At 35.5% G+C, this 72089-nt stretch overlaps 1 protein-coding gene across 2 annotated transcripts; it reads left to right on the top strand.

The window, feature by feature from the left end:
- Positions 1–11797: 11797 nt before the first annotated feature.
- On the top strand, positions 11798–53471 carry LOC138694010 (leucine-rich repeat-containing protein 4C-like). 2 transcript variants are annotated; one of them, XM_069817724.1, is made up of 4 exons: positions 11798–11946; positions 16770–16813; positions 22156–22486; positions 53086–53471. In XM_069817724.1, the coding sequence occupies exons 2-4, from the start codon at positions 16793–16795 to the stop codon at positions 53145–53147; spliced, it is 414 nt and encodes a 137-aa protein (XP_069673825.1). In that variant the 5' UTR covers positions 11798–11946; positions 16770–16792; the 3' UTR covers positions 53148–53471. The 2 variants fall into 2 exon arrangements, with proteins under 2 accessions (XP_069673825.1, XP_069673824.1); XM_069817723.1 differs by lacking the exon at positions 53086–53471 and having other exon boundaries at positions 11817–11946; positions 22156–30630.
- Positions 53472–72089: the final 18618 nt, after the last annotated feature.

Genomic DNA, 72089 nt, shown 5'->3' with positions numbered 1-72089 from the left:
ACAAGTGGAGGTGATTGATGTGAAGAAGGCTCTAAGAAAAGAGGTTTAAGGACTCTAGATCCGGGTCCTCTGCTCGGAAGAGACATCTCGAGTGTAATTCCGAAAGCATATTTGCACTTCTCTCAGAAGTGATCTCGCTTTCGAGTAATCCGCTACAGGACGGGCAGAATATGAATCATCTGCTACTGTCATCGACTGGAGATTCTTTGACATCTCTTTCGTCATTACGTGCACAGTTCTTTATGGACTTGTGGTTTCCATTGGGGTCACTAGTTCAAACCAGCAGTGGCGTATACTGGTTAAAGGGTTTGGGCTACCACTGACCCTATTATTACACAAAATATATTTTAAAATCCCTATAATGAAATTCCTTACATATTTATGTGAATTCCAGACGTCTTGATTGGGACGAAAATACGTTGATGACTTCGTCCTTGAAATTACAGTTGGGCCACTTGCAAAGTTTCTGTAGAAATGACTTTTCAATGGATATTAGTGCCAAGCCGGATAAACGTTCTTGTGTATGAGTTGATCTACAGTAGGATTTTATTCTCTTCAACTCACAAAATGTTCTTTCTACCGATGCTGACGTAGCTGGTATTGTCACAATTAATGTTGCCAATTTAAGGACTTCAGGAATAACTTGGTTCAGCTGGTTTTCATATATGGCAGATAATATTTCATGGATAGGTTTGTTCGAAAAATCAAAGACTTCTGCTGAATATATTACACTTAATTCATTTTTCAAACGTACTTGATCAAAGTGACTGTTATAGGATTGAAATAATTTGTTTAGTGCCTCATTCGGGAAGTTTTCTCTATAAGCAGAAAATTTTTGAGAATCTAGAAGATGTGTGAACTGAAGCTTTCCATAATCAGAAAATCTGTCAGTAATTCCCATGTGCATACGATCTAGTATGCTGTAGTACAGCTGCCTGTATTTCAATTCATCATCTCCTTTTCTTCGCTTTAATGGTGGTTCCATTGTATTGGCTGGAGAATTTTCATTTTCCATATTACTCCATATGGACGGAAACCCACTACGTCTGAACTCGGATATAGTATTTTTTTTAACTTTGATACCTCTTGCAAGTAGTATGCTATGTCTAGACTTTTTGTCTGAAGAATATTGTAGAGCACATCTGTATGTGCGAACACTCTAGCATAGACTTCAAGAAGAAATATATTCTGAAACTGTGTGAAAAAATTCAAATATCCTTGAGCCTGCACATTTACAGCATCATCCCAGTTTTCTTCAGAGTCATTACAAATGATATTTTTAAAGAAAGCAGTCCGTTTTTCTCTGTATTCCTTTACTATATTTACAAGCCGAGATGTAAAATTCAATCTAGTTGGTGCTACTTTTGGGAGTTTCTTGTCCATAAATTCCTTGAGTTTTCTGATCTTTTAGGAGATGATGAGAAAAATGCAGCTAAACCCGACAGTGTTTTGAAAAAAATGCGGCATTCTGGAATGGATGAAATAGTTTGTTGCAAAACTAAATTGAGAACATGGCTGTAACAATGGACAAATAGTGCTTGAGGATACTTTTCTTGAACTTTTGTTTTTAAGCCATTAATATTTCCCGCCATAACTGAAGCACCATCGTATGTCTGTGCAGTTAACTTATTGCCGACATTGTATTCTGCTATAACACCTTCCACGTGCTGAAACAAAGCAGCAGCAGTTTTGTCCGAACTGACATTTGTGAATCCTATAAACCGTTCTTGAACATTGGCAGTACTGTCGACGTATCTTAAAACAGTGGACAATTGACTCTGATTAGAGCAGTAACTTGTTTCATCAACAACAATGGCCACAAAAGGTTTTATGTTCTTTATCATAACCCCACTTATAGCAAATATTAAGTCATTCTGAATTGCGAGAGAAGTACCACGAAATACTGTTGAACTCTCAAGATGATTGGCCAGTAAATGGTCAAATTCACTTAAGGAACTTAAATATTCAATATAATTTCCTATATTGTCTGATTCCACACTCTCGTTATGACCCCGAAAAGTCAATTCTTGTTTTTCTAGAAAGCAGACTGCGTTAATAAGATGCAGTAAAATCTCCCGATTTGTTTTTTTTCACAAGAGCATTGTGTTGGTTGATGTGTAGAGCTTTTTGCTTATCTAGCTGTAAATCAATTCTTGTCTTCCCAAAGTTTGCAAAGTTCATGCTACTACAAATATGAGCTTTTGATTTGTCGTATTCTAGGACTGCCGTTCGAAGGGAGTTCATATTAGAAAACCCCTCTTTTGACCACACATTAGTTTCGCGGCTAAATAACAAACATGGCCAGCAAAATAGTTTAGACAGTTTAGAAGTACCACACAACCAATTCCACTTACCATATGATGTTGAAGTGAAATGGCGTGTGTACTCTCGCTGTTTTTCTTTTACGTCCATGGACAAATTTAACTCAGGAGTTGGTCTTTCCATTTTCACAATTTCAACTTCCTCGTTGTTATGTACGACGGTTAAAAGGCACTTTTAATAAACCTCCTATTACACAGTCATTTTCAACACAAACCTCTCCAGAAACTTGTTCTGCCATATTTTTCACAAAATCACTTAATTGGGAAATTAAAAACTTAATAATTCACAATTAATATAACTCTTAGACACTCGAACAAATCACAGATTTAAAATAATGCACTGCAAGAACACAATCACATTCAATTGCTAGCGTACTAAGCGTATTGCTGCTTCGCGCCTGCGAAGAAACCGATCACGAGAGCGGCAACTCGCACAGCCTACACTGCACGATGGTAACGGAAGGGAGCGAGGGGGACGGGCAGTTGTGCGACAGGACAGCGTGCGCGGTACGGTCACAGGCTACCTCAGGTAGCAAGCGGTTTCTCCAGCGATGCCGCCTTGACAACTTGTTTCTTTTCGAGAGCAGAGAGCGCATATAAATCTAACAATTACTTTAATTTTAATTACTATGGTAAAACTAATAATACAAAATTATTACATTATGTTATATTATAAACTTTTTCTTTTGTAATTTCCTTGGGCTACCGCTGGTAGCCCCGGTAGTCCGCAAAATACTCCCCTGCAAACCAGATCAAGGACGATAAAATCCTTCGTCCGGCTTCCCTGAGGAATAAAAGTTAAGCTGGGAGGTCCATACCGTAGACTTCTGCCTTGTGAAAGAGCCATGTTTTATTTTACTTGGTTATTTAATGACGCTGTACCAACAACTAGGTTATTTAGCGTCTTAATGTATGTATTTATTTACACTGCAAGTGGGCAAGCACCCGGTGGCAGTGGTATACACAATATAAGCAGTACACAATAAAATTACAATACACAATACAATAAGAATACACAATACAACTTCACAATAATTACAATTAATAATAATAATAATAATACATAAAATAACCTAATTAATAAGTGAATCTAATTTTACATTAGGCCTACAACCACAATATGTATAGGCCCTACATAAGTTTCACATTGGTACTGATAATAATCTTTCACTTTACTCTCATCTCACTCACTGTACTGGCACTATGACACATTTCACTGAAACTTTGGAACACATTTCACTGACACTACAAATTATCACTGATCGGAACTATTCACTGCACTGTAAAACCATAACTTCACTGACTCACCACACTTCACTGATACAACAGCTCAAATAAGACAAACAGTTCCAACCTTATTCATGCTTATAAACAGAACTACGTTTAAACTAAACATTTCTAGTCTAAGACCCTCTTACAAGCTATTTTTAAATAATTTACCATTCAAAACAAGGGAGTAACTCGTCAGGCTATATAAATACATGTCACCTTAAAAAGTAAATGTCAACTTAATTTTAATTTACACTTTATATACAACTTTTTAAATTATTTTTTAATCTCCTTAAGGAAGGACTGCCCTCAAAGACCGCTGCAGGTAGGTTATTCCAATAATTTATAGTTCTATTTAAAAATGAGAATTTAGCTACATCCGTTTTCTGTTTCCTACATTTGATTTTAAAATCTTGATCGTTCCTACCATAGTATGTTGGCTTCTCTAACCGACCCTTTATGTCTACCTAGCGTCGATGATATTTGGTGAGATGAGGCCGAGGATTCGCCATAGATTACCCGACAATCGCTTTACGGTTTGGGAAAACATTGGATAAACCCAACCAAGTAATCAGCCCAAGCGGGAGTCGAATCCACGCCCGTGAGCAAGTCCGGATCAGTAGGCAAACGCGCTACCGACTGAGCTACGTCGGTGATTTTTCTTTATACTACACCTTTTTAACTCAATTTTCGGAAAAAGTAAACTTATATTCGGAAAATCTCACTTTAATTTCGGAGAAAGTAAATGAATTTCGGAAAAGATAAATCAGAATTCCGAAAAAATAAACTCAATTTCGGAAAAAATTATGTCCATTTCGGAATGATTTGAAAATTACAAAACAGATGAAAACATAATAAATTTACCGTATTTATTTGATAAGAAACATATCCAAATTGTCTTTGTCTTCTAGCTTACATTGTTGCTAAAGATTATTTTACAGTGAGATTAAAATATTTATTTTTATTTATTTATTTATTTATTTATTTATTTATTTATTTATTTATTTATTTATTCATTCATTCATTTATCCTGGTAGAGATAAGGTTCTATCTTCCCCTCTACCAGAGAATTACAACTATAATATTAAGAATACAATTACAATTATAATTACAATTAATATTAAACAAATACAATAAAAATCAAAATACTAAAAGATTAACTGATTAATAAAGACAGCTTATTGTTGAAGTTAAGAAGAGAGAATTTTTTATTCAATGAGTAAAAATTAAATTTACTCTACGCAGTAAGAAAATGCTTGATAAGTTGTTTTTGAACGCTACTAAATTCCGACAGTCTCCTGATGTCACTGGGTAGGGTATTCCACAAGCGCGAGAGCGAGATTGTGTATGATGATGAATACGATGATGTCTTATGTGCTGGTATGGCTAGTATGAGGCTATTTTGCGTGCGAGTGAAAAGATTATGATATGATGACAGGTAACTGAAACGGGAGGCAAGGTAGGTAGGTGAAGAGGTGTGAAGGACTTGGACGAGGAGAACAAGAGAATGAAAATTTCTACGTTCGTTAAGCCGTAGCCAGTTTACGGACACTTTGTAATCTTTGCGACTGGTTCACATTGAGGTCAGTCAGTAGAAAATCACAATAATCAAAGTGAGCATTATTAGTGTTTCCACTAGTATTTTTTTGAGTGATAGCGGGAGAAATTTTCGAATGCTGTTTAAGGAATGCAGCATGGAAAGCACTTTTTTGATAATATGGGTTACTTGGTTATTCCAGTTTAAATGCGTATCGAAGTAAACTCCAAAGTTTTTAACACAGGAAGCAAAAGGGATTATTGTGTCGTTTACTTTGACGGAAAGAGCAAGAGCAATGTGCATAATAGACGGTGATGTCCCACTTGTGATTTTCTTGCATTGAGAAAAACACACCAGAAGTTGACAGATAATGAAGAGGTAGATATAATAAGGTATCCCAGGAGTGCCGTAACCACTGGCAGAAACAGAAAATGTATAATTATTAACATATTTTCCCATTTCAGTTTCTAAAATACACTGCATTTTCTTATGAATGTTTCTGTAAGCTGAAGCTAATGTTAATTCATTTGTAAAGTCTGTCTATTGTGCTGTGTTAATTAATTTTCGGAATTTCAAACTACTTTTTTTCCGAAATTAACTTTAGTGTTTCTGAAATTGATCTGATCTTTTCTGAATACAAGTTTACTTTTCCCGAAATTGAAATTACTTTATCTGAAATTGAAGTTAAAAAGGTGTCATTAATTTAGTTTTCTGCCCAAGGGCAGGTCTTTCACTGTAAACCCAGCTTTCTCCAATCTTTCCTATTTTCTGCCTTCCTCTTTGTTTCCTCTTATGATCCATATATCTTAATGTCGTGTATCATCTTCTACCCCGAACTCATCTCCCATTCACCATTTCTTTCAGTGCATCCTTCAGCAGGCACTTTCTTCTCAGCCAGTGACCCAGGCAATTCCTTTTCCTCTTCCTGATCATTTTCAGCATAATTCTTTCTTCACATATTCTTTCCAACACAGCTTCATTTCTTATTCTGTCTGTCCATTTCACAAGCTCCATTCTTCTCCATATCTACATTTCAAATGCTTATAGTCGCTTCTCTTCACTTCGTCGTAATGTCCATGTTTCTGCCCCATACAATGCCATATTCCATACAAAGCACTTCACTAGTCTCTTCCTTACTTGTTTCTTCAGAGGTACTTAGAAGATGCTCCTTTTTCTATTAAAAGCTTTGTTGGCCATTGCTATCCTCCTTTTGACTTCCTGACAGTAGCTCATGTTACTGCTTATAGTACACCCCAAGTATTTGAAGCTGTCCACTTGCTCTACTGCCTCATTTAGAATTCACAAGTTTGACTCCATGGCAGTCAATTGAAATTTTATCACGGGATTAGGGGTATCATGGAATTAGGCACCTTTACCCTATAGAGCAGATACAAAAGTATACAAGTTACATAATAATTTATTTTTTTTTAATATAACAATAGACAAGTTGAAGAAAACAGAGATTTAATAACATTATTGTATACTATACTGCTATTTTGGAAGGCTCAGAATCAGAATTGAAAAATGGAAAAGGGAAGTGGACAGTCTGGTAATACTAAGCGTAAATGCTTCTCTTCTACACAATAAAAAGGTAATAACAAAAGATACTTCAAGTGAAATGCGCAAAAATTCTCAGAATGTAAGAGTTTGAGTCCCAGGTCGCCTGTTTGGAGAGTCCATGACGTCATAGCAGACGGTTAAACTCTTGCTAAATTCTGCGTACTTGAAAATTTGATGCAGACAGCTGACTGGGGTTTCAAAGGGGTAATAACCAGTTAGAGCGGGATTATAAGAAGAGAAGCCCGCTGCCGTAATAAAGTGGAGGCGGAAACAAAGCGCCGTGTGATGCATGGCAGGCAAACAAACACACAAAAAGAAAGAAAGTGGAGGCGCCGTTTGTCAACAAGTGAAGGCGGAATGCGCCGTCGTCTCCTAGCAACCAATTGATCTTCCCTTGTCTTTGCTCTGCCGTCTACTGGTCGCTTGGCTCCTTCAGATAATCTCCAAGTAAATAGCACTGCAGACTCTACTGTTCGCCATTCCGACGGACGCACACGTCTACAGCAATGATAATGATAATAATAATGATAATAATAATGATAGTAATAATGATAATGATAATAATAACGGTAGTTAAATAATAGTAATATTAATAATAATAATAATAATAGTAAATTATAATAATAATAATAATAATAATAATAATAATAATAGGCTAATAATAGTTACTACTACTACTACTACTACTACTACTACTACTAATAATAATAATAATAATAATAATAATAATAATAATAATAATAATAATAATAATAATAATAACAGTGTAGGCCAGTTTCTATCTGATGCTTTTCCAATTCACTGCGGGCTAAAACAAGGAGATGCACTATCATCTTTACTTTTTAACTTCGCTCTAGAATATGCCATTAGGAAAGTTCAGGATAACAGAGAGGGTTTGGAATTGAACGGGTTACATCAACTTCTTGTCTTTGCGGATGGCGTGAATATGTTAGGAGAAAATCCTCAAACGACTAGGGAATACACTGAAATTTTACTTGAAGCAAGTAAAGCGATAGGTTTGGAAGTAAATCCCGAAAAGATTAAGTATATGATTAAGTTTCATGACCAGAATATTGTACGAAACGGAAATATAAAAATTGGAGATTTATCCTTTGAAGAGGTGGAAAAATTCAAATATCATGGAACAACAGTAACAAATATAAATGACACTCGGGAGGAAATTAAACGCAGAATGAATAAGGAAATGTCTGTTATTATTCGGTTGAGAAGCTTTTGTTATCTAGTCTGCTGTTAAAAAATCTTAAAGTTAGAATTTATAAAACAGTTATATTACCAGTTGTTCTGTATGGTTGTGAAATTTGGACTCTCAATTTGAGAGAGGAATAGAGATTAAGGGTGTTTGAGAATAAGGTGATAAGAAAATACTTGGGGCTAAAGGAGATGAAGTTACAGGAGAATTGAGAAAGTTACACAACGGAGAACTGCACACATTGTATTCTTCACCTGACATAATTAGGAACATTAAATCCAGACGTTTGAGATGGGCAGGGCATGTAACACGTATGGGCGAATCCAGAAATGCGTATAGAGTGTTAGTTGGGAGACCGGAGGGAAAAAGACATTTGGGGAGGCCGAGACATAGATGGGAGGATAATATTAAATTGGATTTGAGTGAAGTGGGATATGATGTTAGAGAGTGGATTAATCTTGCACAGGATAGGGACCTATGGCGGGCTTATGTGAGGGCGGCAATGAACCTGCAGGTTCCTTAAAAGCCATTTGTAAGTAAGTATTATTATTATTATTATTATTATTATTATTATTATTATTATTATTATTATTATTGTATATGATGATGAACACATTTTGATCATGATGGCGCAGAAAAGGATGTTGGTGGTGATGAGATGAAGGAAGACTCGGTTGTAGTGATATTGCTTAATGTGTACGAGAAATGTGCAATCAGCGCTCCTCTACGCCGACTGCCTTAAGTGACGAGGCAATGAGCCAGCGTAACGAGGTTAGCAGTTACTGCATTGCGCTCAATTGACAGACGGACGGACAGACAGGTGATGGAGGAATCAAGTAGTTCAGCAGACGTGGCAGCACGTCCCTGAGTGTTGCAACACTGACTCTGACAATTGACTATAATAATAATAATAATAATAATAATAATAATAATAATAATAATAATAATAATAATAATAATAATAATAATAATAATAATAATAATAATAATAATAGGAGAAAAGCCACAAATGATTAGGGAAAACACGGGAATTTTACTGGAAGCAAGTAAAGAGGTAGGTTTGGAAGTAAATCCCGAAAAGACAAAGTAGTCCTATATGATTATATTTCGTGACGAGAATATTGTACGAAATGGAAATATAAAAATTGGAAATGTATCTTTGGAAGAGGTGGAGAAGTTCAAATATCTTGGAGCAACAGTAACAAATATAAATGATACTCGGGAGGAAATTAAACACAGAATAAATATGGGAAATGCCTGTTATTATTCGGTTGAGAAGCTTTTATCATCCATTCTGCTGTCAAAAAATCTGAAAGTTAGAATTTATAAAACAGTTATATTACCGGTTGTTCTTTATGGTTGTGAAACTTGGACTCTCGCTTTGAGAGACGAACATAGGTTAAGGGTGTTCGAGAATAAGCTGCTTAGGAAAATATTTGGGGATAAGAGGGATGAAGTTACAGGAGAATGGAGAAAGTTACACAACACGGAACTGCACGCATTGTATTCTTCACCTGACATAATTAGGAACATTAAATCCAGACGTTAGAGATGGGCAGGGCACGTAGTACATATGGACGAATCCAGAAATGCATATAGAGTGTTAGTTGGGAGGCCGGAGGGAAAAAGACCTTTAGGAAGGCCGAGACGTAGGTGGGAAGATAATATTAAAATGGATTCGAGGGAGGTGGGATATGATGGATTAATCTTGCTGAGGATAGGGACCAATGGCGGGCTTATGTGAGAGCGGCAATGAACCTCCGGGTTCCTTAAAAGCCAGTAAGTAAGTAGTATTAGTAATATTGGGAATAGTAATAATCAGAGACAAGATCTTCATGCACTATCAAATCGTAAAATATGCCTGCATCTATGCACATCAAATGGCCAAAAATATGCACAATGAAGGAAAAAAAAAACATTGAAAATATGCACTATCAAAATTGAAACTTACATTTTATTTTCGAATGGCACAATTTACTACTACAGTCTTCGATATTCTTTTCCCTTGATCCACTGTGCCACAGGATCTCTTCTCAAACATTTAATTGGAGGCATTACAATACTTCATAGATCACCACAGAACACAAATACAGTAGCTGATTCACAAAACACCTGTACATGTAGCCTACTACAGACCTTCTACCTAACTACATTTCCAAATTAAAGGCATGTTAGGGAAAGCATGTTAGTGCTATTATCGCCAAACTAAAAAGTATGGGAGGGAGCAGAAGAGGCATCCTGTTAATAATAATTTTAGCCTCAGGGTAAGACTAGTTTAGAACAGGAGTGTGGAATTCCAGTGTGACAATACACTGAGAGGATTAGCTGGTAAGGTTCAAAGTCCTCGAGTAGAAACCCTGCAAACTGTTAGCATTTCACGTATATTTTTCAGTACATACACTCAAATATTGTAAGCTCAGAAATACCAAACTCTACGAGGCAGCATTTATAAAATGCAGTATCATGCAATTTAACATAAGATATGCATTATTAAACTTACAATTTAAAAAACATGCATTATGCATGAATTTACCACTAAAAATACCAAAACATGCAAATATGCACGGGAAAAGTATACATATTTCGAATCACTAAGCCATAAAACGGATATTTACAAAGTTTGAGAACTGTAGCAAGCTTATATAAAAACATGCATTTGCATGGAAATCCTGTCCCTAGTAATAACAATAAAATTGCATTAATTATTATTATTAATATTATTTTCTTTAGTTCTTAAAAGTTAAAAATTCATATAATGAAAAGTATTCAGTAATGAACTGATTCCATGCACAGCTTTGTGTATTGAGTATGCTGAGCATTCTTACAAATTTTCATGTAAATCGGAGGAAATGGAAACTGCTAGGAACTTTATTATTGACCATAAACGTAGTTTTGAGAAAACTTCATTTTTAGCGAGTGAGGTAGGTTTAAGAGAGCTACGCATAGCATTTTAAAAACGGTCGCCAGACCTTTAAAAGTAGTAGGCGGGAGCTACATATAGCGCAGAATGTTAAACAATTGTATAAGGTAATTATTATTGTAAAAAAAGTATGTATTTTTATAATTTTGATAAAAAATTCCGCCCTAGTGTCCCGATAAAAAAGGAATAAGGTAAAGTAAGAAGGTAGTAGAAAGAAAGAGGTAAACAGCGTATTCCGAATCTCAATGGACATCAATGACGTCACACTGCAGCGAAATAGGAACAAAACTGCTGGAAGGTTCGATGACTGTCATATGGCTGTACAAGTTGTTTTCTGTGCTACACTAGCAAGATTTTTCGAAATTTCTATACTGTCATCTCGTTCAAAGAAAAGAAAGCATAAACAATTAATTTCTTGAACCGGTAGTAATAACTGGTCCGTTGACATGTTCGCTCATAAGCCATTAACATATTGTTTTTACGGTGTGCTCATTACAAACAATACAGCAGAACACACCGCCATGACAGAACAGTGCACGATGTCATTCGTCTGCTAATTTCTGTCCTATACAAAAACCAATCAGATTCACTGATGGTGGCTGATGGAGACTGCCACCACCTCTGCAAGCTTATGCCACCGGTGCGACACCGGTGGAGCATCAGTGACGTCATCGTTGAAATTCGGAACACCGTGATGCCATCAGATTGCTCAGCGCTGACATTCGGAATACGCTCAAAGTGAATAGAGAAGATAATAATTATCGTGGGATAAAAGATGAAAGTTAAGTGGAGTTATGAATAAGGAAGTTGAATTTTATGATATTCGTATAATTAGAACTGGAATATTTAATTATTATCAAAGAGGAACAAATAAACAGAAAACCACTCTTCCGTTTCCGCCCTTTAAACTGGCCTAGACAGCCAGTGGTAAACAAGCTTACATCCAGTCATAACGACTGCGATCACAGCATTTGTACTACCGTCAGACTGTCACTTTTTCCTACGGTCTGTATTCCGGAAGTGATTCATATCCTTCTAGCGGGAAGTCTGCTTCCCTCCTCTTCTTGAGACGATAAAAGTTGAGCATAGACGCATCGGATCTTGTGTCTGCATTGTCGATCGTCTATAAGTGAGTACTGTGTCTATACTTTATACGTACTAATGAATAAATAGTAAGTAAATCTTTATTTAATGTCACTTTTAAACTTTACTTACAAAAGATAGTAATTGTGATTATCATTTTTGTATTTTGAGGACTTCTACTTAAAAAGGGCACATAAAAAACTGTTCTATTGTAGTGTATTTATTAACAGTCCATGGTATTCATACATTGCTTCACAGCTGGAATATGGAACAAGTCAAAAAAACTTAATACTATTATAAAGTTTTAATTTATAGTCACAGTCTAGATGAAATATATACAGACGAGGTTTACAATATAATCTAATAGTACAACACAAAGTTTTAGTATCAATTTAATGGAGCGTTATTGAATGTCATGAATACACCTACAGAATAGAAGGGTGAGAAATTAGGTACTTCTTTAATTTGGCCCTAAATAATCTTATGTTTTGAGTTTCATTTTTTATATCGATAGGTATTGCCTGTATTTCTCTCGTGATTTTGTCCTAAAATTCTTGTAACGTGTGCGGATTTGATGCATAACTTTTTTCTTTAAAGTTCCCATTAAATAAAAATCTCATGGAGATAGGTCAGGGGAACGAGGTGGTCACAATCCTCGACTAATTATTCTGTAACCAAACACAATTCGCAATTCATGCAAAGAATTTGCAGCGGTGTGCGCTGTAGCTGAATCCTGCTGAAACCAGCCACTCCATCATTCATTCCTTGTTAGTTGCGGAAAAAAAAATTATTTAAAATTGAAGTTAAATAAACGTGTGAATCAATTGTTGTGTCGAAAAATATGGCACCGATAATTCTACTCGCACTCACTGCACACCAAACCCCAACCTTTGCAGCGTGGTGATCAACTTCATGAATAATGTGGGGATTTTCGGTAGCCCAGTATCTATTGTTCTGAGTAGAAACTTGACCGTGAAGATGAAACCACGCTTCATCAATGAAGAACGTTAAAAGTGGGTCCACGTCGCCATTATGAACGGGCTGCACAAACCAATTGCAATAATTAACCCTGCTTACAGGATCTTTTGGTTGTAAAGCATGAACTACAGTTACCCTGTACGGCTCAAGTTTCAGAACTTTCGTTGCCACAAAAGCTGACGTCTTGGAAATGTTAACCTCTTGTGCTGAACGTCGCAGTGATTTGCGGGGTGAGTGCTCTAACTGGGCCCCTACTTCATTAAGCTTCTCTTCTGTCAGTATACGGCGTTGTTGAACACGTTTCTTGTTCAAAAAAATCCTGTACGTCTGATTTTATTGGCAAGGTCATGAGTAGTTGACCTGCTAGGAATTCGAACACCTGCAAACCGATGTTCAAATTCTCTTCGACACCTTCTTGCAGAAGAGTATTTCACATACGCATCATAGAGAAAAATACGTTGTTCTAAAGTGTACTCAACTATTATTAATAGACACTTTATCACCACGAGGCAACACAATTTTACTCACAACAAGCGCACAGACGTCTTTCCCTCACGACAGACCAACTCGACTGCCTGGCGCGTCAGCTACTCTGGCGGCAGGCGCGCCAATCTTCACGCAGCCCAAGGCCGCCGCGGAACGGTCCGGCCGAGCTACGAACGCACTGTAGTATTGGTTCCGGCGTGATGAGGTTAACGTATGAAATAAACTTTTGGCATTGACGATAACTAGCAGTATGTTTAGCTCCACAATTTGCACATAGAACTTCATGTTGTGGTCCTTTCTTAGGACAATCAGCTATAGCATATTCGCCCGCGCACTTAACACATTTACTTTTGTGATGACACCCTGTAGCCACATGACCAAAAGCCTGACATTTGTTACACTGACGTATAGATGGTATAGGTCGATAGGGTTCAATGTCATTTTAATATTAAATAGTCTGTACACTGACGTAATGAGTCACCGGCAGGCAATTTTCTAAAGTTACAATCCAAATAGGAAGTTTCGAAGCATCTTTGAAACCAGTTGATTTTGAGGTAAATATTGACGAACAGATTGAACTGGATAGTTCAAAACTAGAAGTTCTTGATAAAGTTCTTCTTCGGAAATTGTAGGTTGCAGTCGTTTAATGACATACTTTAACGGCCTTTCTGATGGTGAAATAAACGTATGAAATAATTCAAGTCCACATCTGTGTAGTAACGGTCAGCGCGTCTGGCCGCGAAACCAGGTGGCCCGGGTTCGAATCCCGGTCAGGGCAAATTACCTGGTTGAGGTTTTTTTTCCGGGGTTTTCCCTCAACCCAATACGAGCAAATGCTGGATAACTTTCGGTGCTGGACCCCGGACTCATTTCACCGGCATTATCACCTTCATTTCATTCAGACGCTAAATAACCTAGATGTTGATACAGCGTCGTAAAATAACCCATTAAAAAAAAAAAAGAAATAATTCAATGTTTTCAGAAATCAAGTGTTTAGTTAGTTTGTTGTGGGCCTCCACTGTTTTTGGATGAATTTTTAATCCATCAATAGTAAATGTACATGTGAGGCTGGGGTACTTGTAATGCTTATAGACTCTTTAATGAAAGACAAATGATTGTTTACCTTTTTGACTACAATTGGTGGTGGTTTAATGGACCTCGATGAATACGAAGTCTGGGCATGAGGATTGACAAAACATATCACCGTTTGAATTGCAGTTTAGCATCACATATTTCATTTCTTCTTTCCTATTTGTTTGGCGCAAAACAGTGGTCTAAAAAACCTTTTGCCATTCTTTTATAATTTCTCTATCCTTTTTACTATTATTATTATTATTATTATTATTATTATTATTATTATTATTATTATTATTATTATTATTATTATGCCTCACAACACAGAACTGCACGCATTGTATTCTTCACCTGATATAATTAGGAACATTAAATCCAGACGTTTGAGATGGGCAGAGCATGTAACACATATGAGCGAATCCAGAAATGCATATAGAGTGTTAGTTGGGAGGCCGGAAGGAAAAAGACCTTTGGGGAGTCCGAGACGTAGATGGGAAGATAATATTAAAATGGATTTGAGGGAGGTGGGATATGATGATAGAGGCTGGATTAATCTTGCTCAGGATAGGGACTAATGGCGGGCTTATGTGAGGGCGGGTTCCTTAAAGGCCAGAGGCCTGAGAAATATATGCAGTTATACTAGAAGTGCACCTCTGACTTTGAGTACGTCTCAGAGTTGGGGTGAGTTAACGCAGTGTCTTTCGTTCGTTTCAACTCATGCTTATCATCACGGTATATTAGTCCGCGGTATTTGGGTGGTTTCACTCCTCTGACTTTGAAACACAAGAAAAATTTAAAGACACTATTTTCATTGTTAAAGAAAAATTGCACTATTTTAAAGATATTTTATTTTCTGTCTGTATAAAATACACCTTGTCTATGCGGATGACGTGAATATGTTTGGAGAAAATACACAAACGATTAGGGAAAACACGGAAATTTTACTTGAAGCAAGTAGAGCGATCGGTTTGGAAGTAAATCCCGAAAAGACAAAGTATATGATTATGTCTCGTGACCAGAATATTGTACGAAATGGAAATATAAAAATTGGAGAGGTGGAAAAATTCAAATATCTTGGAGCAACAGTAACAAATATAAATGACACTCGGGAGGAAATTAAACGCAGACTAAATATGCGTGTTATTATTCGGTTGAGAAGCTCTTATCATCCAGTCTGCTGTCCAAAAATCTGAAAGTTAGAATTTATAAAACAGTTATATTACCGGTTCTTCTTTATGGTTGTGAAACTTGGACTCTCACTTTGAGAGAGGAACATAGGTTCAGGGTGTTTGAGAATAAGGTGCTTAGGAAAATATTTGGGGCTAAGCGGGATGAAGTTACAGGAGAATGGAGAAAGTTACACAACACAGAACTGCACGCATTGTATTCTTCACCTGACATAATTAGGAACATTAAATCCAGACGTTTGAGATGGGCAGGGCATGTAGCACGTATGGGCGAATCCAGAAATGCATATAGAGTGTTAGTTGGGAGACCGGAGGGAAAAAGACCTTTAGGGAGGCCGAGACGTAGATGGGAGGATAATATTAAAATGGATTTGAGGGAGGTGGGGTATGATGATAGAGACTGGATTAATCTTGCACAGGATAGGGACCGCTGGCGGGCTTATGTGAGGGCGGCAATGAACCTTCGGGTTCCTTAAAAGCCATTTGTAAGTAAGTAAGTAATAAAATACACCTAATGTAACATTGACAAGTATCAGTCTTTTTATTTCACTATGTTAATGACATGATAATGTATTACGTTTTTGTTTTACATAATTTTTCATTTCATATATTGTTGCAGTGAATAACAAACCACATTTTCAAATTTTCAAAGGAGAATGATTGCATGTTGCTAGAAAAAAAACAGCCTTACATCTAGAAAAACTTGGTTCCACGTCTGCAGAAACAATGACATATTTGAAATATTTTACACAAGCATTATTTTTCTCAAAATCTGTATTATTGTTACAAATTTCCTCATTTGAAATTGTCACAAATTTCGTCCTCGTCATCTTGCTATTATTCTTCTTTACAGGACGTTGAATGTTGCCTGTTACGAATAGCAGTATTCGGTCGTAATGTAACCGATCAACTGAAGTTCACTGCTCAACGAAACACACTGAAATCCCCCACCCCAACGCAATTACATACCGGTACCGGTCAGAGGCGCATGAAGCGCAATGTAACGGCATACAATTCTTAGCCCTAATTATTATTATTATTATTATTATTATTATTATTATTATTATTATTTTATTTGTGTTTAAAGGTCTATAGGCCAAGACCTAGCACATTGATAAAAATGAAGTTCTTTTTATTCTTGCAGGTATTTGGTAAACACGTGACTTCATGAAGATATCAGACGCAATGGTGAGTTTTCGGCTCAATACGAATTACACTGGTATTATAAAACAAATCAGAGTTTGTTGTTATAGGATGCTATGATGGCATTCCACACTAACTAGCTTACGCATTATACAATGTAAGCTGAGCTGTAGAAAAAAAAACTCTAAAAGGAAATTAAGGCTTTCAACTAATTTGATTGACCGTTAACTTCAAAAATAGCTGAAAGCCAAACTGTGGAACAATTTTTGAATTTGTAAACAGCAGTTGTTCTTGGAAACTAAATAGTTTATTATGGAACAAAACACAAAAGTTTTGTGATAGGTTATATTGAGTTGTTACAAAAGTTTGTAGTATTTTGTCGGTAACGGAAGTATTTTTTGAGATGAATACAAGACAAAAATTAATCAGTACCGGTAATATATTCTCCTACATTATATATGACTCTGTGCCAAAGTTAGGGTATTTTTTCAATTCCACATCTGAAGAAATCTGCTGATTTGGTGCTAAAGAAGTAGTCAAGTTTGTAAAGCATCTTCGTTATCATAAGCTATCCCTTAAAGATTGCTTAATAGAGAACGAAAAAGGTGAAAATCTGAGAACGCAAGATCGGGAGATTATGGGGATGTGAAATCACTTCCTACCCAAGCTTCTGGATAGCTGCTTTCATGTTAGCCGAGTGCGGGCGCGCATTATCGAGTTGCATCAGCATTTGATGCAGTCTTCCCAGTCGTTTTTCTTCAATTTCGGCCGCAAGGCCTTTGAGTTAGCAATAAATGTCAACAGTTATGGTTACATTCCTGGCAAGCAATTCGTATTACACGAGCCTTCGGTTTTCTCACCAGACGTATAATATCTTCTGTGAATGGTCATTAATTCTTGTATGTGGGTGTTGTGTGTTGAAACTACATAACCATCTTGTTGTAGTGCTTTCACCGATGACATTCTCCCCGTACACGGCAGAAATGTTTCGAACCGCCTTCGTTGCCTTTGCTTCTTTATTACACTCAATATGTCGGAAGTGTTCTTCCCCCCCCCCCCCACTAGACACTCCATCTTGTTTAGCCCACAAATAGCACAAACCTTTTTCACATATGCAAAATTCGCGGCCCATCTACAGCACAATACTCTAAATAACAAGTGAATTACAAATGATAAACAAACTCCTAACAATGAATGTTGTGATGAATAGAAACGCTACGAACTTATGCGTCAACCTAATACATATCAGTTTGGGAAAGCTTTGAACCTGGTCCCTCGTAGCAGAGAAGTAGTAGAGTAGCAGACGCATTGTAGTCCATTTGCTTTTTCGGATACGATTATATCCATGGATCCAATATTCGCATGTCTGATCCGATCGAGAGTCACGGTACTAACCTAGAAAATAAATAATTGTCTCAGAAATGCGCAAATGAAAAATTATATTCGTGCAAATTGCGAAAACTTTTGCAGTATTCTAAATTATTTACTTACTTATTTATTTATTTATTTATTTATTTATTTATTTACTAGTCGTACTCGTGCGCTCCGCTGCACCCGTTAGAAATAAATATAAAGTAATTACATAATTAAAATAGGACATTTGATCCAGGGAACATTCGTGTTTGATAGAAGGATAAATCGTTTAATATGTTACTTAATTTAAATTGCATCCAAATAATTAAAATGCGATCATTTTGGTCCAGAGACACTCATTTGGTGCAATGACACTCATTCCTTTAACATGCTTCTTAATTTTTATTACATGCAACCATAGTTTAATGAAGATTGACATCATTTAGATTTAATGTGTATATTTTATTTTACTTGTTATAGGTTTCCATTGAATTATGGTAATAACTTAATTTTAACCTTGTTTTCTACGTATTCAGTAAATGGCGCTTGGCCCACTATGGTTCTGAACCCTTCAAATAACTTAAATTATATTATATTATATTATATTATATTATATTATAACATTATAGCATTATGGTGTGTGGATAAGCTTCAGAAACCGCGTTGTCTTGGTGTTATTGGCTGACGTTTCGACCGCTGATATACTACTATATATATATATATATATAAGAGCTGGCAGACTACTTCCTTATCCAACAACTGCTTTGAAGATGGCCACAACACAGCGGTCGAAACGTCAGCCAATAACACCAAGACAACGCGGTAGAAGCCCTGAAGCTTATCCACACACCATGTACACCAGCCGCGGAAGCCTACGCGAACATTATAGCATTATGTCCATCTAGAGAAACTACACTTTCCAATGGTGAAATAATAATTAATTATACAAATCGGTTAATTTAGCTTCCGATATTACTTCATACAAACACAGAAACATTCTCTGTAGGCTATCTTTCATAGCTTTCGATTGTTGCTGTCCAAGGCCCCTTATAGACGAAGTCATTTGTTTTTTAATTCATTACACGGCCTTACATGGCAGTTATTTTAATTTTAAAACTCATTTATCTCATTAAATATCAGTCCTATCAAAATGTTTCAAGGAATAAAACTTATCGAAAATTATTTTTAAAGAAACTTTTGTTATGTAACATTTTTCACAAAAAATCAATAATAAGCGAGATATTCCGATTTATTTAATTCAGGCCCCCTTATAATCCACCTTTTAAATAATGTATTTTGAATGCCATATAGCCTAAAATCTAAGTTACAACGAACTTAATTTATATTCCAATTTTCATCGAAATCCGTTCAGCCATTATCGCGTGAAAAGGTAACAAACATACAGACAGACAAACAGACAGACACACATACAAACAAAAATTTCAAAAAAAGGATTTTCGGTTTCAGGGTGATTAATTATATATGTTAGGAGCAATTATTTTTGGAAAATCGAAAATTACCAGAAAAATTTCGGCTACAGATTTATTATTAGTATAGATTTATTTATTTAGTCTAGTGTATTTTATTTTAATTTATTTTATTTATTTATTTTATTTATTTATTTATTTTATTTAATTTAATTTAATTTAATTTATTATTTTTTTTATTTACCTATTTATTTGCTTACTTATGTATTTAGTTACTTATTTATATACTTATTTATTTATTTACTTATTTATTTACTTACTTATTTATTTACTTATTTATTTATTTACTTATTTATTCACTTATTTATTTATTTACTTATTTAATTATTTATTTATTTACTTGTTTGTTTGTTTAACTAGCTAGCTAGTGAGTACAAATTAAAATTATGAAACAAAATGTTTCTAGCCTCTACTGTAAAAGCCAGACTCGTGTATGGTGTAGTATTGGTCAATAATACTGTATACCATAAAATTTACAAGGACAGTTCACTATCTACAGTAAGTAACTTAATTCAAACCAATAAATAACACACGAGCAAAAAAAATAAGAAGAAGAAGAAGAAGAAAGAGAAAAAGAGAGAAAAAACACAATTAATATAAATTGACAATTAGACAGAAGTCAGAAATATTCAATAAAAACATTAATATAGTCGACAGAAATAAAAGGTAAAAAAATACACACATTTGTTAATAATATATATCATGAATAATTTTATAAATTTCTTTTTTAAAATCTTGAATTTTAAAATATTTGAACTTTGGAAAATGGTTTGTAATTTTATTATAAAGTCTTGGGCCGAAACTAGCATCATGTTTAAGAGCTGCACTTGTATGACATTTAGGCTCAATTAATGGGAAAGTAGACTTTTGTCTTCGAGTACGATATTCATGTGGATTAGATTTATGTTTTATTTGATTTTTGTGGTAGTTCGTGAGTAAACTATATTTATGAATTTCTTCAATAGTTAATACTTTAAAATCTGTATAAATTAAATTTGCTGCGTAATCCATATTTTTGGTTAGATATTTTTTTATTAATCTTCTGTGTAATAAAATTAATGGATTAAATACAGATGATGCTACTCCACCCCAATTTATTATGCCATATTGTATTAATGATTGTACTAAAGCTAAAAATATTATTCTGAATGCCTCCTTAGTGATAAAATTTCGAAGTATTATGAATTTATAAATTGTCTTTCTTATAGGCTACTTGTACACATAAAATCAATTTGTTTATCCTAACGTAAGTGTTGATCTATAATAATTCCTAAATATTTGACTTGTGTGGAAGATATTAGATGTGGGCAATTACAATAATTATTTGTTAATTCATTACATGAAATATTATGTTTTACTAAGTGATAATTATTCATAGGTGGAGGTAATTGGTTGAGTTAAGGAGAAAACCCTAGATTTGGACAAAGCGAGTATCCGTCATTCTGAATAATTAAATTATGCATTTAAATTCATGTCAGAATATTGAAGATTTTTTTAATATATTGAAGAAATAGTATGAAGAGGGTTTGGAATTTAACTGGTTACATCAGCTTCTTGCCTATGCGGATGACGTGAATATGTTAGGAGAAAATTCACAAACGATTAGGGAAAACGCGAAAATTCTAGTTGAAGCAAGTAAAGCGATACGGTTGGAAGTAAATCCCGAAAAGACTAAGTATATGATTATGTCTCGTGACCAGAATATTGTATGAAATGGGACTATAAAAATTGGAGATTTATCCTTCCAAGAGGTGGAATAATTCAAATATCTTGGAGCAACAGTAACAAATATAAATGACACTCGGGAGGAAATTAAACGCAGAATAAATCTGGGAAATGTCTGTTATTATTCGGTTGAGAAGCTTTTGTCATCTAGTCTGCTGTCAAAAAATCTGAAAGTTAGAATTTATAAAACAGTTATATTACCGATTGTTCTGTATGACTGTGAAACTTGGACTCTCACTTTGAGAGAGGAACATAGGTTAAGGATATTTGAGAATAAGGTGCTTAGGAAAATATTTGGGGCTAAGAGGGATGAAGTTACAGGAGAATGGAGAAAGTTACACAACACAGAGCTGCACGCATTGTATACTTCACCTGATATAATTAGGACCATAAAATCCAGACATTTGAGATGGGCAGGACATGTAGCACGTATGGACGAATCCAGAAATGCATATAGAGTGTTAGTTGGGAGGCTGGAGGGCAAAAGACCTTTGGGAGGCCGAGACGTAGATGGGAAGATAATATTAAAATGGATTTGAGGAAGGTAGGGTATGATGGTAGAGACTGGATTAATCTTGCTCAGGATAGGGACTAATGGCGGGCTTATGTGAGGGCGGCAATGAACCTCCGGGTTCCTTAAAAGCCAGTAAGTAAGTATTGAAGAAATATCGTGTTTTCGGTATATTCATTTGCAATTGTGTAATAACTATTTACACTGAAAAAAAAATGCATATGGCCATGTTTACAGTGTTCAAAGCTGTGCCTACCTACCCCTTAAGACTCACTAGTATTTGAAAGTGTCATTTCCATTTTGTTTTGCAGGTGTTGGCACTTCTGCTTTGTACAACATTATTTTTCCTGCCATTTACATTTACCGAGTGCCCTAGCAAATGTATCTGCTACAAGTACAGCTTGCGTTGTGTTCAAGGAGATATTCATCTACACCCAGAAATAATGAAGAACGCTACGGATCGTCTAGAGATTACCGACAACATGTTCCCAGAACTGAAGTCTGAACTGTTCTCCCGGAGTCTACAGGTTCTAAAATTTTCTCGTACCCACACGAAAAGAGTAGACAGAGAAGCTTTTAAGGGGATGGTTCATTTAAGAAGTCTGGATATGAGCGAAAACGATATTAAAATAATAGAGCCAGGTACGTTTGAAGACCTTCAGATGTTATTAGTGTTGAATCTGAAATTTAATCTGATGCTCATTCTTCAGCCGAAGACATTTGAAGGACTGATAATGCTGAGGAGTTTACAGGTAACCAGTGTAAAAATTTCAAAGTTAACCCCTGAATTATTCAGCTCTCTAAGAGAATGCAATACCTTCTGCAAACAAGTAAACAATCAAACAGACCTATGTCTAATGGTAGAGTCTCTGAAAATCAGCAATAAACTTGAGATGGACAATGTTGTCGATCAAATCGAACCAGGTGCTTTTGTGGGACTTAGTATGTTTACTGAATTGAATCTAGGACACAACCGACTCACCAATCTATATTACGAGTCATTTTTGGGACTTACAAATCTTAAAATTCTCGATTTGACATACAATAATATAGTTACTTTAAACGCAAGTGTTTTCAGTCATTTGAATAACTTGAGAATTCTTAATTTACCCAACAATAAAATCAATTATCTCAACTCTTTAGCATTTACTGGCCTGAATTCACTTACTGATCTCAATCTAGAAAGTAATTTGATCAGTGAAATAATTCCGAAATTGTTCCAAGCACTTAAGAGGCTGAGAGTGCTAAATATATCGAAGAACAAGATAAATGTTATTCACCCTAATGCTTTCATTGGACTTCAAGAGCTAGAAAAGCTGTCTTTCCGGTTTAACAAAATGACAGATTTGACACGTGAAATTTTCACAGGCCTCTTCAAATTAAAGGAACTGAGTTTCAGGAGCAATAAGATTAAGACCGTGACAAGTGATGTGTTCAGTGATCTAAAGTCACTGGTTGTGGTTGATTTAAATTACAATAATATAAACACTTTGGGTACAGGGACTTTTAAGGATTTAGTTAAATTGAATAAACTGTATCTTCAGTGCCAACAGAAAATAATTTCTGACGCTCTTGAAGGTCTTCATGTAAATGTTGTGACATTTACAGCCGCAGAAAAGCTACAAAACCTTTCTTCTGATACAATATCTCCATTGCATGAGATTCTGAAGACAGTAAAAGGGGTAGAAAAAATCTACTTCATAGGAGGAATACACGAGTTGAAGCCAGGATACTTTGAAAATACTAAGTTAACAACAATTTTCTTTAGAATGAACAACATTAGCATTATCTGCAATGATACATTCAAACATGTTTCCAAGTTAAGAGAATTACAAATATATAGAAGTGAGATAACTGTTTTAGAAGTTGGTGCGTTTAGTAACCTTCACAAACTAAGAATCTTGGATCTATCCGACAATAAGATCAAAACACTTCAGCCTGGACTATTTAAAGGATTGACAAGTTTGGAAGTTATTAACTTTCGTTCAAATATGATCTCGTCTTTACATGAAGGAGTTTTCTCAGAAAAATGTAGGCAGTGTTTGAACAATACATGTAAATATGTCAAACAATTTCTCCCTTCTTCCATAAACAGTTCAGGATCTTCTTTAATAACGCTTAAACGTCTTTATTTATCATATAACAATATATCTTTCATTCATCCTAGATCATTCATCTATAATATTCGTCTTGAAGTACTCGATTTGGGAAACAATAAATTACTAACCTTAGACACAGATTTCTTGTATATTCCTTCCCTTAGAGAACTGCATTTCAATAATTGTAATATCACCAATATACCTGCTGGTACGTTTCAGTGCACAAGAAATATAGATGTATTGAATCTAAAAGAAAACCATATTTCAAGTTTGCATTTTGAATCACTGGAAGATTTTCAAAACCTTAGAAATATAGAACTTAGATTTAATCCAATTAGTTGTGATTGTAGAATGCAAGAAACATTTCTTTGGCTACAAGATCTCCATGTTAAAAAAGAGAAGGTATTTTGTGTTGATGTAAAACAATATTGGGACAAGTATTTACCATATTTGCGTTGCAACGAAACTCAGCTTGTGCAAGAAGCTAGAGATTTAAATGTTTCCCGTGAATACGATGAAGAGTTCACTCTTAAATACGATAACAAACACAACATTGGAAAATTAGGAAAAGAAATACTCTTTTTTATTCCGTGGTACATTTTCACTGCTACAATTTTGGTCAATCTTCTTTTGTCCGCTGTTTTCTTTCGTATCTCTGATGTTTTTAGTAGTCCTCATATATACTTGGTAAACATTATGCTTGGGAATCTTCTTTCTTTTGTTTCAAATATCTCGTTCAGTTTCCATGACAACATTCTTATATCCTGGCAACTGAGTCCACTGTTATGTAACGTTCTTTCGGGTATTAAGGAACTATCTATTGGGATTACTGTATTCTCTTTGGTCTCCTTGAGTTCATATAATTACAGACTTGTAACAAATTCCGTAAGTAGGAGAGGAAGAACAGGGGTGTATGGACTATCTGATAGTACAACGAAATGGCTATCATTGCTGCTAGTCTGGATCTTATCTGCAGTATTTGCCATGCCTTTCTTCATTTCTGCAAAAGTGGATCAAGTTTGCATCTGCGTAGATACCCCTGGTGAATATTTCAAGCTAATTTGCTTCGTCCAACTGTTGGTACACTCTGTTGTTCCATTTCTTACGATTGCAATTCTATCTCTAAGAACAAGAATATTTCTAAAATTTGTTCATCAAGATGTAATTGAACATCAACAAAATGAAGGACCTAGTCTTTGGAACATGGTGACTGTCCTTACAATCATTACGTGTGTTAGTTATACTCCAACCTTTGCAGTAAGAGCTCTTGTTGCATTGAATATAATAGACATCTCATGGAACCCTATGCTCCACTTGTGTTTTGTGTGCTATTGTCTCTTCATCTGCAATTCTTGTTTAACTCCTATCGCAATATTCTGCACAAATTCATGTTATAGAAGTTGTTTATGCTTGTATTCCAAAAATTGGTATAGAATCTTAAAGCTTGCTATAAAACCATGTAAATCTTCTAAAAGAAGGAAGACCTCGACGAATTCCACTCCTTTATGATTGCTATACAGAGTCTTAAAAATTCATTGCCAAAACTTCTAGGGATGATGGTGGTATACATAAAGTGTTACAAGATAATATCTCTTAAATAATAATAATAATAATAATAATAATAATAATAATAATAATAATAATAATAATAATAATACTTTATTGCCAGAACAAAGATATCATATTGATTTTTTAATATAAGAACTCTCTAGCACCCCGAGAAAGAGTAAGTTGCATACTCGTGCTCAGGGTGCATTCCACATAAGTTAATGTTAAGACATTTTATTGAATAACAGAGTAAAAAGTAATAAAGAAAAAAAGAAGAAAAAAACACATATCACAATCATTGAACTTAAAATTTTCTCTGTTAACAGCAATTTTAATAGATTTTTAAAAATAAGGAGCATTAGCAAATTGTATGTTTGGGAATTTATCTATTATCATGTTATAAAGCCTTGGACCGAAGTTGCTACTGTGATTATATGCTACAGTTGTAGTACATTTAGGAACTGTCAAGTATATACAGGGTGTCCGGGAAAGACCTGACGAAAAAGAAATAATTATATATTTGAAACTATTACAGTTATTACCTCATTATTTTCACAGTTAGAAAGAGAAACTCAATAAGTTTTATTACCTAGCAGCATGTTACGCGCTTGCGCATACCATTGAGGAGAAAACAAGAAAAGCTCGTTCTGCGTAGTGTATGTAGTCAGTCTTGCTCTGAGTGCTGGAAATGCAAGTTGTGCGTGTACCAAGTGAACAGCCGAACAATGTTTACCACAGTAGAAAAAGCAAAATGCGTTTTATGGTTGGCTGAATCTAAGTCAATCAAGCGTGCACAACGTCGTTTCCAAACGGACAAGAGATTATAGTGACAGGTAACACATACCTGGATATACTGCGAAATTACGCTGTCCCACAACTACCACCAGAACTATGTTTCAACAACCCCCCACATTATGCTAACCATGTGCGCTTTCCTCTATGACACATTCCTTGACCGTTGGACTAGGACCTACACCATGACCACCACGGTCGCCGGACATGACCCCACTGGATTTCTTTCTGTGGGGTTTTTCTGAAAGACAAGTATATCGCGCTGTTGTGGCCAAATCTACGAAGCAATAGGACTAATCATACCGGAGATGTTTTCGCGTGTGTGACAGGAGATTGAGTATCGTCTGGACATAGCCCGAGCCAAAAATGGTGCTCATAGAGAGGTACATTAAAACTTATTGTGTTTATCTTTGTAACTGTGAAAACATTACGACAATATATGCAATAGTTTCAGAGATATAGTTATTTCTTTTTCGTCAGGTCTTTCCCGGACACCCTGCATTGTTTGATCATTTAGTTTTATATTTATGTGAATATAAATTAAATATGTTTCGGTTTTTATGTACGCAATTCAGTAATACATTGTTATAAATTTGATGGAAGTCAAATACTTTAAATTCTGAATACAGTAGCTCTGAAGGATAATCAAGAGGTTTATTAAGGCATATTTTTATTATTCTTTTCTGTAGCAGAATTATTGGCATGAGGGAAGTACTATAAGCACTACCCCATCCCATAATGCCATATTGTAATATAGCTTGTACTAATGCGAGATAAATCTGTCGTAAAGTATGGACAGTCAAGTAATTTCATAGGATGACAAAATAGTGAATAATCTTTCTTAATCTACTGCACAGAAAAAGAACATGTTATCCCAACAAACATGTTTATCCCAAACAAGTTTAAATGGATCCATATAGCTAAATGCTGATTTTCCTACGGTTTTCGGAGGAGGATGCCTTAATGATAGTTTCATGGAAAACATTTCAGCTTGCTCCAAAATGGTGTTTCAGCGGAGTAACTTCAGAATTTTAAATGGAACGATTATATAACTTTTAGATATTGTGATTGTCCTAAATAAATCAAGCAACTTTTGTTTAAAACATTTATTTCTATACTGAAATTATGAAATGGTATAGAGTGTTTGAAACAAGACATCCGATACAGATAAATAATTATAAACTATGCTATAACTTTACATCATTTTATTAATTGATCTTTGCTACTTTGAGCACTTAATGATATAATGGAAAGATCTCGATATTTATTGATTTCGTTATTCATTTTGTAACCTTGTCTACTTCTGTATACTTTAATAATTTGTAAAAAAAAAAAAAATGTTTGAATAAAAGTTGCTTAGTTTATTGAGGGGGGGGGGGAACAAAAATATTTAAAAAAATTTCCATGGTTTCATTTAAAAATCTAAAGATGCACCCCAGCGCTCCCTAAAGGGGCACCGGGGGAAATATTGCCTATATCACAGTTTGGAAGACCCCTTCCCCCAATAAAATTTAGAAGACAGGGCATTCAGTTTTATCTATTAATTTAAGAGATATTATTAACTTGTAACACTTCATGTATGTCATTTTGTATATATTTTAATAGCCATGGATCGGGGATACATATTGGGAGAGTACTGGGCATGCGCAAATAAAATACAAGAGTGGAGGAGGTTTATTGGGTCTGACCATAGGCCCAGATACAGAGCGTAGGGGGAATGCTTCCTCAGGTCAGAGTGGTATAGGCTATTCTCTCACTAGCATTAGGTACGAAGAAAGCATAATTCTCCATTTGTATTCCAATCAACGTTAACATAAAAGTTTTGTTTCTAAGTAGGGCCTATAAACGCATTCATTATGTGATTTGTCTTTTAATTGTGCGGATAAGAAAGAATTGGGACAAGCCGGAAACATTTTCTACAGAGAGAGTTCATTCAGTTCAATTCATGTGACAGTTCGCGAGATATTCGTTCTTTTTTTTTAAGTATAGAACAAAGTGGAAGTAAATCTATTAATAGGCCTAATAATGAAGAACCTGCTAATACTACAGATAGCAGTCTAAGTGTTATGCACGTACAATATCATTTAACCCAAAACTAGTGACCATACAAGTGGTAACAAATGGCGAAGTGGACTAATGTATGTATGTATGTATGTATGTATGTATGTATGTATGTATGTATGTATGTATGTATGTATGTATGTATGTATGTATGTATGTATGTATGTGTGTATGTGTATGTGTGTGTCTGTATGTATGTATGTACGTATGTACGTACGTATGTATGTATTTATTCACACTGCAAATGGGTAAATACCCGGTGGCAGTGGTAACTAATTGCACTCAGTAATGACAATTAATAATAAACACAACTAATAAAACATAAAATTAATAATAATAATAATAATAATAATAATAATAATAATAATAATAATAATAATAATGAGCATCCTAAATTAAATGAAACGCTATCACTTTAAAATAACATTTAAAGTAAATCTAATTTGTATCTTAACCCTAAGTTCGAACTAAAACCCACGAGTATGATATGTTAATACATGCACAAGTACCTTTCAGCACTACACTCATTTCGCTGTCAACTCACTCACTTCACTGGAACTACGACATATTTCACTGATACTATCCTGATTTCACTAACACTTCAAATACATTTCACTGTTCAAATACTTTGCACTACCACTATAAACTATAAAACTTCACTGACACAAACACACTTCACTTACACAACACGCTTCACTGACATAACACACTTCTTCACTGATACAACACTTCAAATAACCAAATATAAATTAAACTCTTTAAATAATATGTATAATATACTACCGTATATTAGTAAAGTCCTTGAGTCTATTTTTAAATACATTTTTGGTTATTTGTAAAGCTTTTGTAAGTCTGCAGGTAAAGCATTCCAGTCCCTGATAGTACGATTGAGAAAAGAAAACTTTCCAGTATCCGTCCTCTGTCTTCTTTCCCTCAATTTATATGAGTGGTCATTCCTTGAATATGAACCATCCTATAGGATCAGTGTTAGCACACCTCTCTAGTTCACACAAGGATCTTTGAATAACTAACATTTCGCTGTACTTAGCTAAGCCATGTATTGTTTTAAGAGGACATAATAAATGTTTACTTTATTCATTGCATATCGCGCACCTAGTAAAATACTGTTGTAATTCGAAAATCACATATTACTTTCGTAAATTATTTCAACGCTGTTTTACTAGTTGGAGGTATGAAATTCTAGCACTAAATAGTAAATTGACAAAGGTTTTGGTATCTATTTATTAAAATATTTATACAGCAGTATGGATCATATGATGAAACAAAGAGGAAGGCAGAAAATAGGAAAGATTGGAGAAAGCTAGGTTTGTAGTGAAAGACCTGCTCTTGGGCAGAGCACTAAATGAAATTTTTATTAAATTCTGACAGATGGCTTCTGAGAAAATAGTGCCAGACGAAAAAAAAAATAGTAATTTTCACTCCAATGTTTAATTACTATCACTGAAAGAAAATAATCCTAGTTAGGCTACTTATTGTAAGATAAATCAATGCAGAATATGTTTTATGATTGGTGAAAATTTTGTTTCTCTATGTACTATAGATCAGGAGAAAATTCAATTTCTTTTGAGATGAGGTAAAACATACGAAATATTGTAGCTGGCATTCTGTAGTTAAGTGTCCTTGAGCGCCGAAATGAAATGGATTAAAGTAAACGACTGTTTTAATTTGTAACTTTTGTGTGAGAGAAAATAAAGACAGTGTAAAAATTCTTTATATAAACAAATAGACGAAGTGGGAGTGTTTGCATTTTTGTTTTTATAAATTTATACAAAGTCACTTTGAAATAAGTTTTTGCAAACAATATATGAAATATACAAATCTGGCTTTAGATATAGCTCCCTGTAAAGCTGACTTGAATAATTTCAACGGAAGAATTGTTCCGGGGCCGGGTATCGAACGCGCACATACCGTTCTACCGACTGAGCTACCCAGGAAATCTACCAGACCCAGGAACTTATTCCCTTTATATCCACATACCTCAAGTGAGTTGACAAGACGTTAAAGAGACTCAGGATTGAGTGCACACCAAGCTCTTACATTTGTGGTTATCTGATACCGGAATAGTAACGGCCCCGGAACAATTTTTTCCTTGAAATTATTCAATATTATTTTGAAATAGTAAGTAATTATATTTTAAAATGGAGAAAGCTCATTTTGTGATTACTGTAGTGAGCAGAAGCAAAATTGTTATAATGTATTAAAAGCTTTTGCTTCAAGGTCTATCCTGTATTATTTTTGTGAAATGTAATAAATAATTTCAACATGCATTTCGTACAACGAGTAGAGGGACTACTTTCTTTCCTTAAATCTCTCTTTAATGACACAAACTTCATCAGACTCTGCAGATGTAAATACAACGTGAATCAGAAGGATGGTGTAAATTCGAACATTATTTATTCCTAAAAGTACTTACTTATCATGAGAGAAATGACATGAAAATACACACATAATTATTAAGTTTGACATGAACATTATAATGTGTTCGATGAAAGTGCCTTTGGTGATACGACAGATGGCAAGACGGTAGTACATTTTTTGTCGAGAAGCGTCCCAGCAAATCCTACGATATCAATTGCACTGAACCGGATATGCGCTGTTTGCTGGAGTTGGAAAGTTACGTGCAAAAGATTACAACATGTAAGATACGCGTAAAAACGAGTAATATATGTCATAAATGTAGAAAAATAAGAAATGCAAAACTTGCTGTAATACATTAAATAAAGTATTGAATTATTACTCTAGTTTCCTGGCTACCAATATGCATTACTGACAGTAATTCATTAGAGTTCTTCATATTGTTTTCATTTCTTCTATCCTTTGAAACGATACGCCGACACCACACACTGTTTCCGTGTGTTGCCTAGCCTCCATTTTGAACAAAATCTGTAAAGTATAAATTGAATGTAATTAAATGTAAGGAAGTGTTTTGGGGAAAGCGACTTGTGATCCACTCTGTATAAAGACAAACTATGCCGGTGGAAACCGTGAGAAACAAAATGACAAAATGCATATGATGAAAATTGTTGGCAGCCTTTGATAACTAGAAAACTCCGAGATCTGTATCGACGAATTATGCAGAACACATATGCTTGACATGGGTATGAGGACACGCTGGAACCACCGGTAATGAAACGACTGACCAGCTTGCCAAGGAAGCAGCATCCTCTAGTTTAGACTATGCCTATTTCTATTGTCCATTCTCGTTCATTAAAGAACACGTAAGAAAGAAGATGATAAAGGACTGGGATGACTAATAGAGAAGTGCATCGCGATTGTTAACAAGAGAGTTGTTTTTTCGCACTGTTTCAGAGTGGATTAAATGTGAATTACTGGCACCCGATTTCTGTCGGGTCATGGCATATTTTGTTCCTATTTCCAAAGATTTCACATTAATAACGAAAACAAGTATCTCTGCAAATGTAACGAATCATTACAGACTGTTTATCATCTTCTATTTGACTCCCCAATTTTCTGGAGAGAAAGACATAAATTAACTGAATGTAACATTACATATTGTCCTCCTCTTTTTATAATATTTGTTAAGCGTTGCTATTGTAAATATTTTCTGAATTTCATTTGCCATATTTTTTAAAGATTTTAAACATATTTCAATTCCTATATATCATCCTTATCATTTTAACTACAACCCTAACATACCTTAGGTTCAATACGGTCATTTGTAAATTTTGGAAATTCAATAATAATAGTATTGTTATTAGTAATATTATTATAGAGTAAATTCACTTGCATATCTTGTGTATACATTATCCTTTTTCGATGAGATAAGCTTTATACATTCCAGTGAAACAGCCTACCTCAAAACAGTGGGAATTCATTCATTCATATAGTGTTCTGCCCAAGGACAGGTCTTTCACTGCAAACCCAACTTTCTCCTGTCTTTCCAATTTTCTGCCTTCCTCTTTGTTTCCTCATATGATCCATTTATCTTAATGTCGTCCATTATCTGATATCTTCTTCTACCCCGAACTTTTCTTTCGTTCACCATTACTTCCAATGCATCCTTCAGTAGGCAGTTTCTTCTCAGCCAGTGACCCAATCAATTCCTTTTCCTCTTCCTGATCAGTTTCAGCATCATTCTCTCTTCACCCATTCCTTCCAACACAGCTTCATTTCTTATTCTGTCTGTCCACTTCACACGCTCCATTCTTCTCCATATCCACATTTCAAATGCTTCTATTCGCTTCTCTTCAGTTCGTCGTAATGTTCATGTTTCTACCTCATACAATTACACACTTCACACAAAGCACTTCACTAGTCTCTTCCTTAGTTCTTTTTCCAGAGGTCCACAGAAGATGCTCCTTTTTTCTATTAAAAGCTTCCTTGGCCATTTTGCTATCCTCCTTTTGACTTCCTGGTAGCAGCTCACGTTACTGCTTATAGTACACCCCAAGTATTTGAAGCTGTCCACTTGCTCTACTGCCTCATTTAGAATTCGCAAGTTTATTTTCTGTATTTTTTTCCTATGACCATGGTATTCGTCTTATTTGCATTTATCTTCATCCCATATTGCTCACAGCTGTCATTTAGCTCCAGTAGCGTATCCTTTAGTATCATTTTCTCTTCTGATAACAACACCATATCATCAGCAAATCTTATGCACTTTATTCTTCTTCTTCCTACTGTCACTCCTCCCATGTTCTGAAAACAATTCTTTACTAAATCCTCCAGGTAGATGTTGAACAAGATAGGTGATAAAGAACATCCTTGACCTGCTCTTCTCCCAATTTCACTTCTTTCTGACATTTCTTCTCATATCCTGCCCTTCACTCGTTGTTTCATATAAAGATTACTGAACAGTCTTCTCTTTTTGCAATCCACGCCGATTTTCTTTAGTATCCCCATCAGTTTATTCCAATCTACTCTGTCAAAAGCCTTTTCTATGTCCACAAATACTACATACACTTCTTTATTCTTCTCTAGGTAACAGTGGGAATAAAGAACAATATTGTGAAGCCTTTCTTAGTACAGAGACATACTAAAATTCGCCTATACATACCTTGGCGAGACCAGTATACTTTGTTACGGTAGTGAGGCATGGACATCAAGGAAGAAAGCCGAGAGAGAATAACGGCTAATTAAATTAATTTTTTTTAGATACACAACAGGATATACTAAATGGGATCATAGTCATAATGAGGGTGTAATGGAAGAATTACAATAATTAGAACCTGAAATGCATCACATACAACATTATCAGAACAAATGTATAGTCACCGGCTTAGCTCAGGCGGTAGTGCGTTTGCCTGCCGATTCGGAGTTGCGCTCAGACGTGGGTTCGATTTTCGCTTGGGCTGATTACCTGGTTCGATTCTTCCGAGGTTTTCCCCAATCGTGAGCTAAATGTCAGGTAATCTATGGATTTTCTTCAGCTTCAGCTCTCCAAATACCATCTCACTATCACCAATTTGGTCAACGCTAAACAACCCAGTAGTTAATACAGCGTCGTTAAATAACAAAGTAAAAAAACAAGTGGATAAATCATCTGCATCCCATACGTACAAATAGAATCTAAAAAGCAATATTTCACTATCGTCCAAACGGTAGTCCTAGGTAGTCCAATGAAACGCTGAGTTTAAAATTAAAGCGTGAGATCGTTGGACGTAGGACGTAATACTTTAAGGGAGTAAGAATATTATTATTATTATTATTATTATTATTATTATCATTATTATTATTATTATTATTATTATTATTATTATTATTATTATTATTAGTTGATTTTCTCATTTTTCTACAAGGAAAAAATCATAAGGATTTACAAGAAGTATCACAAATTTAGAAAACGTCGGACAATGTGTCTAAACTATATATTAGGTCTACTCATATTTTAAGTAGTTGCACCTGTAGTAAATGTAGCTACTGGACTAACGTTCGGTATGATGCCGTTGGTTCGGTATGCTATTGGATATATGGTGACTCGGGTGACCTTCTACATCTCCTTGATTTCTGAGGCTAATTCCATGTACTTGTTGATTTTTTTATACATACGTGTGTTGTAAGTTGTGGTGTAGGGGTACTGCTATGTCTATTACAGCGGTGACCAAAACTCGAGCTGCAGTGATTACATGCGACAGACACCCTATGAAGTAAGGAGACGAAGGAAAGGTACGTGGCATGAAAACTACAACCAGTGGTGGTTCCTGTACTAACATCTTGATCAATCCCGCGGATAAAAATCTCAAGCTTTGCTGTATCACTGCTGCCATCAAGAGCCAGTGAATAATATACGATTTTTCTTGCTTCTTTTTTTTAACCTTCCTCTTTAATATAATCAGGAATTTTTTTAATTCTTCTCTCGATACTTAGTCGAGAAATTCGTAGTTTTTCAAAATTAAAAACTTCTTATGGACAAGTTACTTAAGCTATTTTAATCATTACTCTTTTGAGAAATTCTGTTCTATTGAAAGGCTTTAGAGCACGAGATATTTCAAATCCCATTAGGTAGCTGACTTCCTTACATTTATTTATCTCATCTTTCTCTTCCTGGCTGTGATTTAAGACATGTCAATTCCTGGCGTTTAACAGTTCATTGGCACATAATATTGAATCAGTTTTTGTAAAATATCATTATTAAATTAATAACTAATAAATAGTTACCAGCACCAAAAGATTAAGAGGCTTAAAATTGAGATAAAACCTAATAATTTTATCCTTCTAGAGAGAAGATCTAAAAATATCAATATTAATGCACGTACCTACAGAAGAATTATAGAAACACATACTTAGTGTTCAGTAATAATAATAATAATAATAATAATAATAATAATAATATTTTAGTTGGTTATTTAACTACTAGGTTATTTAGCGTCGATGACATTGGTGATAGCGAGATGATATTTGGCGAGATGAGACCGAGGATTCGCCATAGATTACCTTGCATTCACATTACGGTTGGGGAAAACCTCGCGAAAAACCCAACCAGGTAATCAGCCCAAGCGGGGATCGAACCCGCACCCGGACTCAACTTCAGACCGGCAGGCAAGCGCCTTAACCGACTGAGCCACGCCGGTGGCTTAATAATAATAATAATAATAATAATAATAATAATAATAATAATAATACATTATTCAGCGTGGCAATTAATGTTTCTATATACTCCTAATTTAACCGTTGAGCAAAGTAAACATATTACATTTTGTCCGACAGAACAACAAAAAAGTTCTCCTTCTCATTCTTTACGAAACCACCTCTTACTACTTGTAGAGACACAGTATATAGAGCGACATGATACCGCCACTGCTTGCCTTCAGTACGTGAATGAAAAACACAGCAATGTACAGGAATCTCCTCGTAGCCATTTCGATGTCTGTGATTACACGATGTAATCACGACATCCGCTTTGGTCACCGCTGGTCTATTATTAAGACTTCTTGTTTGTTCTTGTTAAAAATGAATATTTCTGGCCTGTTGGATTATTATTATTATTATTATTATTATTATTATTATTATTGTTATTATTATTGTTATTATTGTTATTGTTATTCACCGCTATGGAGTAACAGTTAGCATGCATGACAATGAAACGAGCGGACTCAGGTTCAAATCCTGATTGGGACAAGTTACCTGGTTGAGGTTTTTTCCGGGGTTTTTCTTCAACCCTATAAGAGCAAATTCTGGATAACTTTCGACGTTGGACCCCAGACTCATTTCGCTGGCATTATCACCTTCATCTCGTTCAGAAGCTGTATAACCATAGCAGTTAATAAAGCGTCGTAAAATAATCCACTAAAAATTATTACATTGTTATTAAAAAAAATAAATTTCATTGTACTGAAATATCCTCCTTTATGCGTAGATATGGAGAATTAAATGTAACGATAAGAGGGTCTCTTGATAACATTAATCTATTCCCCTATCTTAAAATGAAATCGTTTTACGCTATCATCTAGTGCGACCTACGTCACACCAGGCCCGCCCTTGTCTTCACTTCGTATCGTGTTGCACGAAGTGGTTTCCGCGGGAAATTTGTGATGTTGGTAATAAGTATATTATGCCCAGCAACCTGACCTCTGTATTAATTTGGGATAAAAACAGACTCCGATCCCCTCTCTCTTCCCCCTCCTTCATAATTAATGAGTATTAGCTATACGCATGCATGCAATAAAAGATATTACTTTTGTGGGGTGGACTCCCCACTCTCCGGGGCTCCCCCTCCTGAGCAGATGCTCGGCTTACAATAACAATAATTTACCAGATAAATCGCCTTCCCCTCTCATCTCCTCTGCCCGTCTAGCGGTTATTCTATCCGCAAGAAACACTAATCGTCGCTTTTGATGGTTTTAAATCTCGTGATTTACGAGACACTCTTGCCCTGTACGGGAGCGTAGCGTCGCCCATATTTCCTGAGCGTCATCATAATGACGTCCAAGACCATCAAGTTGCCATGGTAACTGGTGTGTTGAGGGCAGTGTGAATCCTCAAGGGCTACGGGAGATTTAATAACATGCTAGCAGTGCCAGTTGATAATAAACGGGAAATTCGCAAAATAATGCGTAACATGTCATTCAGCTTCAAAACTATTACATGAAATTAAAACTTGAGCGAATTTTCCCATTACAGCTCAAAAGACTAAAATAATTGAATTACTAAATATGAAAAGGGAATAAGTACCAGTTTTTGGCAAAAATGAGTTAAGACTGTAGGCATACTAATTTAGGTATGCTCTTTCATTCTGCATGAAAAGGGAACAAGTCCAACTTACACTTATTCTAGATTTCAACATTTTAGTTTCCATGTCTACTTTGAAAAGGAGCTTAGTCCACGACTTGTTTCCTTCTCATAAGATATTCCAGTTTGTTGTTCCTGCCATCTAGAGGACAAAAATACACTTTCAATAGAGTCCATTGGACGAACCATCTCCACCCATATCTTAAATTGACTGAGCATGTGGGAATGAAATCAAAAGCTTTGCCAAAACACACTACAAAAAATTAAATTTAAAACAGTCTTTATCTCGAAAAGGAAGCAAAAACGAGCAAAATTGTATTAAACAGTTTTGTTTGAAATATCTCTAAGAATAACTTCTTGAAATTAATGACATTGCTTATGGTTGACACTATATAGAGTGCCTCTGTTCTCTGTTGTTAGGTAAGTTCTCAATTATTATTATTTTTGTATGTCGATCCCACCTTCCCCCATGTGTATAGTACAGGGACATCATTTTATTTTTACTAACATTTTTAATATTAACCTGTCTATACCTTTAGAGAACCGGAAACACCGCTTGCTCCCCCCTCCAAGACTGGAGTTCGATGATACTGGCGTAAAACACAAATCACTCTACTAGGTATAGGAAGGAAGAAAAGTAGTTCATCCATTTACGTAAACTAGGAAATATCGCGATTTTGAGTTTGATAATTTTCATTAGGTTTTTCTTTAATCAAAGTACAGTACTGTATTAAGAATAAGTGATTTTACTCACGAAGTGAATTATCCATGCGAACGTATTCATTATGCAGTGTATACTGTCTACAGCACATTAGCGTAAAATATAGAGAAAGAAGTTAAATTGAAAAATAATCATAATATGAATATTTAAACAAAATTTTGAAAATGGTGGCCGTTCATTTCAATACAGACTTCAGTTCTTTTGTGCATATTATCGCACTATAGACTATTGCATCTAATTCCAATTGCCATTTTCGTCCTTCGTACTAGTAACTCATGTTGAAATAATTCTGTACCTACTCTACGTACTGTGAATTCAATCTTCACTTCTGCCCGACCCGAAAATATAAAATTACTCAGACATGCTATCTACTGTCAGTCCAAGTGGTTATGCCGCAGGATTGTAGAAAGGGAGGAAATCACGTGACAGTTAATTACTTAACGAGGCCCTTTTATTTAAGTTAAATTAAACAGCTGTATAATATTACGTAAACGTCCAATTCCTAAGAGAAATTAATGTTTTCAGAAAAGAGCTAAGACAGCCCAGCTTTTACAGAGGGGCGAGCAGAAGCAGGTGGAGGAAATCGGGATGCGACGTAGGCAAACGGACAGTACCTGTGCGAAAATATGATTCAATATTGAAAGCTCTTTCTTCACTGGAAAACGCGAACATATTTCTGGAACGTACTATACACAGTAACTCAGTACTGCTTACTATCTGCGGTCTTGGTTCTGTGTGGAGTTGGAACTTCCTTAGTAGAAGGGATGGGAGTGAAGTACATTCAAAAACTCAGGTACAATAAAAATTGAAGTAAAAATAAAATGATGTCCCTGTATAAGTCCCCACCGCAGGGGAAAAGGTCTGAATTCAACAATGTTTTAAACCATGAATGCCGGCTTAGAAAACTAACTCTTGTAGTTCGTTTCCGTAGAATTACAATGTATGTCACGCGTTTGCTTAAGTAGTCCCTTGATTATTATGAAAACTAATGCAATTCTTATTTGTTAATCATATAAGCTGATAAAGGCACATGGTCTGTCTTCATTCCTGAAGTGAAAGGTAGATCGATGATTTCATTGTCCTTTCCTTTTGTTTACACCAGGAACGTTCTTAGTGACGTGAAACGTGGCGACAATAGCAAGAGAGAACAATTATCGGTCAGCGAAGTGGCTTTGTGACTGACGTCATCGCGTGTGGTCGTCATGGTATACGCATTCCAACAAGTTTCGCGAAGTTCTGCTTCTATCTGCGCCCCGTGAGAGAGCTGTATAACAAAGGGGCGACAATCTCTTCATCGCGTGCGTCCTCACGCACTTCCCCTACTCGCCTGAATATTTATCTCCCCACCGCATTCGTCTGGCCACGTCTCCCCTGCCAGTTCTTATTCAGGCACCAAACCCCTTTGGTGAATTATTGCTTTTGCAAAAAACGAGTCCGCTTACTGTACATTTTCATTCGGCTTCTTGACTCTGTATTCTGTCTCTTGTATTTCGTCTGTTCTCAGACGTTTGACAAACCTTCAGGCTCAGTTTTAGCTGCATTGCTAACAGTTTATGGCCAAAAAGATAGGAAGTTCGATGTTGTATGAGCTGAATGAGATTGATGATTTAATATTGTCCGCGAAACTTATCTGGGCAGTTAAAAGAGAAACGCGCGGGGTGTAAAGAAGTCGCTTCTAGCGGCAGTGAGGAAGGAGAGAGGAGGACGATCTACGAGACGGGTAAAATACATTTGCTTGCTTAGTGTGATCGAAGAGTTCGTTGTGCTTACAGTTGTGTATTTTATTATTATTATTATTATTATTATTATTATTATTATTATTATTATTATTATTATGTTACGGTATATTTATTAATATTATACTATGTTCTAATAGAACATATTCATGAATATCCTTGTAAAATCTGTGAAATGTAATTTTTTCACAGCTATCCAAATTTTAACAAATTTTAAAGTGTGCTTAATTTTGTGTAATAAAAATGCTTGATTCATTATTACACTCACACAATATATATATCTTGTCGAGTCAGCATCCTCCTCCCTCAACTTCCGTCTCTGCCATTATTCGAAATTACACAGGGTGGAAGTGGAAGTACAATTATTGAAAGTACAATTTTGGAAAAGAAAGAAACAAGTGCTAGAGAGGTGATAAAAAAACAAATGCTAGTGCAACAACAAAAATAACACAATCACTAAATGTATATATACAGGGTGTTTCAAAAATACGTGGCGTAATTTCAGGTATGTATTTCCCATATGTAGACAATCAAAATAGTTCATTACAACATGTGTCCGGAAATGCTTTATTTCCGAGTTATGGCCTTCACAACATTGAAATTCACCGGAACGTTTTTCTTTCCGCAGGTCGTTGCCGTCAAAGGAGACATTAAGAGGACACTCTGACAGTTCATTCCAAGGCGAAGGTTACATTCAGTGTTGTGTAGGCGTTAGACTGTGTGACATGTATTCAAATCAAGAGTTGGCAGAGATACACTTCATGTACGGTAAGGCGGACGGCAATGCTGCGCTGGCTCGTCATTTGTACCAGGAGAAGTACCCACAGCGACAATGCCCAGATCGGAAGACATTTGTACGTCTCCATTACCGTTTGTGCGAGTATGGAAAATTTAACTCTCCTGGTTTGGGAAGGGGACGACCAAGATCTACAACTCCAGAAGTACAGGAGGAGATTCTGGAGGCTGTGAACATGACTCCTTCTATCAGCACACGAAGGGTAGCGTTGCAAGTCAATGTTCCTCATACGACTGTCTGGAGACTGTTGAAAGAGTATCAATTGTATCCTTATCATTTGCAACGTGTACAGGCCCTGTCACCAGCAGATTACCCTGCACGAGTTAGGTTCTGTCAGTGGTTCTTGCAGCAGTGTGGTGTAAATCCGAACTTTCCTGCCTTAGTATTATTTACAGATGAAGCACAGTTCACACGAGATGGCATAACAAATTTCCACAATCAGCATGTATGGGCGTATGAAAACCCACGTGCAACTGTTACATCTCATCACCAGGTGCGGTTCTCCCTCAGCATGTGGGCCGGTATCATTGGTGATCGATTAGTTGGACCCTATGTACTTGTAAACAGACTTACGGGGCAGGCGTGCACAAACTTCCTAGAAAACACCATACCTCATGTTTTAGAAGACACTCCACTGATCAGTCGTCAACACATTCACTTCTTGCATGATAGCGCTCCTGCACACTTCAGTCGTACGGCTGGCTCGCCGGTACTTGGATCGAAGGTTTCCTGATCGATGGATAGGTAGAGGTGCCCCAATTGCTTGGGCTCCACGCTCACCTGATCTGAATCCTCTCGATTTCTACTTGTGGGGCCATTTAAAATAAATGGTTTATTCGTCTCCGGTGCCTGATTTGGAATTCCTTTGGAATCGAATTGTGGCATGGTCTGAGGACATACGCAATACTCCTGGAGTTTGGGATCGTGTTCGCAGGTCAATGAGACATCGATGTGAGGTCTGTATTCAAGCAGGAGGTGGAAATTTTGAACATCTTCTGTAATGACAACGACCTGCGGAAAGAAAAACGTTCCGGTGAATTTCAATGTTGTGAAGTTCATAACTCGGAAATGAAGTATTTCCGGACACATGTTGTAATGAACTATTTTGATTGTTTACATGTGGGATATACATATTACCTGAAATTATGCAGCGTATTTTTGAAACACCCTGTATATATGTATATATATGTATGTATATACATATATATATATATATATATAACAGATTTGCATATGATACCTAAGACACTTAACGTAATAGAAAAATCCATGGAAACAGTCAAATGTAATGAAATATATATGTAATTTTATTTTAAAGTTCAAGGGGGTGGCTTCAACCCCGGTAACCCCCCTTTGCGCACGCCCCGTAACAAATCTATAGCTCTTCTACTTGAAAGACTTTATGTATCGCGTACCATCAGTAGTTCATGGTCAGATGCGAATTGTAATAATTGGAATTGTGCAAATCTAGCTTTCAGGTAGAGCTCCCTGTGAGGCAGACTTGAAGAATTTCATTTGAATAATAAATAGAGTTGTGATTATATTGTATTGTACATATACGAAGAAAAATGTAATCTGTTTATATTCGTTATTTTGTGAATCCATACACTTTCACCTACCATATCCAATGGAATGCACTGAAAATAAATTCCCGAATGAAGTTTTTGTAACTGTGCGTAAAACTGCTTCAGCGATGATAAGATAGCTAGCAGATAGCTGTGGGGTAGTGAGAGAGCACTAGGGAACCCAGGTGCCTAGATAACTTGCGCGGACAGTAAGTGGTTTCCTGCAAGCACTTCGAATTCTCCCTATTATTTTTAATTTCACCATTACTCCATTGACTTTGCATCATTAAATGTTTCCTGTGTATAATCTATAATTAACGCAGATCATTAAGGGTTATAACTATTCACATTGGTCGAGGAAGTGATCAGCTGATCCTTTTCTTCATCTTCGTTTTTTTTCTTGTGATAGGAACTTGAAAGTATAAAAATAATATACAGCATTCAAAAACCCTACAAAAGGTGCTGTGAAATATCATAACATTCTTAAATACAGTAATTATGTCCAGTTTTAAATGTGCCATAACAAAACTTACGAAACCGGGACTAGCAAAAGATATGAATTGCAGAAAAATGTTCTTTCAATTACAAGAAATACACAAAATAGTTGTATTTCAGTAGGTTTTATCACTAGCTAGTTGGCTAGTTAATTAGCTAGTTAGTTGACTATTTAATTGACTAGTTAGTTGTCTAGTTGATTGGCTAGTTAGTTGACTACTTGGTTGGCTACTTAGTTGTCTAGCTAGTTAGTTGGCTAGTTGATTAGCTAGCTAGTTGACTACTTAATTGGCTAGTTAGTTGTCTAATTGATTAGCTAGTTAGTTGGCTACATGATTGGCTACTTAGTTGTCTGGCTAGTAGTTGGCTAGTTGAATAGCTAGTTAGTTGGCTAGTTAATTGGCTATTTAGTTGGCTAGTTTATTAGCTAGCTAGTTGACTACTTATTGGCTAGTTGTCTAGTTGATTGGCTAGTTAGTTGACTATTTGATTGGCTACTTAGTTATCTAGCTAGTTAGTTGGCTAGTTGATTAGCTAGATAGTTGACTACTTAATTGGCTAGTTAGTTGTCTAGTTGATTAGCTAGTTAGTTGGCTACTTGATTGGATACTTAGTTGTCTGGCTAGTTAGTTAGCTAGTTGATTAGCTAGTTAGTTGGCTAGTTGATTGGCTAGTTAGTTGGCTAGTTGATTAGCTAGCTAGTTGACTACTTAATTGACCAGTTGTCTAGTTGATTGGCTAGTTAGTTGGCTACTTGATTGGCTACTTAGTTGATTAGCTAGCTAGTTGACTACTTAATTGGCTAGTTAGTTGTCTAGTTGATTGGCTAGTTAGTTGGCTACTTGATTGGCTACTTAGTTGATTAGCTAGCTAGTTGACTACTTAATTGGCTAGTTAGTTGTCTAGTTGATTGGTTAGTTAGTCGGCTACTTGATTGACTACTTAATTGGCTAGTTAGTTGTCTAGTTGATTGGTTAGTTAGTCGGCTACTTGATTGACTACTTAGTTGATTAGCTAGCTAGTTGACTACTTAATTGGCTAGTTAGTTGTCTAGTTGATTGGTTAGTTAGTTGGCTACTTGATTGGCTAGTTAGTTGTCTAGTTGATTGGTTAGTTAGTCGGCTACTTGATTGACTACTTAGTTGATTAGCTAGCTAGTTGACTACTTAATTGGCTAGTTAGTTGTCTAGTTGATTGGTTAGTTAGTCGGCTACTTAGTTGTTTAACTAGTTAGTTGGCTAATGATTAGCTAGCTAGTTGACTACTTAATTGGCTAGTTAGTTGTCTAGTTGATTGGCTAGTTAGTTGGCTACTTGATTGGGTACTTAGTTGTCTAGCTAGTTAGTTGGCTAGTTTATTAGCTAGTTAGTTGGCTAGTTGGTTGGCTAGTTGAGTAGCTAGTTAGTTGGCTAGTTGATTGGCTAGTTAGTTGTCTAGCTAGTTAGTATTAAGATAGTTAGCAAGAATGTAGTAAATCAACTACCTAGTAGTTAGTTATTTATATAGGTAGGCAGATAGATAGGTAGTTGGAAGGATAGTAATTCTTTTGGCCTGATATGTCAGAGTTTGTATTTAAAAATTGAAAGTACACAGCTTTGACGCCCAGAAACGAAGTTGAAATTTATCTCTCACTGGAAGTAACTAAGTTGATTACAGAAGATTAAGATATAGTAAGTCTCTTTAGCTTTAATAGTTATTTAACGACGTTGTATCAATCGTTAGGTTATTTAGCGTTGATGTAATTGGTATTTGGTAAGATGAAGCCGATGATTCCCCAAATGTTACCTGGCATTTGTCTTACAGTTACAGAAAACCTCAGGAAAAAAAACAAGCAGGAATCTAATCCATACCCGAGCGCAGCATTGCGTTGGAAAGCAAATGTGATATCGGCTGAGCTACACCGATGATTTAAGCCAGTGTTCAGATGGGTTAAGTTTAATTCTAACACAGAAATGAAATGTACTTGTGCATTCATTCGTCCACAGTTTTCTGCCGAAGGGCAGTCTTTCACTGCAAACCCAGCATTTCAAATCTTCCCTCTTTTTCTCATTCCTCTTAGTATTCGCATACGATCCATATATCTTAATATTGTCTGTCATATTTCAGTAGGCAGTTTCTTTTTAGCCAGTAACCCAGCCAATTTCTTTTTCTCTTCTTCATCAGTTTCAGCGTTATCCTTTCTTCGTCCATTCTTTCCAGCACAGCTTCATTTCTTATTGTCTGTCTGTCCATTTCGCACGCACCATTCTTCTCCAAATACTTGTAATCGTATCTTTCAAATCCGTCTAAAGTCCATGTTTTTGCCCCACATAATGCCACACTCCACATAAAGTACTTCACTAGTCTCTTCCATAGTTCTTTTTCCAGAGGTCCGCAGAAAAAGATCTTTTTCTATGAAAACTTGCTATGCCATTGCTGTCCTCATTTTGACTTCCTGGGAGCAGCTCATGTTGCTACTTAGGGGGCCTATAGTACACTCAAGCTATCCACTTGTTCCATTGCGTCATTTCCAATTCGCACTTTTACCTTTTTTAGTTTCCTTTCGATAACCATGGTCTTCGTCTTGTTTGCATTCATCTTCATCGTATGGTGCTCCCACCTGACAGCTGCAGTGACATATCCCTTGGTAGTTCTAAAAATGTTCAGGATATAATAAAAATAGTAATAACTATACTGCGTGTTCAGTTTAAAGTGTGTCATGACTCGCCGTTTGCCGTCATGTGGCATGTTGAGCCTAGAGAATTCAATCTTCCTACACTTCCACTTATGTGCCAGAGAAGTTGCCTAGCAAGTACGGCGTTCATTCTGAAGAGTACTTACCGATACGTATGGTAACACCTGTAGTGGCAGGAATGTGAACTGTTTGGAAACACTTACTGAGGTGAGTTTTTTCTTACTGTCGGGATATGGGGAGAGGGTTAAGACGATTACTTACGTACAGTATTTGTTGACATTAACTTCGACGGTCAACATGGACACGGAGCATTTGATTTGTATTGTGGAATGTTACAGTACGCAACAGATGATAACAAGTACCCTGCGTACGACATGCCCGCGCAAAACACAGTTCGAAAGAGATTATGGTAGCACACAGACTTTACAGGCCGCCATCTGTTGCTACGACGTTCAAGTTATATCGTACACGTTCTCAAGTTCAGATTGAACGCCTTGATTAATAGGCAACTTCTCTGACATAAAAGCTGAAACTCGCTTCAAATCGCTGACTCACAACAGTGACGTCATGACACAATTTGAAATGAACACCCAGTATTATAAGTATAGTTATTGATGTTGTTATTATTTTTATAAGGGAATTTTCTCTGATAACATAGGTTTCCTCAACCAAAAGATATCTCCTTTCTCAGTTCTTTCGATCTAGCCATTCTTCATATATATCAAGCTTCTTTTCTGCATAATCTTCTTCATTTCCTCTGCCTATGTGGGTTGTGTTATACCTCTCTTCATTCTGGTTTCCAAATTATGACTTCTCTATTTAATCAATTTTCTCTTCTCATAACATACCCGCACCATCTTAGCCCTTAAAGTCGCAAGGTATCCTATAGGATACAACAGGTTAATAGGCTATATGCTATAATTTTAATAGAACAATAGAAAAAAAATTGGTAGAAAAATTAAATTTAACCAAAATTTCACAATCTATATATATAATTTGAACTGGTAATGGAAATTACGGGAAAACGGCTGAACGGATTTTAATGAGTGACCCCTCATTTTGATGCCTGGCATCCAAAGTTTTTCGGAAAAGTAGTAGTTTTCAGTGAAATGTCAATTTTCCAAAATCTATCTGTTGTCAGTTTTGAGAACTAATTTTATTGAATCACGGCCGACTTGATTGAATTTCAGAACAAAACACACACTACAATAAACAATAGACTATTATACGAAGGCTATGACCTGCAGGATTTCCGACGTATTTAGAGCTCAATTCAATTTGTTATTAAAACTGATTCTGCAGTGTATAATTTTCTGAGTACAGCTGTGTATTGGATATTCAAATCTACGAAACTTGATGTTGTTTGCATTAGAAATTAAATATTATTATAGTTAATATCATGATGCGATTATTTTTATTAATTATACATAGTAATTGTATATTGATGATATGAAAGTGAAACGTTTTGAGGTTACGTAAGTAAATGTAGAGAATATCTTAATTTAGATCTTTATTTCTATAATTTACTGAGTGACTGCTATATATAACTACAAAACTTAAGTAAGATAATAATAATGTTATTAAAAATCAAATATTTTTATACTTATTAAACCAGTGGGGTTGGGTCTTTTTCATATATTTAATGGCGGTGTATTGGCTCGAGAGAGCGCAAAAATTACAGTTCCTAAGGAAAGATAAAAAAGGTATTACTTACTGATAAAATAAGAGTCCTAGAAAATTTTGTAGTCTCCAGATAATTTCAGCAAGATCTCTTAGTAGGATAAAATGATTTTACGCTCTACATTTCAAGTTCTACATGCAGCAGCTATACGAAAATGCTATTGTTCGAAAGCTTAGCAAACCTGACTTTTTTTAACTTTTGCCTACAATCCACAATGATCTGAAATAGCTACTGCTATCGTCCTGACATTGATACTTGCGTTTTCGCGTTGAAACTCAAAAACTGAAGTTGGATAGGTTCAAGAAAAAGTATTTGGCCTAAAAAAATCCATTCAGAGTTCATATGTTTCATTATTATGGAAGCAAGTAACTATCAAAAAGATAAGTATTCTTCATTGAAAATAAATCTGAAAAATTTTTATTTGCACGTCTAACGAATTTAGTTTGCAGCAGTATTTGCTGCACAAGCCACTAGTACTATAATATTGTACAACATATAAAATATGGACATTGCGATAGTTGTTTTCTTTACAGTCCGACACGGTTTAATAAACTAGTGTGAGAAATGAAGTTTTGCCAATTTAAGGGTTAGGTGCAATATTTCTCTCGGTTTAAGAGTGTCTTTCCTAAAACCCAACTCCTCTCTTATCGTAGTATTTTTTTTTCCCCCCCCTTCTTGAAATTTTTGCCGAACGCCTTAGATAATCCATCTCTATAACCATCAAACTGTTTATATGTTTTTGTTTAAGTACTTATTTTCGGCTCAATACAATAAAATGCTTTTGACTATTGTGTTATACTGTATATTAATATTTTAGTTCTTTAATAATATTTCTACTCCATAGGATTGTACAAGTATACTAATTACTTCTTTGTTTCAATGACTCTTCTTTCTATGTCCAAGTCAGATGATCCGCTTCTTTGAAGATTGATCCCAGGTATTTAAAACTTAACAGTGTTTTAATTTTTTTACAATTTATTTTCAGTGTTTTCAGATCATCGGAGGGATTCGTGCTTAAATATTCTGTTTTTCCATAATTAATTTTCAGTCTCCATTTTGAATATTCATCCTCTAGCCTTCTACCCATGTAATTAGCTTCTTCTACATCCGAGGTAACCACAACTTGATCATCAGCAAATAGCAAATTATGTATATGTAGATCCCCTTTATTGGTTTACTTTTTTGACCATTCATTTAATACTACATCAATATATGAGCCGTTCAGAGCAAAAGTGGTGTAAGTCAAAATTGGTTAATGAGGTTTAAAGTAAAAATTCTGTGAAATACAGCGCAAAGTAGCAATTAATATGTCCTTCGTGCTATCCACTGACTACTAATAGTTTAAGTAAATTGAATATTAATTACTACTTTGCTCTGTATTTTACAGAATGTTTACTTTAACCCTCATTACTCATTTTTTACTTACATCACTTCTGCTCTCAAAGGCTCATATTTTTTTTAACAATGTGGGTTACATCGTACATTCTTCCAGTCAACTTAGGGTTACCATGAGAAGAAATTCTGTAGGAGGACATGGAATCTAAAATAAGAGGACATTACTGAAAAAAGGAGGACTTTTTAAAAATTGAAGGGTTGATAGGAAAAACAACCCATGTCAAAAAACACGTTTTTCAGGGGAGCGAAAAAACATTATATCTCGTTATGTAAAAAGGATAAGAAACTTAAAGTATAGGTATAAATACCCCAATGCTTTATAAATATATTGCTTGTATTTTAAGCATACACAGACGCCACATGATTTTAGCTTTCCATTAGTACCAATATCTCATTTTCGGCTAAAATTGACATGGGTTGTTTTTCCTATCAACCCTTCAATTGGTATGAACAAAATTAAAGATAAAAACAATGGCTCACCTTAGTTTTCTCACTAGTTGCTGCATCAGTATTACATCTGTACCCTACTTATCGGTGGAGCCCACTTTGTGCACAAGAGCCTGAAGAGACATACTTCTATCTTGTAACAAATAACTATGGAACTGTTCACAGGACATGTCCTTGAAATTATATCTCACCGTGATGATATCTCTGACTGCCTCCGTTAGCATGCGATTTCGTTCTTTTGTCCAATGAGGATGTTATGGAAAATACTCTCTCAACACTTCCATTGTGACTTGGGATAATAAATAGAATTGACATATTTTTAAGAGTTCTGAGAAAGTTTCAATGCTCGCAGAACTATTGGAATTTAAGAATTTGCACCATTGTTTATCTAAGATTAAATCTTTGTCCAAATTAACTTGATTGACATATCTTTATACATTGAAGATTAAAATTGATAAAATAGCTTAGAATCATGTATAGTGACATTTTTAAAGTGTAAGAATTAAATGCTGTCATCATATTTTATGTTTTTTGTCCTCAAGCTTCAACCATTGAAAGCAGTTAAATTCTTTTATAGGTTTTCACCATTTGTTTAGATATTCTATGCATAATATCGCACATTATTCAATATTCATATTAATTCTAGTTGAAGTGTGAAATGCCGGACATTTCAATTTTTTTAATGTCTGCCGGACAGGATACAATTATTAAAAAAGAGTAAGGGAGTAGTGGGTACAGTGAGACACAATATATTAAGACATATGTATGCAAGTGAAATTTCAAGTATTTTTAAAATCAAGTGAAATAGAAATATACATTAAAACATGGAGTACAATACTACATAAACAGAAATGTTAATAGATAAAGGACATAATATACAATGCTTGTTTGTCAAAAAAATGCAAATGTCTCACTGTTACCATTCAGGAGGGTACAGTGAGACACCACAGTGTCTATTAACGGACATTGAAATGATTTACATTTATTTCAAAAGAAAGGAAAGCTTGCTGTCTCTTTATCTTGCCATGTTCTGTAGACATTTAGAATCATTTTGATGTCTGACTTCGAAACTATTGAAACATCTGGAACATTTGGAAAAGTGAATTTTCCATGACTTTTCAAACGTTTGTGAAAAAATAAAATGAATTTTTGGTGACAAAAAAAGCTTATAATTATAAGAATTTAATTTAATTCTTTATTATTTCTTAATATTTTCTTAAATTTTGTGAATAATTTTTTTTTGAGAAACCATTAAAATGTAATGTATCCATTATTTTAAGCAATAGTTCTTAAATTGGTTACTAGTATGTTCATTTTTAATGTTAGTTACCGGTAAATGTAATATGGTTACAGTTTATTTTTGCAAATCATTGGTAAATGGGAACAGTGAGACGTCTCAGTGTACCCTTCAATGGCATGTCTCACTGTTCCCATTACTCATAATTCGTTTAAAAATGGCGCCATCACTTCAAAATCAAAATAAGAAAGACGAAACTTTGCCAAAACATAACGTCAAATACCATAGTATTAGGTAACAAAACATTCATATTTTTATTTCATTTGTATATCCAATATAACCTTCATTAAACACAAGCCAAAATTTTACTTCTAGAGTGAAAAATTACGAATTATTTTTTTCATCACTTACCTTTATAAGTAGAATAAAATCGAGTATGAAAATACTGTTACTTTTCTCATGCAACATACAACTCCACGGTTACAAACATATCAACATCAAAATTTACCATCTAATAAAAAATGTCTCACTGTTCTCCCTGTCTCACTGTACCCACTTCTCCCCTACATGTCCTTTTGCCGGACGGTTCTTGTGATAAATCAGAACCTATATTCACTCTAGTTCTGTTATTGAATACAAGTTAATATAATCAAATTAATATATATGATTATTATTATTATTATCATCATCATCATCATCGTCATTATCCTTAGTTTGGTTATGAATATCGAGCACTTACGGTAATGAAATGTATTTTGAAACCTCCCATTGCACATTGTTACGCAGTGAGCACAACTTAATAAAAGCTGCTCCATCCTAGGCACGAAGCCTGCACCACCACTAAGAATCTCTCGTGCAGTCCAGTCCGTGAAGCGTTAAGTTGCGTAACCACAAAGGGAAGTTAAATTAAATTTTTAAACAGTAGGAAGTGTCTTTGTTGGACGCAACCCCCCTCTTCAGATACCGCAGTTAGACGTGAGTAATTGCAATCATAACATAGCGACTGGGTCCCCATCTGTCGGGTGAGTCAAGAAATTAATTTCACAGTCATTCGAATCGAATGCAGCGGCACGGAGCTCGCTGCAGTATCAATGGAAGGCTGACTCATGGCATAGCGTGGGTTCAGAAACTTCTCGAGTGTTTATCTATTGCACATAATTGTCATTGCCCTCTTACTGTTGTAACTTCAATATCTGTTCATTATGTTACATCACGTGACAAACATTGTTATCCCAAGAATCTCGTATATGAAAATCTCAACCTGCATCTAGTATATGCACAGTTGCACATATCTACACATCATAATTATGTATTCAGTGACAAATTATTTCTTTTTTAATACGAGTGATTAAAAAAAGTGCAACTTAGCATAAAAGAATATAAATAAATATAAGTAATAAATCATTACAAAATAATAATAATAATAATTACAGGAAGCAAGTGAAGAAATAGGTTTGGAAGTAAATCCTGAAAAGACAAAGTATACGTGTATGATTATGTCTCGTGACGGAAATATTGTGCGAAATTGCAATATAAATATTGGAAATTTATCTTTCGAAGAAGCGGAGAAGTTCAAAAATATAAATGATACTCGGGAGGAAATTAAACACAGAATAAATTTGGGAAATGCCTGTTATTATTCGGTTGAGAAGCTTTTATCATCCAGTCTGCTGTCAAAAAATCTGAAAGTTAGAATTTATAAAACAATTATATTACCCGTTGTTCTTTATGGTTGTGAAACTTGGACTCTCACTTTGAGAGAGGAACATAGGTTAAGGGTGTTTGAGAATAAGGTTCGTAGGAAAATATTTGGGGCTAAGAGGGATGAAGTTACAGGAGAATGGAGAAAGTTACACAACACAGAACTGCACGCATTGTATTCTTCACCTGACATAATTAGGAACATTAAATCCAGACGTTTGAGATGGGCATGGCATGTAGCACTATGGGCGAATCCAGAAATGCATATAGAGTGTTAGTTGGGAGGCCGGAGTGAAAAAGACCTCTAGGGAGGCCGAGACGTAGATGGGAAGATAATATAAAAATGGATTTGAGGGAGGTGGGATATGATGATAGAGAATGGATTAATCTTGCTCAGGATAGGGACCGATGGCGGGCTTATGTGAGGGCGGCAATGAACCTCCGGGTTCCAGTTATGTATTTATTTAGTTAGTAATTATTAATTTATTTAGTTACATAGTTGTTCAGTTATTTATTTATTTATTTATTTATTTATTTATTTATTTATTTATTTGTTTGTTTGTTTATTTATTTATTTATTTATTTATTTATTTATTTATTTATTTATTTATTTATTTAGTTGCATAGTTGTTCAGTTAGTTATGTTTTTATTTAGTTAGCAAGTTATTTATTTATTCAGTTACATAGTTAGTTGTTCAGTTAGTTATTTAGTTATTTATTTAGTTATTTTGTTAGTAATTTAGTTAGTTATTTAGTTACTTATTTAATTATTTAGTTAGTTAGATTATAAAATAAAAGTTTCAAATGTGGAAAATTTCAGTCATAACTAATGGAATTTTGTCACTCATTTCCTCCTTTTCGGACAAATGTCACTTCTGGTCTTTTGACATTGCAGCAGTCTTGGATGCGAAAATCTAAATAAATAGGCTTAATTTTTCATTTTAATCCCAAACTTACCATGCATTTCATGGTCTGACATAAGACAAAGTACACTATCAATTAAATATAATATGAACTGTGTTCCTGAATTTATCAAATGCGATTGCAATTACATTCTAAACTAAGGAAAACAATTTCAAGAAAAGATAAAAGGTAGAAGAGACACATTCTTAAAACGAGTCCTGTAGTTCCGAATTTGCCTTATGAAGAGAAACATTTTCTCCATTTTTTAAGTTAAAATAAGAATTTTTCATCCATTAAAATAAATATTTTTTAGTATATAGGTTAGGAAAAGAAGCTCATTAGGTTCCTTTGTTCAGCAAGGTTTTTATTTAAATGTTAAAATTGGTGAAGGCAAGTTTTGGAACTTTACCTAGGAGAAGGCAAGTTTCGCACAGAACGTCTGTATAGCTGAATAGTGTCTGTATAGCTCTACTGATGAATTGTTTATGCTTGTAATTTGAAGTAATTTGCATGATAATTATGTATTATCAATTTCTGTATACCTCAACTGATTGAATTGTTTATGCCTTTAAATTGAATTAACTTACTTGCTATGTGTTATATTTTATAGCTCAACTTATGAATAATAGTTTGGGTCTATAAATTTAATAATCTGATTGGCTATGTGCTGTATATTTTTAGTAGAGCCATCGATGTACCTCAGTCGGCAGACTCACTGGCCTGCTGATCCGGAGCTGCGCTAGGGCTTTGGATGGATCCTCCGTTTGGTCTGATTGATTGGTTTCTCCCGAGGTTTTCCCCAGCCGTGGGACTGATGCCGGGTGGTCTATGGCGAGTCCTCGGCCTCACTTCACTTCACTTCACCCCCGTTTGGTGTGATTATCTGGTTGGTTTTTTTCCCGAGGTTTTCCCCAACCATAAGGCAAATGCCAGGTAATCTGTTGGTGAATCCTCGGCCTCACTACATCTCGCCAAAAAATTGTAAAAAAAATAAATTTAAATTGTAAAAATTGTAATTGTAATCTTGTAAAATTTTGACATGTTCCACATCTTAAAACTTCATTGCTATTGTAAGATCTATGGAATACAATAAATGAAATGAAATGAAACATAGTTGGATAAGGCCTGATTTAGAAAAACACAAAAATCTTCTATGTAAATTAAAATTCTATTACAAGACTTCAAATCAAAAGTTATATATTGTTAATGAGGTAGTTTAAAGTCAATGATTAGTAAAAAGAACTGACAGCATACTAAAAAATTAAAAATACTCTTATAATTAGATATCAATTTAAATTAAATTTTGTCTTACGAAAGTTACAAATTGTTAATGTACGTATATAATTTAAGGTCAATTATTAGTAAAAAACACTGACAGCTTACTAAAAAATTGAAAATATTCTTATAATTATGAAGTCAGTGTAAATTACGAGTATATTTTGTGCTACAAGACTTCAAATCAAAAGTTATACATTGTTAATGAATTGGTTTAAGATCAATAATTAGTAAATAAACTGAAAGTTACTAAAAAAATTGACAATACTCCCATAATCAGAAAGTCAATGTAAATTAAATTTTGTATTATAAGACTTCAAATCAAAAGTTATACATTGTTAAAGATCATAAACGAATATGTATGGCCTGATTTGATTTACCCTCTACAATGTGCTCCATTACCTCAGTTATCAGATACATTCTTACGAGATCTTGACAAAATTATTAGAAGTGCTGTGAAGGAAATTATGATGCTGCCCGATGATACGCCAAATTCAATGTTATACGCAAGTAAAAAAGTCCGAGGTTTAGGAATTCTTTGTGCAGAGTGGGAGGCCAGCGTTCAACATTACAACATCTGTAATCGTCTTCACCGTATTAATGATATCATCTTAACTTTGTAAGGAACCTGCACCTTGAACAGCAACTGAGTCTACGTAGACTAAACATCAGTAAGTCTTCTATTGCTCCCAACACTAAAGGTCGACAATTGAGGGAGATCTTGCGGAACAGAAGTTTTGAATCATGGTGTAAATTACCTCATAAGGGCAAAGGTGTTATCCTGTATTCTGAGTGCCCCAAGGCAAATTCCTGGATGTTATCAAAAGCAAATTTATCAATTTCAGCATACATTAATGCAATTAAAATGTCAAGCAATCTATCTGCGGTTAGATCTGTGCCCGGTAGAAGTTTCAACACAACCCGTTGTCGCCATCCCGGCTGCAACGAGACGGAAACTCTTGGTCACGTGTTGGGATTCTGTCGAAAAACGGAACTGCTGCGCAACAATCGACACCATAAGGCCAGGACCGGTATTGCTGATGTCCTCAAGCGTCGTGGATGGGAGGTACACGAGGAGATCCACTGCGTTCCATCCTTAGATTCGAACAGAAGAGCAGATATTGTAGCCATCCACAGGACTCAATCTAAGGGAATAGTTCTTGATCCTACAATCCGGTTTGAGAGGGATGCCCTGCAGGCACAACACGTTGATGAGGAGAAGAAATCTATTTATGAGTCCTGCATCCCTTATCTAAGTGAGAAATATAACCTTTCCACTAGTCAGTGGAGTGTTTCTGGTCTTTTGTTTGGTGCGCGTGGCACACTTCCTAAATTCACATGTGATATTTTAAAGCACTCGGACTCCGATGTTTTTAAATTAAAAAAAAATTTTGTTTAATATTCTTAAGGATTCAACCCAAATATTACATTACCATTTATATTTTGGCCATTGATGATTCTGTTGGGTTTGCATTTCTCTGAATTTTTTACTAAACAATTCCTGTCTTTCTAAATTATTCTGTAGTGCTTTTATTCTGGATCTTTATGGTCACCCTCATTGAGGGCAGATTATTTTCTTTAAATATTTATATAGTTTAAGGTCAATGATTGGTAAAAACAACTGACAGCTTTCTAAAAAAAAACTCAAAATACTTTTATAATGAAAAAGTTTTCAAATGTTCTTAATCACAATGAACTGAATCTGGTTCACCACAACAGTCAACATCTGATTCAACATTCTAGGCTTCATCAGCACGATTTGCATTCAGGAGGTCCATGTAGAAAGATAATCCTGCCTGATTTTGCCATCCATCGCCGAAATGTTTTGTTGGAAGGTTGTTAACATCATTTAATTTTGCTTCTTTAATGATGTTCCCTTTGCGAATAATTTGAGGCTCAATATCAAAAATGTTGTGGCCCTTTTTGACAACACTTCTATGGAGTATGGAGTAGGCAAATTATGGAACACACTTTTGGAAGACAAGACACATTTTGGAACATCAACCATATTTCTCCTATTAAATTGAGTGGGAGAAGAGTTTTTTGGAACATAATTTTGTGACAGTATATTGTGTATTGCAGTAGTGTACTTATCTTAATTTTCGATTTTTCGGGATAAGACTCGTTTTGAAACTATAGGACTCAAATACAAATGCACTGTCGTGTTAATTATTAATTATTATTAAGTGTTGTGAAAGATAACGAAATGGGTAAATAATGTTACGATATTAAGAAATGTGGCTCAAGATCTAAGACTAATCTAATCTTCCTCTACCGTAAGTTAGGTGTAGTGTATTTTACCTAGGCTTCTGAGCTTTGATACTTAGACGATCTATGAACAACACTTATCTCTCTTCTCATGGCGTGTATAATTCTACACTTCAAAAAAAAAAAAAAAGTCACTGACATTAAGTAAAACGCTGAAAAAATTCTGCAGATTACAGTTAGGACACAAATGCAGGTTCATTGGAGCCTGAATTGTAGGTAGTTTGATTTTAGGCAGTTCCACTCTATGATTGAGGACATCGACTAGGAGTTCAGCCACCTTATAGGGTCCGCAAGAACAATGTTCATTATTTCAGGTTCTCATTGTATATCGTAATTTTACCAACAGAGAATCGAGACAATTTCGTAAATTAGATAGCAAGAATGTAACAAATAGGTACATTTTAAAAGAAATTAATTTATTGCGCTTGAATTTAAACATCTGATAAATAAATGGATGATTATTAAAACAAGGGAAAATTTTAAACTTTTGTGACACTTTTTCATGGAAGAACTGTGCACTCTAGAGAATTAAAAATACTCATAAATAAAATAAAGTTAATTATTGCTTGTCCCATCGTATAGAGCATACTTCCTTTATATATCACAGTACATAATGATCCTTTCGAGAGAGCAAAGAAAGAGCATAATCTGTCCATTTTTTTATATTTGATCTCCTTTACTATGTTTGTTTTCAAGAATTGAACTGGAAGTGGTATCAAAATCCCTTTGCCAGTAATACTCCGCTTCCACTTTGCTAATGTACTCTCTGGTATGGACAGTTCTATAGCTAAACTTGCCACACTTTCACCTTTCTTTAGTCTATCATAGCGAACTTAATGGCGTAACCAGACTAATTATTTTGGGTGGGCCAGATATGCAGGGTTTACCTGGCCCATGTCCTGACAATGCCGCTACCGTCGACTCTCTTGATACTCATTCTCGGAAGTCTTATTTAATAACATGCAAAATTATGATAAACAGTCATGCAAGGCATACCTATACAAACGTTTCATAAGGTAAACTGGAGCTGTCGAGATTTCCTAGCAACAAATCTGTCGATCGCTGACTTTTCTCTTTCTCTCAATGGACAGAATTGCTAAATTACAAAGCCTTGTGCTTGACATGATTGTCGAATTTTTCTTCGTTTCAGAGCTTTAAAAAGTTTTATGCTCGACCATGCCGAAATGTAGTAATTATATACCTGGTAGCAGTCCTTTAATGCATGTCATTAAAGTACACCTATTCATTAAAGTTCAGGTTTTCGATTATTCTCGGATATGCAATCGAAAGACAACTATCGAAAGGTCACGGAGGCTGGAAATCCAATACTGTCACATAAGGTTATGTCCTGTTACTATAATAATTAGCGTTAATTGTAAATAATATTCAAATAAATTAAATTTATCATCTTGTTTTTCAATTCTAAATCAATTTCCAGGTCATATCAAGACTAATATTCTCTAGGTTATATCAAGGTCAATGATATTCATACCTCGGAAAAAATCAATACTTTCGCGTCTGCGCATATCTCACAATTCAGGTCACATTCCGTTCGTCACTTAACATGACTATAACATGAAAACTTTTGAATAATTTCAAGTTAGAAATATGGTCGAGCATAAAAAGTCGTATAAAACTTGCCTATAATGGTAATTAAGACGCTCGTATGAAAATTATGAAACTCACTTGCCCTCGTTTCATAAACAAACATACTTGCGTCTTAATTACTACCATTATAGGCTCGTTGCATAATGTACTATTATATAATTGCCTTAATGAAGGACGAACATTTACTAATATCCATTTTTGGAGACTGAGGTGCTTCCGATAATGAATTTGCAAGAGCAAGAATACCGTCTAAATATAGCAAATAAAATAAGGTATCAAATGTTTCTAGCTGATATAACAATTCAGTAGCCTCCGCGCGCGGCATCCTTCTTTTTATCGCTGCCAGATAATTTTTTAGGCCCAACCCAAACACAGTTAAATTAATTAGATTTTGAAGAATTGAACGCATTTTTTACTTCTTACCTTAATACTATCTACTGTAACTATTGCTCTGGATCCATGGTTTAGTTTTAATGTTGAGTATTTTCCATAGTTATGTATTCGATAGATATTGGAGAAAAAATGGGAGTGTAAGGGTACAGTACATCAGTTATTCATAGATTTCAAAAAGGCGTATGACTCGGTTAAGAGAGAAGTTTTATATGATATTATTATTGAATTTGGTATTCCCAAGAAACTAGTTCGATTAATTAAAGCGTGTCTTAGTGAAACTTACAGCAGAGTCCGTATAGGCCAGTTTCTGATGCCTTTCCAATTCACTGCGGGCTAAAGCAGGGAGATGCACTATCACCTTTACTTTTTAACTTCGCTCTAGAATATGCCATTAGGAAAGTTCAGAATAATAGACAGGGTTTGGAGCTGAATGGGTTACATCAGCTTCTTGTCTATGCAGATGACGTGAATATGCTAGGAGAAAATCCACAAACGATTAGGGAAAACGCGGAAATTCTAGTTGAATCAAGTAAAGCGATAGGGTTGGAAGTAAATTCCGAAAAGACTAAGTATATGATTATGTCTCGTGGGAACATAATATTCTACGAAATGGAACTAAAAAATTGGAGATTTATCTTTCGAAGAGGTGGAAAAATTCAAATATCTTGAAGCAACAGTAACAAATATAAATGACACCCGGGAGGAAATTAAACGCAGAATAAATATGGGAAATGCGTGTTATTATTCGATTGAGAAGCTTTTGTCATCTAGTCTTCTGTCAAAAAATCTGAAAGTTAGAATTTATAAAACAGTTATATTACCGGTTGTTCTGTATGTTTGTGAAACTTGGACTCTCACTTTGAGAGAAGAACAGAGATTGAGGGTTTTTGAGAATAAGGTTCTTAGGAAAATATTTGGGGCTAAGAGAGATGAAGTTACAGGAGAATGGAGAAAGTTACACAACGCAGAGCTGCACGCATTGTATTCTTCACCTGACATAATTAGGAACATAAAATCCAGACGTTTGAGATGGGCAGGACATGTAGCACGTATGGGCGAATCCAGAAATGTATATAGAGTGTTAGTTGGAAGGCCGGAGGGAAAAAGACCTTTGGGGAGGCCGAGACGTAGGTGGGAACATAATATTAAAATGGATTTGAAGGAGGCGGGATATGATGCTAGAGACTGGATTGGCCTTGCTCAGGATAGGGACCAATGGCGGGCTTATGTGAGGGCGGCAATGAACCTCCGGGTTCCTTAAAAGCCAGTAAGTAAGTAAGTATTTTCCATTAAAATAAAAGCAAGAAATCGCATATACCTGGGCACCCGCTGGCTACGCCACTGAACTTAGTTTTCAACGAATACGATTTTTTTTTTCTTTTAAGCGTGGTTGCGCTCAATACGAAACACCCGACTACTACCAAGAGACAACTGTACACGAATGCCTCACCTTCGTTCACTCACTCCCCACCCCTTTGCCTTATAAGGAAGGGATAAACAAGATATTTTTCCTTCCTATTATTGAGGCTCCAGTGTATATTATACTATACTTCGGGTCTTTGCACATACTGTAGGCCTACATCTTATATCATAGGCCCTAATCATGTATGAAGTATGGTAGAGTATACTATGCTTTCAGGACTCAGGAGGTTATGGGTATATAGCAGAGTGCTGCATTGGAGTTAAATCGCTCGCTTGAACTCGGTCGAATGTCGCACCCTCGAGTGAGATAAGGTCTGTCGTGATACGCTCGTAATAAATAGAAGCACAGTACAAGGTCATCTCACCGACATTTGTTATCTTGTATGGAAGGCGACAGATAAGATATACTTATGTTTTGCTCACATCGTAAAAATAAAGCTTTATTTTCTGCATTTATGACAAACGTTTAATGGAACATACTAAAACAATAACATGAAGTTATAAATAAAATAGTACGAAAAACTTCGATTAGCAGTTATTATTGCTAATTAATAATTATTCAATATTTGATTTACCACATATATAATATGATAGGTTCATACATAGTGTTCCGCCTGTATACTGCGACAATGTGGAAACGTTTTACAAAACATTATTGATATAGCAGTAGATTAATAACAATATATATTACAGAGATAACGTCACAGAAAATATAATAAAACGAATAGTCATGCGGCACAACTGTTAGAGACGCAAAGATTGATACACTAATTATTGGAGATTATTATAATTATTACTAGAAAACTTGATACGGTTCTTGCATTATCGTGATTGTGTTCTCCGTTTATAATAATTACATTTACATCCAATAACATCTATCAGGTGTGGCAATAACAAAATCACTCCTGTATGGGGGGGGGGGACATTTATATTACATTTTAAAGCAAGTTTTGTAGTTGTACTATGGAGAGGTTAGTTAAACACTGCAAAGTTTTGAAATGATAAACGTCTATGATGTTACTATACAGTTCATCACTGTAACAAGAACGAATGTCTAACTCTCGGCTTATATCGTTCGAGGATTTATCGCTCGCGACAATTTTACCACTCATGCATGTGCGCTACCTATCGGATTATGCTATGAACTACTTGGCGCTCGAGCGAAAACGTCCGATGCAGACCTCTGGTATATATTCTGTAAAATTAATCCTTATTTCCAAGTGTACATAATACTATAGTATTAACATTGTCACTCATAGCTGTATTTAAAACGGGGATATGAACTTATTTCTAAAAACTTCCGTAGCAAGGGTGAAGTAGTTGGTAGCAATGGATTAAATCATCCCGTACAGAAGCAAGTAGACCAGAAGTTGAGGGGTTCGTGGTGTTAAAAGACCTTAAAATCATGTCACGCTGACGCCGGAGGGGGCTGTGGATTCACAAGCGTTTTCATTGAATCCTTCTCCCCCCTCTTATGAAGAAATGCTTAATGGGTCTTACCAGGGATTTTCAACCGATGCAATTTACCAAATACATAACGATGCTAGTGCCATCTGGAGGTTCCTGAGGGGAAACGCACACGTGGGAACGGCCGTGACGTAGCAGAATGTCCGGGGATTAGTGACGGATCACAGCCACCTGGATGCACCTCTGCGCTGCGTCTGTTTGTGACAAAGCCGCCCCAGCAGGAATCTAGATATCGAGTATCCGGTAGCAGACCAGACGCATTTTAAACCCGTCTACACCAAAATACAGTAAAGACTGGATTTTACTTTCCTTGATTTTGAGTTTCCTTGTCTCTACATCCAATTTTAAAAGTTTTTTTTTATTTTATTGGGTTATTTTACGACTCTGTATCAACATCTAGGTTATTTAGCGTCTGAATGAAATGAAGGTGATAATGCCGGTGAAATGAGTCCAGGGTCCAGCACCGAAAGTTACCCAGCATTTGCTCGTATTGGGTTGAGGGAAAACCCCGGAAAAAAACCTCAACCAGGTAACTTGCCCCGACCGGGATTCGAACCCGGGCCACCCGGTTTCGCAGCCAGTCGCGCTGACCGTTTCTCCACAGGTGTGGACCCAATTTTAAAAGTCCCACCGGAACTAATATAGGGATAGTGTTAAATTTTTCTTGATTTTACGTTCTGGATTTTTGTGTGCAGGCAAATCTCTCTATAGCGATAAATAATAATAATAATAATAATAATAATAATAATAATAATAATAATAATAATAATAATAATAATAATAATAATAATAATAAATTTATACTGCCAGAGTTAAAACCATAGGGCCTTCTCTTACACTCTACCAAGCTTACCTTCAAATATACAAGCAGTAAAATTTAACAAAAAGTTAATTTTTTTTTAATTTTATTGGGTTATTTTACGACTCTGTATCAACATCTCAGGTTATTTAGCGTCTGAAATGAAGGTGATAATGCCGGTGAAATGAGTCCGGGGTCCAGCAGCGAAAGTTACCCTAGCGAATAGGGATTATAAAGAATGGACACCTCGCGCCGGTACTTTTGATGTAGCCGGACTGATTTCAACGATCTTCAAGCCAGCTAAAGCGTGAGATTCTGCTTTCTCCCTAGAGTTGGCGCTGACATCACACCAGCTAGCAGTCGACACAGCGGAAATATAACACATATAATTAATACATCTAGGTACATTATGTAACCAAATAAAATAAATTGGATCCATAAAATAATAAATCCGTCATTAACTGTAATGTCTAGACTCTAGAGTTTCTTTATAATGACAGTTGAGACGTTGATCCCAACAACAATTACAATATGTAATGATTTGATAGCACTGAAAATGGAAAAACAAAACTCTTATGAGAAGTAAAACCATATACCTAAATTATATTATATACAAATATTAAACGAATTTGATACTTAATTTTATAATGTATTACAATATTTTATAATATAAAATATTATTATTACAACTAGTTCGTCACTGAGAAATAAGGAAAAGCTGTTAACTTGAATTTAATTGAAGCAAAGCGTTACGGGATTATGCAATAAGGTAGGCGATGTTTCAATCCTGTGTCTCAACTCTATTCTCAATTATTATCTTAGCCTATGCTCGATTACACTAACCTCTAGCGGTTGAAAGTAGAACTAAACGCTGGCGCATAGAGAAACAAAATGCAGGAAAATTCGCTCAGTATCCATTCTTTATAATCCCTATTCGCTGGTTACCCAGCAACAAAAAGTTAAAGAACAGAATAATAACATATGACAAAAAAATAATAGCATAACAAAGTCGACACTAAACAATATGAAAATAATGCCATAATAGAGAAAAGAAAGTGAAATACAGATCTAAAGATTGGAATATAATAAAAGAAGCTCAATACGTAGCAAATATGCATCCATAGATAGTTACTAACTACTAGGATCGCTAATATCTCCTCATCACAGACAATGCGAAATAGTACCGGCATAGTCTATTGTTCCTAGCACCCTCACAACTCAAGCTTCGTGACTGTATATACTAGACTGTGATAAAAGCAACTCAGTTAGTACAAATAGTTAATAGGAAAAACGTAAGGAAGAATACAACAAATGAATGTAATAAAATAGTAAAAAAAAAAGAAAAAATAATAAATTTAAATAAAATCCACAATAAAAAGGGTATGGACCACCTCTGTGGTATAGGGGTCAGCATGCTGGTCTCTTACGCAGAGTGCCCGTGTTCGATTCGCGGTCGGGGAATTTCCTGGTTGAGATTTTTCAGAGTTTTTTCTCAACCGTAAGGCAAATGACAGGAAATTCGGGCCACAACATCCCTGAATATCACCAGCCTCATTCATCACCGAAATCATATTCATAACAAATCAGTAATACAGTCGCCATCTAGTTTCAACAATAGAACCAGTCTCAACAATGTACACAGGCCTTCGGATTTCACCCAAAAGATTAACTCGCGATATGACCAGAGATTTTAAAGCGAGTATAAATAAAAGCGAGGGGAAAAAAAAGGTATGGTAATAAATTCATCAGGCGATCGAGAGAATAAAAAAAGAAAAAAGGAAAAGGAAGAAAAACGATACTCCTAGTGCCTGCGTATGTTTTTTCAAACAGATCTAAATCAAGACTTAGGGTAGTATTGGAGACGAAAGGCACGCTGGGTTTTCACAACTGAATCACCATTCTTGAAAAATGTCTCGATAACGGAAGCACGATACTCCGATCTCCATAGTTCCATGATTATACAAAATGGCATCAACAATGCTAACAAACGACCGTCAATCGATATCCATAACCCCTCATGTTGCTCAGTAAACGGCCTTCTAAAACCGTCCGATTCCTTTGCCGTACTTTGTATTTGTAAATAAAATATGGAAAACTTAAGTCGTTATTGCATAGAAATTCTGTAATCTCTTAAATTAGAGTACCTAGGATTTAAAACGAGTAGAAAAGTGTTATTTCACTAACATACACGAACTTTATTGAATGAATGATAAAAAATAATAGTACATCAAGACTTGAGCTTATAAAAATAATACACAATAGAATTTTAGCCGATAAGTCCATACATATTTTATGGAAATATACTGTACAAACAAAATAACGTTTGTTTTAAATTTCTAATAAGAAAAACAGAAGATGTATTAAGAAAACCAATTCAGAAACTATGCTACAGATGAAAACTCCTGTACTATAGCGTCAAATATTCCTATTCATGATCACTGTTTTACTTCCAGGATGATTTTCATCCAGCACTGGTTCAGAATCCAAAATATTTTGAAGAGAAAATACATTTTCTGGTTTTAAGAATTTCAATAATGGAATAATGTAATTTTTCTTCCATAATTTTAAACCAGGAAGAGGGGGAGTTTTAAATTACGTTCTTCCTTTGGTGGTATATTATGTCCTACTGAAAAACTAAATTGCTGGAAAACAGTATAGTAAGTATATGATACTGCCAAAGACCTTAATATATGAAACATGAATGTAATATAACAGACTTCGAGGCTTTGGACCCGATACAATAAGTTTACTGTGCATGTACTATAGGTTGTTGACGCACTGTAGGTAGTGAAAGGTAGAGATATGTTGAGGTAACAACGTTGCTATTTAGAGTAGAGTACGGTAGTATGGGGAAACACACACATATGTACATTCTGAAAGTAAATATACATTACACAATGACGATGCCAAAAGAATGTGAAAAGCATTTATTCTCCTGTCTTTTATAAACATTTGTGTTTAATTATACACCGTGTTGTTAAAGGTGGAAATAAACATGTAGCAATTTTAATTTCTTCATTTATCCTACCGGTCGTCTTTAGGAAGTGCAGTTACAGTACCGAATTGCAATGTACTACAAGATACTTTTCAGTGTCTCAAACGTAAATATTTATCTGCCAAACACAGTTTGTACTGTAGAAAGCTGCGCTCTACGTCGCATGACGTGATAGGAGCAAAACGAAAAAACCTAACATCATTGCAGTCTCTAAGAGATAGTTCTTTATTCTCAGGTGACTCCATGTCCACTAATTTGCTGTTTACTTTGCACAATGTTCCATATCCGATATTTTTACATAAAATTGATTTCCATTTCTGTTTCACACGTTCAGTAACCAGTGTACTTGGTGTCTCATTAATTCTCTGTGTCATTTCCTCAACTAATTTGAGGGCTTCCGGCATCTCTTGCTCTGACTTTTCTAACCGTGTAATAGTTTCAGACACAGTTTGAAAATGAGTTTGTATGAAAACCAAATTATTCGTCAGAACCTTCAAATTCAGAGCGTTTTTCTTTGCGTATTTGTTGGCATTCATTCTACAGTACCCCCACCCACTGTACGCTTTACCACTATACTCAGTACGCCGTTATGCAGATTTCCCACTGAACTGCTCTATTGGGTCCGAAGTCTCGAAGCCTAGTAATATATGTTTGTATTGCGAATTTTGAACCTTTCGACTTAGCACAGCATTTCACATAATGAACAATCCCACCATTTAGAGTAAACGAAATGAAATAAAACTTTTAAAGTCGATACATAAAATGTGTACGATTATGAAAATGCCATCGCCGGAATAATGACTTAAATAGTTAAGCTGTTATTGTACCCAGCGCCTAAATTTTCTTTCCGATTTCAATAATATCACTTAATTTTAACAATTTTTTTTTTTTTACAGTTTTGTGACTGGTAATTTGTTGGTGAATATTCCCAGAATATAAACATTCTCTGGGAATATTCCCGATGATAAAATCCTCGGGAATTTACCCATCACTAACCGTCGTGTCTCATCTCGTCAAAACACCGTATCGTTTTCATTAAGTACATCATCACCACATAACCTGGCAACGTCGTTAAGTAACGGGTTAAAGAAATATAATTAGAAAATATCTTTTGCAATTTTACAGATTATCAAAATTAGTTCCCTGACAATAAAGGCATTGTTACACTCAGTTGTAAAGTGGATCTTGATACTTTCGTAAAGACGAAAACTATTGCCAAAATTTCTGAAATTTTGCTAATCGTTCAGACAGACGATCACATCGCAGCGAGTGTTTCGTCCACACGCTTGTTATATAATGCCTTTACGTGCGGATGGCAGAAAAGAGTTGAAGAAGAGTCCTTTTTTTTAAGTCTGCAATAAAGGCGAAGCCCCCTCGAGTGGGGGCTCGCGTAATTCGACTCGTGGGTAATAACGAAACCGCCAGAGTGCGATTTGAACAGTTGTGCCCCGGGCAAATGAAAACGAGAATCCTTATGTGAGCAATAAACATTTTGGAGACCGCAGTTAGCCCCCCTCGAGTTGTCTTCAAACTTCCCAGGCAATTCTCCAAGAGCGCGCTGGCGAGATAAAAATGAGACCGGAGGCGGAGCAATCAAGTGCAGGGCCCACGAACATCAAATTAGCTGCAGACTTAAAAAAGGGAAAGATTCTCTCAACTCGTCGCCTTCGGTTCCAACTAAAACACTTTCATCGCCGGCGAAAGACTCGGAAACAAAAAAATCATTCATTCATTCATTCATTCATTCATTCATTCGTTCATTCATTCATTCATTCAGAGGCAAGAAAACATACATTGTGCGACAGCCTATACAGAATGAACCGAAAGTAATTTCATTGATTTCAGTGGGTTATTCTTTGAGATATTTCAAACAAAAAAGTTTATTACAGTTTTTCTCGTTTTTGCTTCCTTTTCTAGATAAAAATTGTTTTAAGTGAAATATTTCACAATGTGTTTTGGGAACGCCATTGACTTAATTCCCAATATGCTCAGTCAATTTAAGAGAGCAGTGTATTATGATAATAAATGATTGAAATAATTTTAGTTTTTTCCTTTGACCATGGTCTTCGTCTTGTTGGTATATGTCTTCATTCCATACTGCTCACAGCTGTCATTTAGCTCCAGTAGCATATCCCTTAGTATCATCTCTTCTTCTGCTAGCAACGCCATATCATCAGCAAATCTTACGCACTTTATTCTTCTTCCTCCTACTAGCCTGGGGAAAGATTTCATCAAGAAATATCTGAAATGAAAAGGCGATATAAAGGAAGGTCATCATTATCCAGCATTCTTTCAGACTATTGTTGGCTCCTTATAAAAGACAATCCCGGGTCTAGTTATAAACAGAAGTCATCCAGAAAATTCTTCTAAATGGAGGTTTAAATTCCGAGATTTTTCTCATTATATGCATGAAATATTTTTATTGTTATGTTCTAAAATATATAACATCATTTTTGTATCCAGTACACATTTTTCAAGTATTATGAGGCGTTTTGAATCCCTAGTGTGTTGTAATTTTAACAATAGCAGTGAAAAATTAAAAAAAAAGTTATTTCTTAAAAAATTAAATTCATTTTCCCGGGAAAATGGTATGTGATGGGGCAATTTGGATTTTAAATTCAGATTTAGTGCACACATATTAGTAATATTCACCTATTTTTATTTCGGAGCAAGACAAAAAGTAAAGATTTCTTGTTCACTGAATAGATGTAACACATATCAACCAGAACCCCAATTAGAAGTACTTTTTCACTAACATTATACTATTTTTGTATATTACTGCCAAGTGAATTGAATCACATAGGCTATATTGAATATGAACAAAATTCGATACAATAATGTATTCCTGCGAAAATCTGGAAATGATAAAATAATTTCCCTAATAACAAAGTACAGTAAAGTGGATAGAACACGTGTCTTATTCACATTTCCTTACAAAGCCCTACAAAGTCTACGAGCTGCAACTCGACAGTCTTAGGCGGGAACTTGCTCCATTATGAATGTTTGCTGACATCGTCTTCTTCGATAATATGGAACGATGACTGTCGCTCCCTCAAAATGCGTTACCACCCATCATCCCTCCGTCGCAGTTTCTGGTCCCCGAGGCCATCTTTCCCTCCCCTTGAAATGTTGGGTTAATCCCTACTCAAGAATAAATCACAGAACAGTTCCCCTAAGGATGAGAATCGCATGTACCGGGACTCGAACACAACCCAATTACACTAATGTTCCAGCATGTCGGAGCCAACGTACACAGTGCCGGACCGCGCTGGAAACAATGGCGATGATTCATTGCAAACAGCCACAGGCTGCTTGATAGAGTCCATGAATGAGTTACGCCTTTGTTTCTGTAGTCAAGGTAACTCTAGCGACAAGTTTGTAATTAAGTTGTCCAACTGATAGCATTGCTCGGCAAGGGGTAGCAATGGCTTGGATTTTGATTGTGCTGTGTTGAATAGTATAAAATTAGTCAACTATCTCGTTTAGCTTTGTTTACTAAAGTTACGTTATTAATTTACCTACTCCTGAATTTCAGTTTCGCAAGCATACATACCGGACGCTTTTCGTTAACTTCGTTTATTAATAATTTCGTAAAGGAATCATGTTAATGGTCATTTAGATTTCCATATTTTCAAATTGCAAGCCCACCCATAATATCACCGGAAAAACCTTGAACAAGAGCAACATCTGCATGATTTCAAGACTGGTTTTGGTAAGGCGCCACCTACCAGAGATGCAGTAACTTGTTAAAGTGGAAAATCTTTGAACATGGGATGTGTTAAAGCAGCGGTGACCAAACTAGGTATCGTGATTACATCGTGTAATGAAAGACATTCATACTGGTAAGGTGAGTTTCCTGTACATTGCTCTCTGTCTCGCTCACGTACTGATGGTAAGCAGTGTCGGTACCATGTCGCTCTACAAACCCTCTGTCTCTACGGCAGGAACAGAAGGTTTCGTACAGAATGGGAAGAGGAATTTATTCGCTGTTATGTCGGTTAAAATGTAATATGTTGCTTTGCTGAACGGTTCAATTAGTACAGGGACATCATTTTATTTTTACTTCAATTTTTATTGCACCTGAGTTTTTTAATGTACTTCACTCCCACCGGTTCTACTAATGAAGTTCCAACTCCACACAGAGCCAAGACAGCAGATAGTAAGCAGTACTGAGTTACTGAGTATAGTACGTTCCAGAAATATGTTCGCGTTTTCCAGTGACGAAAGAACTTTCAATATTGAATCATATTTTCGCACAGGTACTGTCCGTTTGCCTACGTCGCATCCCGATTTCCTCCACCTGCTTCTGCTCGCCCCTCTGTGAAAGATGGGCTGTCTTAGCTCTTTTCTGAAAACATTAATTTCTCTTAGGAATTGGACGTAATATTATACAGCTGTTTAATTTAACTTAAATAAAAGGGCCTCGTTAAGTAATTGTCACGTGATTTCCTCCCTTTCTACAATCCTGCGGCATAACCACTTGGACGGACAGTAGATAGCATGTCTGAGTAATTTTATATTTTCGGGTCGGGTAGAAGTGAAGATTGAATTAACAGTACGTAGAGTAGGTATAGAATTATTTCAACATGAGTTACTAGTACGAAGGACGAAACCGGCAATTGGAATTAGATGCAATAGTCTATAGTGCGATAATATGCACAAAAGAACTGAAGCCTGTATCGAAATGAACGGCCATCATTTTCAAAATTGTGTTTAAATATTCATATTATGATTATTTTTCAATTTAACTTCTTCTCTATATTGTACGCTAATGTGCTGTAGACAGTATAATATACACTGCATAATGAATACGTTCGCATGGATAACTCACTTCGTGAGTAAAAATACTTATTCTTAATACAGTACTGTACTTTGATTAAAGAAAAACCTAATGAAAATTATCAAACTCAAAATCGCGATATTTCCTAGTTTACGTAAATGGATGAACTACTTTTCTTCCTTCCTATACCTAGTAGAGTGATTTGTGTTTTACGCCAGTATCATCGAACTCCAGTCTTGGAGGGGGGAGCAAGCGGTGTTTCCGGTTCTCTAAAGGTATAGACAGGTTAATATTAAAAATGTTAGTAAAAATAAAATGATGTCCCAGTAGTAGTATATAGAAGCGACATTACAGGGCATTACGCTGAACACACAGGCATAACAGGTATTATTATTATTATTATTATTATTTATCATCAAGTATTGCCATAATTCTTATATACGTACCTCACTATATATGCCTACATCTTCATCTGAATGATAAAATAATTACTACGCTATATCTCCATTTTAATTTTTTTTAAATCTTTTGATGTCCATTATCAGTTATTTATTAGTTATTGATTTAATAATAGTAAATAATAATAATAATAATAACAATGCTGGTAACTTTATCAGTAGCAACAGTAGTAATAATAATAATAATAATAATAATAATAATAATAATGTACAGAAACTGATTGAATATTACGTGCTAGTGTAGTAATGAAACGAGCTATTAAACTCCAAGAACTGAAATCAGCCTTCAATCATCGTCATGAAGAGAAAGATGACACAAATAAATGTAAGGAAGCCAGCTATCTAGTGGCGAACGAAATAGCTCGTTCTCTTAAGCCTTCCAACGAAGGAGAGTTTTATAAAAGCGTAATGATCAAGGTGGCTGAAATAATTTGTCCAATGAAAGTTGTTAATTCATTTTGGAAAACTGCGCATTTCTCGACTAAATATTCAGAAGAGAAGTCAGGAAATTTCTGATTGTTATTAATGAGGAATATTAAAAAAAAAGAAAGCAAGAAAATTTGTATATATTTTTTATTGGTTCTTGATGACAGTAGTGACATTATTGATACAGCAAAGCTTTCTATTTTTATTCGCGGGGTTGATGAAGAAATCGATGTTAGTGCACGAACCACCACTGGTTGTAGTTTTCATGCCATGTACCTCTTCCCATCTCCTTAATTCTTCGAGTGTCTCTCGCGTGTAATCACTGCCGTTCGAGTTTTGGTCACCTGTGTGTTAAAGACTCGAAACGAAGTGGGAGACCCTTCACTCTGCGAAATTGGTGCTACCGTCGCCGAGTCAGTGGATCGATTATCGATGAAATCAACAAGAAAAACGTGCCGTTGAGTTGGAAATCCCGCGATCAACAATGCGCGACCACATGGAGAAAAATTTGGTAATTATCTATTCGCCCTGTGACTGTCAATGAATTAACAGACAGGGCTTTGGACAAGCGCATTACATAATTATGACTGCATGATGTTACACATGGTTTTCCGGTATGTGACTGGTCATGAAACAAGCCTCTCCTCCATACTGAAAACTCTCGTATTCATCTCGTATTCTCTCGTATTCTTGGATTGTCTTGGAGTTTCTACTGGAGCAGTCGGTAAGTAATGGCAACAATGCTGTAAATCAGTGCTCCTAGGGGTGACCATTGAAGTTTTGTACTACGTAACAGAGCAGAGATTGTTTAATAAATTTGCTATATTAAAAGTCTCGAAGTAGCCATATCTTGTAAATACAGTGACTGTTTCTGATTTGTTTGCTGTTTGGTCAACTGTTTGAAAACAGGTCTGAACCTCACAAGTGACACCAAGAAGGCACCACTTATGAGGCAACTAGGTCAGGAGGTAATGGGTTAGGGTGGTCAATTCCTTTCCCCCTCCATTGAAGACATTGCCCACTAGCTACATATTACACTAATCAGACTTCAGATGCATACAAACAATTGTTCTTCCTCTGACACATATCGTTAAGTGAGATTACTGCCTGATAATAGATGTACATATCAGCCAGAACCTCAGTCAGAGGATAGTTTCTGATTTGTAGTAAACAATGCAACCCTAAAGGTACGAACAAAGGTGCTTCATAAAAAATCCAAGTTGCAAGAGAAAAACATGCAACTCGGTGCTTTAGGGCATTACAAGAAGCCTGTGGGAGAGAAGTCCTACCATACTGAACTATTGCAAGTTGAGTGGAAGCGAGGCATTCGCCTTCAATCAAGAGTTGACATCCGAAAGAACTTTAGATTGATTAGCGAGAGAGATGTCCAGAAATGTTGCTGCAGATGGAGTCTGCCGTTTTCCAAGAATTTGGTAACGTATTGTTGACATGGCAGGAGACTATATTTGAAGTATATAATGTCAAAAGTAACCTAAATAAATTAAGTGTGAAACTGTAACTATGTTGCCATTACTTTTCGAATGCCCTAGTATGTGATATGCTTTCTCTTAGGCACGCCAATTGCGTTCCGCTATGGTCACACCTCGAAATACGTTCACCAATACCATACGAGTATCACCGACACATTTTTCATGCACAGATTTGTTTCGTAGAAAAAATAAACCGATGTAGTGGAACTTTTTACCCACTTTGTACATTGGAATGTTGGCATGTAATCTGTAAGAGAGAATTTAAACCGCACCAAATTAAAACGGAACTATACTGCCCGCCACA

This window comes from Periplaneta americana, chromosome 2 (assembly GCF_040183065.1).
Source record: "Periplaneta americana isolate PAMFEO1 chromosome 2, P.americana_PAMFEO1_priV1, whole genome shotgun sequence".
Taxonomy (NCBI): domain Eukaryota; kingdom Metazoa; phylum Arthropoda; class Insecta; order Blattodea; family Blattidae; genus Periplaneta; species Periplaneta americana.
The sequence above is the reverse complement of the archived record's forward strand: the minus strand, read 5'-3'. Positions and strand labels throughout refer to the sequence as shown.

Excerpts from the sequence above, each read along its gene's own strand:
- LOC138694010 (XM_069817723.1), top strand. The coding sequence starts at position 16,793 with ATGAAGATATCAGACGCAATG. Across the intron at positions 16,814-22,155 it reads TGAAGATATCAGACGCAATG|GTGTTGGCACTTCTGCTTTG; the intron begins GTGAGTTTTCGG and ends TTTGTTTTGCAG.